Raw genomic sequence first — 66,068 nt, forward strand, 5'->3', positions numbered from 1 at the left:
CTCTTGTTTACCAGCATCAACCCAATGATCGGATCATTGATGCCTAGAATCTTCCCTGAAGTGTTGTATTTGACTGGATCTAGATTTTGAAATGGGTACCACATTTGCAGACGGAGAAATGTCAGCCAGTTGAGTGGAAGGCCATTGCGAGCTTAGCTAATTATGCAATGTGGTTTATGCCCCATTTAACAAGCTCATTAAACAATAGCTCCCAATTTTCATTCACATTGTTCTGTTTAGTGGTTTTCTCCAAAACACTTTCACTGATCATTTTGGTCAGCTGTGGAAAGTTAGCCCTTTCAGTGCACCAAGTATAAATATCGCTGGTTAGGACTGCCCTGTATTGGTCATAAGAATAGCCATACTGGCTCAGACCAAGGTCCAGCCAGCCCAGAATCCTATCCTCCCACAGTGGCCAATGCCAGGTGCCCCGGAGGGAATCGACAGAACAGGGAATCATCAAGTGATCCATCCCCTGTCGCCCATTCCCAGCTTCCTGCAAACAGAGGCTATGGACACTTCAAGAGGATGGTTTTGTATCCCTGCCCATCCTGGCTAATAGCCAATGATGGACCTGTCCTCCCTGAACTTATCTAGTTCTATGTTGGACCCTGTTACAGTCTTGGCCTTCACAAAGAGTTTCCCCAGGTTGACTGTGTGTTGTGTGAAGAAATACGTCCTTTTGTTTGTTTTCAAACTGCTGCCTATTCATTTCACTTGGTGACCCCTAGTTCTTGTGTTATGAGACAGTAAATAACACGCCCTTCTTTACTTTCTCCACACCCGTCATCATTTTATAGACCTCCATCCCAGCCCCCCTTAGTCGTCTCTTTTCCAAGCTGGAAACTCCCCTCAGTCTTATTAATTTCACCTCATAAGGAAGCTGTTCCATACCCCTAATCATTTTGGTTGCCCTTTTCTGTACCTTTTCCAATTCCAAAATATCTTTTTGAGGTAGGGGGACCAGCTCCAGTATTCAAGGTGTGGGCACACCATGGATTTATAGACAGGCAATATTACATTTCTTTCTTGCTATTGTGACAAAGTTCCTCCTCTACCTTGGTGGGTCCTGTGTTTATTGGCGGATTTGCTCGCCTCACAGATTCACCCCATGGGTCAGGAAACAGCCCAGAGACCTTCCCCTCTGGTAGAAGCCACAGTCCAGGTCAATTCCTCCTGTGTTTGATCAGGAGTTGGGAGGTTTGGGGGGAACTCAGGCCTGCCCTCTACTCCGGGTTCCAGCCCAGGGCCCTGTGGATTGCAGCTGTCTAGAGTGCCTCCTGGAACAGCTGTGCGACAGCTACACCTCCCTGGGCTACTTCCCCATGGCCTCCTCCCAACACCTTCTTTATCCTCACCACAGGACCTTCCTCCTGATGTCTGATAACGCTTGTACTCCTCAGTCCTCCAGCAGTGCCTACTCACTCTCAGCCTCTTGCACGCCGCTCGCTCGCTCGCTTGCGCACACTCTCCCCTGACTCCTCCTTGGCCTGACTGGAGTGAGCCCTTTTATAGCATCAGAGGGGCCTTAATTAGTCAGGTGCTTAACAGCCTCACCTGACTCTTAGCAGGTTAATTGGAGTCAGGTGTTCTCATTAGCCTGGAGCAGCCCCTGTTCTGCTCACTCAGGGAACTTCAGTGGCCTCTTCAGTGGCCAGTGTATCTCCCTTCTACTACTCTGCTGTTCCCAACTGGCCTGGGTCTAGCCCACTATCTATCCCAGGGGTAGGCAACCTATGGCACGGGTGCCGAAGGCAGCACACAAGCTGATTTTCAGTGGCACTCACACTGCCCAGGTCCTGGCCGTCGGTCCGGGGGGCTCTGCATTTTAATTTAATTTTAAATGAAGCTTCTTAAACATTTTAAAAACCTTATTTACTTTACATACAACAATAGTTTAGTTATATATTATAGACTTATAGAAAGAGGCCTTCTAAAAATGTTAAAATGTATTCCTGGCACGCAAAACCTTAAATCAGAGTGAATAACTGAAGACTTGGCAAAGCACTTCTGAAAGGTTGCCGACCCCTGGTCTATCCCTTTCCTAATGACTTCCCAACATTTTGTTCGCTTTTTTGACAGCCGCTGCACACTGAGTGGACATTTTCAGAGAAGTGTCCACAGTGACTCCAAGATCTCTTTCTTAAGTTGTAAGAGCTAATTTAGACTTTGGATGACAGAGATTGGTCCCAAGCTGGGAAAAAAATCCATCCTGTGTATTGAGAAGTGTGAGCTGCCTGTAACATCTATGAGACAGACAGGCTGCTTGTTTCAAATCGTGCTTAATCTGTAGAATTTAGACTGTGAATTTTTTTTCTACATAACCAGCTCTGATCTCTGTGCCTGCTACTTATAATCTCTTAACATCTGTCTCAGTTAATAAATCTGTCTTGGTTGAAGTGCTTGGGGCATCTCAGCTCAGTTTACAAAGGCTGGTGCATGTCCACTTTCCTTTGTTAAAGTGGCGAACTACTTAACAAGTTTGTGCTGTCCAAGAGAAGCTTGGGCCGTGTAAGATGGTATAGTGCAGGGGTGCAAGGCTGGGAGCTGGGGTGACTTTCTGGTGTCTCTCTCCGTAAGCTTCATGAGCGGCTCAGGGATCAGTCATGCTGATGGCTGAGTGATCACAGCATCTGGAGGGGTTTGCTGCCTCTCACTGGCATAGCAGTGTGAGAGACAACCCAGGCTGGAGAGTTAAGGGGGCACAGCGGTCTATCAGTTCCAGGTTGTACCCTAGGGATCATGGGGCTCTGGCTGTCCCCTTCATCCCCACCTCCGGGGTGTGCACGGCCCTTCTACACGAGCCCCAGCCACCCAGGGCTGACAGGCAGAGCTCTTAAAAAAAAAAAGCACCTAGCTCACACCTCCCTTGACACATTCCTGCACCTCTGTTGAGAGGCCTGCCCCACAGTTTGAGAACGCATGGAGTTGCCACTTGCAATGGTCCCTTCTGCCTTACACTCTATGAATTGCAGAGTGACACAATCTGATACTACTTTGCATACGGTGTGTAATATCCACATTATCCCCTGCAAGAACAGCAGGCGAAATCGTATAGTCCAGTGGTTTTCAAGTTTTTCATTGGCAGACCCCTAAAAATTTCAAATGGAGGAGGGGAGCCCTTTGGAAATCTTAGACATAGTCTGTGGCTCCCCAAGGGCCCACGGACCACAGGTTGAAAACCACTGGTGTAGGAATTGCTTGACCAATCTTTGGTTCGTTATTTCGTTGTGAAATATGCTCAAGAGACAAAATAACAAGTGTCACTCAGGTTTATTAACATGCTACAGAAGAGGGGATACCAGTCGCCGAAGAGCCATCCTGTGCAATCCCTTTACAGTCGCCACAGAGGTGGTGAGAAACCAGTCGGGATTTCGGCTGTTTTTTTCTGGGGGTTCCACTTCACTGGTTGTGTGTTGTGGGGGGTGGTTGTTTTTTCCTATATGGCCCATGAGATTGTATCGCACTGTCCATCCCACGAGGAGTGGGGAGAAGCAGGAGGAAGTTGGGGTGTCAGGGGCAGGAAGGGGATGGGGGCGAGTCCAGGGCAGAGGGGATGGGACAGGAAGGTGCTTCCCATTTGCTCACTCTGGTACCTAACGGCACCTCGGCCCGATCCTGGACACTACGGCAGGCGCTCCGCTCCTACTCTCTTCTGCGCCCCCAGCAGCTGGGGAGGGGGTTGTGGAGCTGAGCCCCCTCTGTAGCACGGGGAATTCTGGGGTATTTTCATTCCACCCCCAAACCCCTCCCTGCCACCCTGGATCAGACCCATGGGCTCAGCCGGCCCGGTATCCTGTCCCTTCCCTGCCACCCTAGATCAGACCCATGGGCTCAGCCAGCCCGGTATCCCGTCCCCTCCCTGCCACCCGAGATCAGACCATGGGCCCAGCTGGCCCGGTATCCCGTCCCCTCCCTGCCACCCTAGATCAGACCCATGGGCCCAGCCGGCCCGGTATCCTGTCCCCTCCCTGCCGCCCTGCATCAGACCCATGGGCCCAGCTGGCCCGGTATCCTGTCCCCTCCCTGCCACTCTAGATCAGACCCATGGGCCCAGCTAGCCCGGTATCCTGTCCCCTCCCTGCCACCCTGGATCAGACCCATGGGCTCAGCCGGCCCGGTATCCTGTCCCCTCCCTGCCACCCTAGATCAGACCATGGGCCCAGCTGGCCCGGTATCCCATCCCCTCCCTGCCACTCTAGATCAGACCCATGGGCCCAGCTAGCCCGGTATCCTGGCACAGCCCCTACCGTGCTCTAGGCCAGACCAGCATGTTTCCACTCTCAGAAATCTCCTTCCCAGGGCGATACTGATAGACCAGAATCAAGTCGCCTCTTCGCTGAGCTAAAAAGCGCAATCTCCTTAAGTCCCTGCGTGACACATGTTCATGGATTTCAAGGCCAAAGACAGGCAGATTTAACTACACAAATAATAAATAACAAACACGTACTTGGAACAGCAGCAGCTCTCATGGCGTATTACAAAGAATAGCAGTAGTGTTGTCCCCATTTTACAGATGGGAAACTGAGGCACTGGCAGGGATGACTTGCTTGAAGTCACCCAGGAGCAAGAAAGACCAATGAGCCCGATTCAGCCATGGAGACTCAAGCATCCAACAGATTCCAAAGCTGGCTACAGGCCAGCAGTGCCCAGGCTAGTGAGAGGGTCGTGAACCCCTGGTGCCGCTGCCGGCAGAAACAGCCATAGAGAGAAGGGACCGTCCCTTCCGCCCCCCCACACAGGAGAGCGCTGCAGAAACCCGCCCTGCAGCCGTCGGGTGTAGCCAACTGCTGCCAGTCTCAGCCCCCTCGCTCCTGAGCTTTGCTCCAAAGCCGCCCACAGGCTTGTCCGACTCCAGCCAACGCTCGGGACTCGGCCCAAGCGGGATTCAGGCTGAAATTGTTTTGTGGCAGTGATGGATGACCCCCTCCTGTGGAGGAAAGAGGGCAGATCTCCATCCCCATCCCCTGGCGCTCTCTGCAGCATTCAACCCTGTTGAGTGTGGGACGCGGCTGAGAGGTGCCGGGATTCCATAGTTGGATTCCTTCCTCAACGGCCGTGGTGCGAGTGGGGCGCTCCGGTCCGGTCCGCTGTTCCACTGAGATATTTATAGCCGGTTCAGCGTACCACAGAGACACAGGAGGAGCCTGTCCCCAGCCCTTCCACTCAGCTGCGTCTCCTGAGTCCTGCCTGGGGTCTGTACAGCAGCCCTGCCGGAGGACAGAGCTGGGGGCGGTACAGCCCGGCGGCCCCATGTTCTGCTCCTTTCGCCGCTGCGGCTCCCAGGAGAGCCCGGCAGTTCAAGGCTCCCCCGGGAACCACAGTGGCAAAAGGGCAGGGCAGCCCCACGCCAGAGCTTCTCCGGCACGGCTGTACCACCCCCAGCCCGTCCACACAGCTGTGTCTCCTGAGTCCTCCAGCCTGGGGTCAGTCCAGCAGAAACCTCTGGCGCAGCGGGAGGAGAAGAGAGTCCCCTCCCCCACATGTAACGTGGGATAGATGTGGATCGGGGGAAGGGACACAGAGAGCCAGGGCTGGGGGCTGGGGCAGGAAGGAGTCACAGGGGGGTGTCACAAGGAGGTCACATGCCACCCGCTTTGTGTCCCTCCCATGAGTGCAGCGTACCAGCAAGAAATTATCTCTACTTGCGCCATTGCTCAACGGACACGCCCAATGAGTAGCGACGGGGAACGGCTCCTCCGCCCCAGAGCCCTGGCTAGAGCGGCTCCGCCAGGATCAGTTCTCTCTCTGGTCCGTTTCGACACCATGCAGCTACCCGGGGAGCTGGTCAGACACCACAGACTCAAGCGCCAGCAACCAGCGGGTGACACCCAGCTCGACCCGTCCTTCACCGCCCCCCCCGATGGCCCCGTGCCGGGCGAGCTCAGCTCTGGGACGGGAGCAGCTGGCTGGCGCTGACCCCCGAGCAAGGCGGGCAGAGGAGAGCACTCAGGGACATTCGCAGCCCGCAGCAGCCGCCTTTGATGGAAGGTTCACGTCCCCCACCGGCGAGTCCAGCCCATAGTCCAGGAGCGCCCCGGGATTCCTCGCTGACGCTGGGCTCTCACATCCCCAGGGCCACGCGTGGCGCTTTCTGCCATCTCCGGCTGGCTAGGAGGCTCCGTCCGTGCTGGCAGGTGACGACCTGTGCTCCCCACCTTCGGCACCTCCCGGCTAGACGACAGCAGCACGATGGGCCCGGGCGGGAGGCCTCCAGCACACAGGGACTGCGACGAATACCAAACGCTGCAGCGCGTCTCCTCAGCCGCACAAGCTGCCACGAGCACATCCCACCTTTGCTCTGCTCCCTACGCTGGCTTCCCACAGAATAGTGACCGGTCGTTATCTTCACAGCACTTCCTGGCCTAGGCCCAGCCTATCCAACAGCCCATGTAAAGCTCGGGGGTGCAGCCTGTGGTCAACAGCTCTGCTGTTCTGGCTGGCGCGGTTCTCAGCCAGAGGAGTCAAGCTCATCTGTGCGGGAGCCAGAACCTTCTCCAGGCGCGGTCTGAGACTGCGGAACTGCCTGCCACTGTGACTAAGGCACATTAGAAACCTCACCACTGTCTGCTCCCAGGGCTCTTGGGCCTGCCTTCTCCAACGTAAACACAGAGCAACAGGTCTATTTCCAGTAACCAAAAAGGACACCCAACCAAAACAAGAGCCTCCAGTGCACTCACTTCTGGGGAGAGGCTGGGAGAACAAACAGCACCTGACAGATGCGTAACCGTGGTGTGTAGTGATCGACTTGGCAGACACTCAGCTACTGTAGTGATGAGGGCGTTACAGGAACCTGTACACGATGCAAGACGAGAGGACAGTGATCCCGTCCCAGGATGAGAATGCAGCACAGACTGGGACGGCTGATGAAGAAGGTGCTGTATGTGCGGGGGAGGGAGCCAAAGAGGGACAGCTAGAGAAGAGATTGCACCAGTGCCGGCTGCGGTTAGCCTGGAGAGTAACACCCGGTGTCAGGGGCGGGACATGGGCCATCTGACCTAGTGGTTAGAGCCAGGTCCAAGCCAACGCCATAGGCCAAAGCTGCAACTAGGAATCCACCAAGATTAAAAGCCGAAGCCAAGCCAATAACCGGAGCCAGGGGTCAGAAGCCGGGCACGAGAGCAGGGCGGGAGCCGGACCAAGGCAGGCAGAGGAGTGATCACAGCTGCGGCCACAAGCACTGGGCAGCAGGGACCTGCCGCTGGGCTGACACGCAGAACCCTGGCTCATCCGCCAACCCGCGAGCTGGCCAGTCCGGCAGCTCTGCCGCAGCCCAGCTGGGTTCATTCACTCATCTCATGCCTGGGGCTGCAGCTCTCTCTCCATTCCCAGGAGGGGTGTTGCCAGGGGCGGGGGGAGGGCGCGTCGCTTTGGGGGCCCTGGATGGAAAACAAAGGTCCTGGATGGAGCGTGATTCTTAGGGCAGAGGGTGAAGGCCAGAGACCCTGCGGTGATGCTGCTAGAGGATGATGTGGGTCCCCCAACTCTTGGCCAAGGTCAAGGGCACCAGGCGTAGCGGCACGGCCGGATGGTAGAGCTGGGACAGTGGGATTGTCCTGGCTCCCCTGGGGTTCAGTTGCCGGGAGATGATGGAGCCTGGGTGGTGCTAGATCTTGCTCATGGTGGCTCTAGCTCTGCCCCAGCCGAGCCCTGGCTGGCTGCTCGCGGCCGGTGGGGCTGGCTGGGATTGGGCAAGAGATCTCTTTCTGCTCCTCCTCCTCCTCCTCCGCCTTCCTCCAGGAGCGGGATCCAGCCGGGCCCTGGCGGAGACGGTAGAGAAACGCAGCAGCCAGCAGGACAATGAAGAGGCAGGCGGCACAGATGACAGCCAGGCGGACCCCAAGGCAGGAGGCCGGGGGACCCAGGAGTCCTACAACAGAGAGCGAGGATGGGGCTGTGATGCAGTGCAGGGGTCGCACCCTGACGCCAGCTGGGGCGAATGCTCAGAGAAAGGGGCGGGGGCCCAATCGCATCGGCAGGGCGGATTTACCATTGGGGGGCACAGACTGGGGGGGGGGGAATAGATGGGGATCCCCCATCCCCATTGGGATTCCTGCCCCCACCCCCATTGGCTTCCTGCCCCCACTCTTTTTCAGGGTTCCCAGGGCTGAACTGCCCCTGGAGGCTGAAATCCAGATCTCTCCTCCCTGACTCACCTGGGCTCAGCTGCAGGCTCAGGGGCCAGGTGATTGGTGCCCCCAGCACACGAGGGGTTAACATGAAGGTCAGCCTGGCGCTGTGGGTCGCAGGCGGCACCGTGACCCAGCTGGTGACGTGGTAGAGCCCCTGTTCATCCACCTGCTGGTCCGTGGCACCTTCTGCTGTGACGTCCCTGCCTGCCTCGTCCAGCCACTGCACCGTGGCCATGGGGTACCCGCCCCCCGTGTGGACGGTCAGCATGACCCCGGCGCTGGAGAGGCTGAAGGTCAGCTGGGGCTCGCTGAACGGGGCTGGAGGGAAGAAACGTGGGGGCGGATTTAGGGAGGAGGCTCAGAATTGGGCCTCACGGGCTGGGTCCTGCCCTGAGTTGTGAATCCGGATTGAGTCCGCTCTGGAGCAGGGCTCACACTGGGGTCACCAAAGGAGCCCTCAGCAATTCGCAGCTGGGACATGCAGGGCACCCTCAGCGCAGAGATTCCAGCCAGGCTCTGAGGGCTCCGGCTCCAGGATTCACCCTCCCAGCACGTGGGATTAACCCGACACCGCAGCGGTTCTCGACCCCAAAGTGGGTTGTGACCCTGTTTTAATGGGGTCGCCAGGGCTGGCTTAGACTTGCTGGGGCCAAAGCTGAAGCCCTGGGGGTGGGGATCAGGTTACAGGCCCCTTGCCTGGGGCTGAACCCTTGGGCTTCGGTTCTGGCACCCACACCGGGGGCAGTGGGGCTCGAGCGGGCTCAGGATTCGGTCCCCGCTCCGGGGGTCATGTGGCAACTTTTGTTGTTGGAAGGGGGTCGCGGTGCAATGAAGTTTGAGAACCCCTGCGACAGAGTCAGCTGCAGGAAATAACAGGTTAGCACCAAGCAGCAGGGAAGACAGCAGCCGACCTCAGCTGCAGGGACGACATTTTAAAGAGAACAACGTCAGGTTGTGTCTGGGGCTTGAACCAATGACCTAAGCAATGTCTAACCCCCTGAGCGGCAGCCGCCTGAGCTAAAGAACCAGCCGCAGTAACGCAACAGTGCGAGTGTAGCTGAGCCCTGACCCGACATGAGGCCTCCTCCTTTCGAAGACAGGATTAAGGGGCAAATGACTCATCAGGCTAGAAACACGACATTTGTGCTAAAGAAGATGAGTCAAGAGATCAGCAGGCTGAAAAGACAGAATGTCTGAGCCAGCTAAGAGAAGAGGGAGAACACCCCGGGACCTATTTACTGTGAACCAGCTGACAAGGGACAGGATATGTTAGGAATGGAGAGATGAGGGAAAGAGGAATTCGAAACGTGGACAGAGCGTGCGGCTCAGGGACTGGTTCCTGCTAAGTAACCAGCCAATCGTAAAGTCGGACGCAGTGTAGAGTAAATGGGATGCAATCGGTAAATGCCTATGTAAGCAGAGTCAGGATGAGCTCTACCCTGACATCTGGTGGTAAACTATGAGGAGTGGGCAAAGGAATTTCAAGAATGTGCATTGGAGTGGGGAAAGGAATTTCAGGAATGTGCATTTGCATTGGCAAACCCACTCCACTTAGCATATAGCACAGCAGCCTGGGATGGTTATTTTCACAGCTGTGGGATCCCCAATTTCTTTGTTATTGGGGCAGGAGGAATAAAATGTTGTCACCCTGATTAAGTAAATGAGGAACTACAAAACTGTCTTATGATAAAGGGTTTCATTATCAACTAAATAGTACTTGAGGGGTAGCCGTGTTAGTCTGGTTCTGTAAAAGCAGCAAAGAATCCTGTGGCACCTTATAGACTAACAGATGTTTTGCAGCATGAGCTTTCGTGGGTGAATACCCACTTCGTCGGATGCAAGTAGTGGAAATTTCCAGGGGCATGTATATATAAGCAAGCAAGAAGCAAGCTAGAGATAACGAGGTTAGATCAATCAGGGAGGATGAGGCCCTGTTCTAGCAGTTGAGGTGTGAAAACCAAGGGAGGAGAAACTGGTTCTGTAGTTGGCAAGCCATTCACAGTCTTTGTTTAATCCTGAGCTGATGGTGTCAAATTTGCAGATGAACTGAAGCTCAGCAGTTTCTCTTTGAAGTCTGGTCCTGAAGTTTTTTTGCTGCAGGATGGCCACCTTAAGATCTGCTATTGTGTGGCCAGGGAGGTTGAAGTGTTCTCCTACAGGTTTTTGTATATTGCCATTCCTAATATCTGATTTGTGTCCATTTATCCTTTTCCTTAGAGACTGTCCAGTTTGGCCGATGTACATAGCAGAGGGGCATTGCTGGCATATGATGGCATATATTACATTGGTGGACGTGCAGGTGAAAACTACTACTTGCATCCGACGAAGTGGGTATTCACCCACGAAAGCTCGTGCTGCAAAAGTCTGTTAGTCTATAAGGTGCCACAGGATTCTTTGCTGCTTTTACAGAACCAGACTAACACGGCTACCCCTCTGATACTTGACACCATGCAAGGCACTGCATTTAGCCGTATGGAGTGGAAATCCATCAACCTCATGAAGAAATTTGCACAAATACAGACGGATATCATCTTCCTTTCCAAATGCAAACGGATGGACATCATACCAAATGGACTAAAGATAAAAAATCCACTGCTATCTACATACTACACAGAACACAGTGAGAGATTATGCCATACTCTATCAAAGAAACTGAGGAACCACCTGATCAGCATCCTATACAGCAAACAGGAAAACATCAAAAAAGTGCTCTCCAACCTGGAGACTCTCATCAATAACCAAACTTCCATACAAACGGACTTCACTAAAATAAGACAGGAGATCTACATTACTCACTTCACCTCTCTACAAAGGAAAAAGGACTGTAAGCTGTCTAAACTCCTACCTGCCACATGGGGCCACAACCGAGGTACCCCTAACCCACCCAGCAATATCGTCAATCTATCCAACCACACACTCAGCCAGAAGAACAGTCTGTCCTATCTCGGGGACTCTCTTTCTGCCCTGCCACCCCCACCAACATGATACAGTTCTGCGGTGATCTGGAAGCCTACTTTCGCCGTCTCCGACTCAGAGAATACTTTCAGGACAACACTGAACAGCGCACTGATACACAGTTACCCTCCCACCAACAGCACAAGAAGAAGAACTCCACATGGACTCCTCCTGAGGGTCGAAATGACAGCCTGGACCTATACATTGAATGCTTCCGCCGACGTGCACAGGCAGAAATTGTGGAAAAACAACATCGCTTGCCTCACAACCTAAGTCATGCAGAACGCAATGCCATCCACAGCCTCAGAAACCATCCTGACATTATAATCAAAGAGGCTGATAAAGGAGGTGCTGTTGTCATCATGAACAGGTCTGACTACCAAAAGGAGGCCGCCAGACAACTCTCCAATACCAAATTTTACAGGCTACTTCCCTCAGATCCCACTGAGGAATACACTAAGAAACTGCACCATCTACTCAGGACACTCCCTACACTAACACCGGAACAAATCAACATACCCTTAGAGCCCCGACCAGGGTTATTCTATCTACTACCCAAGATCCACAAACCCAGAAATCCTGGACGCCCCATCATCTCGGGCATTGGAACTCTCACTGAAGGACTGTCTGGATATGTGGACTCTCTACTCAGACCCTATGCTACCAGCACTCCCAGCTATCTCCGTGACACTACTGATTTCCTGAGGAAACTACAATGCATTGGTGACCTTCCAGAAAACACCATCCTAGCCACCATGGATGTAGAGGCTCTCTACACAAACATCCCACACACTGATGGAATACAAGCTGTCAGGAACAGTATCCCTGATGATGCCACAGCACAACTTGTTGCTGAGCTCTGTGCCTTTATCCTCACACACAACTATTTCAAATTTGATGACAATATATATCTCCAGATCAGTGGCACCGCTATGGGCACCCGCATGGCCCCACAATATGCCAATATTATTATGGCCGACCTGGAACAACGCTTCCTCAGCTCCCGTCCACTCACGCCCCTTCTCTACCTACGCTACATTGATGACATCTTCATCATCTGGACCCATGGGAAGGAGACTCTGGAAAAATTCCACCACGATTTCAACAGCTTCCACCCCTCCATCAACTCAGCCTGGACCAATCTACACGGGAGGTCCACTTCCTAGACACCACGGTGCAAATAAGTGATGGTCACATTAACACCGGCCTATACCGAAAACCTACCGACCGCTATGCCTACCTTCATGCCTCCAGCTTCCATCCCGGACACACCACAAGATCCATTGTCTACAGCCAAGCACTGAGGTACAACCGTATCTGTTCTAACCCCACAGACAGAGACCAACACCTAGAAAATCTCCACCAAGCATTCTCAAAACTACAGTACCCGCACGAGGAAATAAGGAAACAGATCAACAGAGCCAGACGTGTACCCAGAAGCCTCCTACTGCAAGACAAACCCAAGAAAGAAACCAACAGGACTGCACTGGCCATCACATACAGTCCCCAGCTAAAACCCCTCCAACGCATCATCAGGGATCTACAACCCATCCTGGACAATGATCCCACACTTTCACAGGCCTTGGGTGGCAGGCCAGTCCTCGCCCACAGACAACCTGCCAACCTGAAGCATATTCTCACCAGTAACTGCACACCGCACCATAGTAACTCTAGCTCAGGAACCAATCCATGCAACAAACCTCAATGCCAACTCTGCCCACATATCTACACCAGCAACACCATCACAGGACCTAAGCAGATCAGCCACACCATCACCGGTTCATTCACCTGCACGTCCACCAATGTAATATATGCCATCATATGCCAGCAATGCACCTCTGCTATGTACATCGGCCAAACTGGACAGTCTCTAAGGAAAAGGATAAATGGACACAAATCAGATATTAGGAATGGCAATATACAAAAACCTGTAGGAGAACACTTCAACCTCCCTGGCCACACAATAGCAGATCTTAAGGTGGCCATCCTGCAGCAAAAAAACTTCAGGACCAGACTTCAAAGAGAAACTGCTGAGCTTCAGTTCATCTGCAAATTTGACACCATCAGCTCAGGATTAAACAAAGACTGTGAATGGCTTGCCAACTACAGAACCAGTTTCTCCTCCCTTGGTTTTCACACCTCAACTGCTAGAACAGGGCCTCATCCTCCCTGATTGAACTAACCTCGTTATCTCTAGCTTGCTTCTTGCTTGCTTATATATACCTGCCCCTGGAAAATTCCACTACTTGCATCCGACGAAGTAGGTATTCACCCACGAAAGCTCATGCTGCAAAACGTCTGTTAGTCTATAAGGTGCCACAGGATTCTTTGCTGCTTAAATAGTACTTGCTAGACAAGGGACATGGGTTCCAAAACCCAGTGAATTGAGAGAGGTGGGGGACAGGTATTTGTATCTGGTGGTGCAGGCTCCTTGTGTGAGCTGGAAGCACCAGCCCTACCTATGTCTCTCTCCATTGTGGAATATCAGAGTTGATTTTTGATTCTCTTAAAGAATCTAGGTACAGGTTACTGAGCTGAACTCACTTTGGGCTAAATGGTGCACTAGCACTGGGGCTCCCCTATTGTGAGCTGAAATCACTAAGAGCTAAAATCACTAAAGAGCTGGACTTGCTGAGCTGAGAGCACTGAGTACTCTGCTAACTAGTGGGGGAGCCTGAAGTTATACTGCAGAGCAGAGTGGAGCATTTCGTGGAGCCATGGAGCGGAGCAGTTTGTGAGGATGGCTGGAGGAACGGCACAGCTGGTGGAGTGGAGCCAGTCGTGGTGAAGGCTACAGCAGAACTCCACGAAGAGGCGGAGCAGTTGGCTCTGGCCCACGTAAAGTGCCCCTTAACACCCTGTGTGTGCCCCCCCCCATTTCCACCCAGGCTGTGGGGGGGGGGTGGTAAAACTCTGCAGATAAACTATTGAACTCTGGGGTGGCACTGACCAGAGACAGAGACTTTTGCGTTGTTGGACTTTGGGGTGATTGGACTTAAGACCCTAAGGGGGAAAGGACAGTGCCAAATGTACTTGGAGGTGGGTTTTTGTTGCTTATGGTTTGTGTTATAATCCTGTTTGTGGTGTCTCTCCAACGTGATGCCGCATTGTTTCCCTCCTTTATTAAAAGGATTTTGCTACACTCGGACTCTGTGCTTGCGAGAGGGGAAGTATTGCCGCCTAGAGGCGCCCGGGGGTGGTAGGTAATTGTCCCAGGTCACTGGGTGGGGGCTCGAGCCGGTTTTGCATTGTGTTATTGAAATGGAACCCCTGGATACTGAACCCGGCCCTTGTTGCTGCCAACTCAGAGGGGCAGAAGGGTTACACCTATAACAAGAACAAGTTTCTTAGGGACGTTGGAGCCGAGACAAATCCTGCATCACCCCCCTGCATTTGAAGCAGATCAGATCAGCATAGCGTTGCTGTGAGCCAGATAAAAACACCTGAGCAAGAAAGTGTAGGGTGGAACTGAGTTCTCGGGAAGCCGGGTGGAAAAAGGTCTCAGAGGGAATTCCGACATCAAGGAGGCTAATACAGTGCCATGTAGCCTGCAACCACTAAGGAGGGGGACAGAATCATGCAGCCTGCGGCCACTAGATGGGGACATGGTGCCACACAGGCTGTGGCCACTAGAGGGGGACATGGAGTGACACAGGCTGCAGTGACTGGGGAGGGGACACGGTGCCACACAGGCTGCGGCCACTAGAGGGGGACACGGAGCCACACGGGTGGCAGTGACTGGGGCAGGGACATGGTGCCACACAGGCTGCGGCCACTAGAGGGGGACACGGAGCCACACGGGTGGCAGTGACTGGGGAAGGGACACGGAGCCACCCAGGCTGCAGTCACTACCAGGTACATGGAGCCACTGTGCATTAGCCAGACCCATCCTGGGATGCAGCAGCCCCAGCACTCACCTCCCACTCTCAGCTCCCTGCGTTCAGACGTCTTGCCCAGCTCTGAGGTGATGTGGCAGAGGTAGACACCCTCGTCCTGGGTGCGGACACCCCTCAGCGTCAGGGACGCATCGCCCCTGGCCAGCCCCTCTGGATCCAGCCGGGTCCGGTTCCTATAAGCCTCGTCCTGTTTCTCCAGCTGCTCCCTCCCGTAATAATAACTATGAACCACCAGGGCCTCTGCCCCCGCCCGCTCCTTCTGCCAGGTGAGGGTCAGATGCTGGAGGTTCATCCCAGGCTGGGACGGGAAGAGGCAGCTCAGGGTGACGTCTCCCCCGAAACGAGCTACCACGTCTGGTGCTGACTGCACTGCAGGGAGGAAAAAACACAGGGGTTAGTGAGATTTAGGGTGTGAGAGCCTCGCCTCTCCCAGCAGGGGGCGCTGTGGGCAGCTGGGTGGGAGTGTCAGCCTCATGGGAGCTCCGGACTCCTCCAGCCCCAGCCTGGCCCTGCAGGGGGCACTGTGGGGAAGGGGGCGGGAATGCCGGCTTGGGGAGGAGCTCACTCCAGCTGTGATGCGCATGGATTTGCCATTATCCCAGTATGGTGCCATGAGTGACATTCCCAGTTACCTTTTCCTATGAACAGAATGGGAAAGTGCAGCCAGTGGATGAGGAAAGTCTTCGTGGCTGTCCCGGGTGGCAGGGAACGGTGTCTAGTGATTAATGGCCGGGACTCAGGAGTCCTGGGTTCGAATTCTTGTTCTTCCACATACCCTCTGTGCACCTCGGATGCAGCATGTCCACCTCTGTGCCTCAGTTTCCCCATCTGTAACACGGGAACACCAAGCCATCCTGCGTCTCAGTCACTGTCAGATTCCTACTGGCCCACCCAGTACATGAGATTTCAATGCATCCCCCACAGCGGGAACGTTCCCAGAGTCATTCCTGTCAGATTGTTTCATGCCAGGGGCAAAATTTCTTAAAGGGCCCCGTTTGTAAAGTTAGAAAATTGATTAGGGAATTTACAGGGGGTCGTGGAGTCAGGCCTGGGCCTTCAAACAGCCCCTTTAACCAGTATCCCCATTACTGTGCCAGCCCCAGAGATTCCCCCCTCTTGCGTCCCCCCAGCCCTGCTGACTCAGTGCCTCCAGGACTAGGTCTTCGGGCCCCAGACACGCCCCCTCCCCCCCATTTCCTGCCATGAGCTCCTCGAGCGAGACCCCTTAGACCGGATGCCTGGAGAGCCGGAAGGGAGCGATGTGAACGGGGAGGTTCTGCCAGGAATTGGGGCAGCTTCTTCAAACCTCTGCAGCACGGCCCGGGGAAGCCAACACTAAAGCCTGAGGCCAGAGCAGGGGACACGGTGGCCCCAGAAGGCCATGCTTGGCTGAGACCCACCTCGGCTCCCGGTTGCTCTGTGAGAGCCCCTCCATGGTCACAGCAGCCTCAGGCCAGCGGGGTCAGAGGGCAGCATGCCACCAAGACTGGCCTTTGGGCACAGTGCAAGTACAGTGGATTCACCGGGGAGAAGCTGATGGAAATTTCCCAGCTCTGGCTCTGCAGCCTTGGGGAGCTGTGCCCTGTGGAGAGGGGCCCGGGTGGCTGCTGACCTGCGCCGGAGACGAGCAAGCATAGGCCTAGCCTAGGTTCTGGTTCTGAGCCGGGAGCCACAGGGAAACCCTGGCTGTGGGGTTGGAAGGACCAGGGATTTCCCTAGACAACCCTCGAGGGGGAACTGTACACACATACACCCCCCCAGAATTTCCCCAACACCCCCCCACACCCCAGTTACATGCCGTGCTGTGAATTTAGTGATTGGTTGGAAATTTGAATTGAAAGTGAAACCTTAACACACACTTTAAAAGCATACACAGAATATGAGAAAATACTTGTTCCTGAGAAAGCAGAATGGGTTAGAAAAGTCTGACCCAAGACTGGCTTCCTCATGCAGCTGTTATGTATGGCAATGTCGGCATGTTCGTTTCGTATTGGCCTAGCAAATCATTGCAAATGATGGTTTGTAAGCAAGGTCCGACTGAGCTCTCCCCTGACAGCTAGTGCTGAGCCGGGGTGGGTGGAAAGGCTTCAGGACCAGACGGTGTTTACATGAACTCACCTGCTCTGCCCAGGTATCCAGCAGCCAGAGCCGTGCTGCCAGAGTGATCAGTTTTGGCTGGTGTTGGGTTACAAATCACTGAAGTATTAAATGTGGGGGCATGAAATGTTCTCTTCAGAACTGTGCTTAGCCTGACTGAATGAGGGGGTCTCCCTCAGGGCTTAGTTTGTGCCAGGGCTTGTCAGGGCTGAGCCCCGGCACCTCTAGGCTCGGCAGTTCGTAGCTCTGGGACCTCTGGGCTTGTCACATCAGTTATGAAAGTAACAAACTTGCTTGAGCCCCAGCACCTCTTTCATTACAAATTAAGCACCGGTCACCCGCAGCTGACCCGCACTCCCTACGCAGGAGGTTTGGATGCCAGATCCTGGTGCAGAGAGAGGGTGGGGCACAGGGGTTTTCCTTGGTGGTGAGGGCTCTGCCCAAGAGTCAGAGGCACTATTTGACCTGTCCTGAGGTGAAAATAAGCCAGTACAGGCCGGTACGGAGTGCTGTCAAGAGCCGGTGCGCCATACCGGACCGGCTTCCCCAGGCCGGCGATTTAAAGGGCCCAGAGCTCCCGGCAGTGGCTGGAACCCCGGGCCCTTTAAATTACCGCCAAAGCCCCACTGCTGAAGCCCCCAGGTAGCGGAGGTGGCCAGGAGCCCCAGATCTCAGGCGGTGATTTAAAGGGCCCGGGGCTTCGCTATGGTAGTGGCGGCCGGGAGCCCCAGGCCCTTTAAATCACCGCCAGAGCCCCACTGCCAGAGCCCCGAGGTAGTGGGAGCGGCTGGGGGCTCCGGTGGAGATTTTTCAGCAAGAGTCCAAAAGGACTGAACATCTTGGAAACAAATAGAAGATACACTGAGACTGAAGTTCAAATTAGTCCAACCTGGGAAAATCTGCCGGCTTTCTCATGAGCGATCCTTGGCTGTTGTCTTAAAATTACTGCAGCCGTTATTACTGGCTTTGGAAAGTGTCCACCAAGATAGGACAGGTCTAAGTAGTGAGGCTGGTGGATTACTTTTGTTACTGAGTTCAGAGAAGACTATTGCCATTCTCTCTCTTGTAAGTCTACTGTTGAAACCACTTGGATCGTTAAACAATGTCATCCAGGCATCTGCTACAACAGTGGTAGATCTTTGTCCAGCAACAGAAGCTACGTTTGGATCAATCAGAGCTATCCATTGAAAAAGTACTGGAAGAAGCAAAGACTTCATCCAGAAGTTGACTTGTGAAGGTACTTATATTGACTCCTTAAGTGAGGCGGACAAGCAGCGTTTGTTAAGCCAGCTGAAAAAGTACACAGACTCGATTCTTACAAATCTACAATCGCGATTTCTGGATTCTACTCAACCTCTATGTAGCTTTAACAGGTGCCAGTTTATAAAACACCGACAGTTGAGTGGAGTGAGGCATTGCCAGCAATGGGGCTGCCATGTGATCAGGACAGAACAGAACATTTTGAACACAGAGTGGAAGATCATATGACAAACAAATGAAGATTTAACTTCAACTTCTTCTTTATCATCACTAGGAGTTCGACCCGATCTTTGTGCTGTGGTTCCTGGGATGAAATAAGTAGGAATTAATCTCTTGCTGCTCCCAGTCACAGCCACAGTTGAATGTCTTTTTCCTCATTGAATAGAATTGTGTGTTCTGAAAGACGTCGCCTTCTGCCTGATCATGAGTATGTCACGAAGGACTGGAGGTAACGGACACACAAGAAGACACCAAGGAGTGCAAAATTACAACAAGAAACCAAGAAGGACGTAGATGTCATGCTTCATAGTAGGCCTGAGTAGCCACCTGTAATTTGTGTGATGATTTAAAAACATGAGTTCAATCTAATAAATTGGTCGGGAAACATTTTTCAGTTTTGTCTCACAGTCTCAACCCTTGTCGGCTCTCACTCCCCACCCTGGAATATTCAAACACCCTCCTAATTTCAATTCCCCCCGCCCCGCCCCCCCAATTTCAATTCCAGAGCCCCAGGCTGGAGTGGGGCTGAGCGCCAGGGAGCTTTTCCCAGGCATGTGGGTCCGTGGGGTATTTTATGGGTTGTCAGGTTACCTCCGCACGGGGCATTGGCACTGTGGCAATTCCTCCTGCGGCAGCCTCCGGAGAGGAAGCAGAGCCCGGGCGCTGGGCCGGGGAGGCCATCTGGGCTTAGCCCTGGTAGCCAGGGGACTGTGTAGCCGGGAGGGAGAGAGACACGTGGCCCATGGAGGGGGAAGGCAGGTGCAGTTACCTTGAACTGCAACGCTCCCTTCCCAGGGGCTGATTCTTCTCCCCTGGCAACGTCCCCTTGGTTACCAGCTCTCGGCTGCGCCTCGGTCCCCTCTCAGGCTCGATGATGTGGGAGCCACTAGAAAACAGCTATAGCAACCGTGTAAGCCTGACGTGGACTCTGCATAATCGTAACTATGGTTACCTGGGCACCAGCTGGCTTCTTCAGGCTGAGAGCTAACGCTATTGGCCCATCTGTCGCTGCTCTCAGAAATCCAGGCTCCCCTGTGCAGCGAGGCAGCTGTGCTGGGGAAACTGAGGCAGGAGCCCCCCTTAAAGACAAAGCGATACAGTGACTCAGGGACAGCTCCCTACATCCACTCCACAGAGCTCCGCTCTGCAACACATCCCCCGAAACCAGAGAGTCAACTGCACATTGAGGGCCAGATTCGGCAGCTGGAGACGCAAAGCAGCGATAAACCCAGCTGTATCCGGCCGGGGGGCTCTGGTGGCTTTCTGCTGTGCGGGGGCACCGGGGAACAGCCCTTTAAATGTTTCATTTTTAAAAACACCCTTTGAAGTTAATCCTGCCGATCTTCAGATCAGTCGACATGTCGCCCGGGAGCGGCCTCGTGCTTGGTGGGATTTTTTAATAATGAAAAGAAAAAAAACCTAGGAAATTCCCAGAGTAAGAACTACGTGAAGCTGGAGTGAAGGGTGGGAGCACGGCTCAGTGCCTGAAGGGTTAAAACACCCAACCCTTCACAGAGCAGGGCACAGAGGGGCTCACCTGGAGGAGGGGCCCCGCGGTGATGGGCCCCAGCTTGGGAGAGGATTATAATCCGAGGAAGGTGGGATGGCAAAGGGGCTCTGCGGTCGCTGGCCGGGATTAGAGCGCAGGGAGGGCGTTGGCTCTGGATTTGAGAGTTACCTGTTGGTGGAGATTTACTGGGGGATTCCCGGCCCTGAAAGAAGTGGGAGACTCGCGAGGTCGTGGGGAGAAGGGCTGAGGGCAGCTGGGTGGGAGGAAGTCCAGGGAGGTGGCAGCAAAAGGTCTGGTGGACTGAACTCTGGTGCCCAGTGCAGCCAGCGGGTTCCCCTGCCAGCCACGGGGGAGGTGGTGTGAAACCGGAGAAGGGCCAGGACCATGGGGCCTAGAGTCAGGGCTGAAGATCTTTTCCTTAGACCACGGGGGCTAAAGGGGGTGGGACAAAATCGTGACCTGCCAGGGGCTGGATCACAAAAAGAGGTGGGAACGGGCTGCTTTGCCACACCCAGAGGAAGGGGGAAAACCCTTCCCAGTCCTGGCCAATCTACCCCGGGAGTAATTCGTTCCAGACCCTGAATGCTACCAACACGGCTGGGCAAGCTGCTCACCTGCAGAAATACACCAGAGGTTTCCTACTGGGGCTGGTCTGGGAGCTGCCGATTCTCCGGCACCAGGGCCTGGGTGGGAAGCAGAGTTGATTGTGGTGCAGGGCTCGGCCAGACAGCTGACAACGGCAGGGGAGGGGTGCGGGTAGCATGGAAATTAGCTCTTTTTTCTGAGAACAGAAGGGAGATTGTGGCTGGTATTTTCCAGAAGCCGCAAGCGAGGGAGACAGAGAATGTCTGTTTCTAGCAGGAGGCAGCAATGAGAAATAATCCTGCCCTTTGTGTGTCTGTCCCAATCCATCTGCCCAGCCTTCCACCCGTGCTGCCCCCTGCTGGAGAGAATCACCCCACCTGTGTGCTGCCCCCTCCTGGATCCACTGCACCAGCCCTGCCCACGAGGGCCCCGTGCCCAAAGGGTTCATGCACGTTAGCGCTGGCCCGGCACTGACAAACCGCGATGGCCTCCCCGGCCTGCGGGCCCGGCTGTCCCCCGAGTTCCGGGGGCCACGCGGCCTTTACCCCGAGGTGCTCTTTGGATCCTGGGGGCCGGTTATTTCCAGCCCTTTTCCCAGGGGCTCTGAGAGGTGTTTTACTGCCCAGACCCAGAGGTGCTCACATGGAAGTTGTTCTCTCTTGCCACAGAGGGCAGGACGAGAGACAACAGGGTCAAACTACAGCACAGCAGACTTAGATTAATCCACAGGAAAAACTGCCTAACTGTGAGAGCAGTCGGGCAATGGACCAGACGCCCAGGGAGGTCGTGGAAGCTCCTTCACTGGAGGGTTTTGAGAGGAGGCTGGACAGCGTCTGTCTGGGTTGGATTAGTCACAACTAATCCTGCATCTTCACAGGGGATTAGACTAGATGACCTTTACGGTCCCTTCTAACCCTTTAATCCCACTCACACCCAGTGGCAGGGAGTCCCACAGGTTAGGGCCACTCACACCCAGTGGCAGGGAGTCCCATGGGTTTGTCCTTTGGTTCTAGGATTCTATTCCTGCTCTGTCATAGAGGGCCAGCCTGCAGAGATGCATGTCACGCCTATGCAAAGCGGGATGCAAATCCCTTCCCCCATCAGGGTCAGAGCTGCAAACCTGCCTGCGTTCTCTATCCCTCACTTTGCAAGGATGTAAATGGTGAGGGAAGGTGCCTGGCTCTGGGGGCTGAATCTGGCACTGTCCAGTGGCCCCTTTGCACCTGCATGTGGGGGGTGTCTACGCCAGGCTCAGGGCCGGCCCTGCCAGCTGTGCGCTGCCCCCAAGAATGCCCCAGTCCAGGGGTATCCCGGAGTTGGGCAGGCACAGAGAGCAGGGATGTGAGGGTCTAGGATTAGGTGACTCCCCACTGCTCTGAGCCCCACAGGAGCTGGGAGGGGCACAGTGAGGGAGAAAACACACCGCTGGCCCCCTGTCCCTGCCCCACCCGGGGGATGTGCCCCTCGCAGCCCTGAACGCTGGGAGCAGAGCTCCCCTTCCCAGGCAGTGACTCGAGCCTGGCTTGCCGGTATCCGGGCGGGGGGGGGGCGGTTGCCAGAGCAGATCAGAGCCCAGGGCCCATCTGGCCGGGGACCAGCCCTCTACCCCTCCCCATCCCCCCAGCTGCCCTGGATCAGACCCACCTGGGGCCCACCCAGCCTGGTACCCACCGCAATGGCACGCGGGCCGATTCACACCACCTGGGGGGCTGCCCGGCAGCGCGGAGTCACTCCGGGTGGGGCTGAGCAGCTGGCGATGACGTCAGTCTGGGGGCGGGGTTTTCTAATTAGCCGACAGCTGATGAACAGCAGAGGGTAGCTGGGAGGGGCGGGGGGCTACATTGTTACCCAGCCCTGGGCTGATTTGCCCCTGGACTTTTCCAGCTCCGGAGCCCCCCAGCCCTGGTATCCTCCCCCCCCCCTCCCCCGCCAGCTCCCGGGCTCCTTCCTTCTCTCCCCGCCGCAGGGCTGGGGAATAAACTTCCCACCCTCCAGGAGGGGCTGGGCTGGGCTGGGGGAGCGGAGGGGGAGCCCTAACCCAACGCCAAAGGGTTAATTCTCCTACCTGGCCCTGGGGCGATTCCCTGCGCCAGAGACTGTCCCCTGGACAGCGAGCCGGGGGTGAGGTTACAAAGGATGCGGAGCTGCTTTGTCCAAACAGATCTGCTAGGCTCCAGCTCCCCCACCCCACTGCATTTCACACCTGACCGGCTCTCTGCTCTGCTCTGCTCCGCTCCGGATGTTATGTAAATAGATTCCAAGGCCAGCAGGGACCATTGTGCTCATCCATTCTGACCTGCATCACACAGGCCAGAGACCAGCCCTGAACTATTTCCCAGAGCAATGGGTTAGAAAAGCACCAGGCAGTCTCATTGTTTACGGGTTCTATACAGGAAGGAAGGGCTCCACCTAAACCACAGGTGAAAAAGAGGAGTTTTAAGATGCGCAGTGTAGCCACAGCCTCAGAGCTGAGGAAGCCGACAGGTGCTGAGAACCACACGGTTTGGACAGCGACATCCCTTAAGGGAGGATCTATTCGTGGGGCTTCGCTATATCATCTTCCATCCTCTCCTCCTTACTAGGATAACATACAGGTAGGATCTGATGAGAAACAATCAAATGATAAAGAGTCCCATTCAATTACGTCACATAATGGCAGACAGCTAAAAAGAGACACATTTGATAAGTGCTTAAATACAAATGCTAGATGTCTAAATACTGAAATGGGTGAACCTGAGTGCCTGGTATTACAAGAGGATATTGATACAATAGGTATCACAGACACCTGGTGGAATGATGATAATCAAAATGGTAATACCAGGGTACAAGATATATAGGAATGACCAAGTAGGTTGTATGGGTGGGGGTGTGGCACTATATGTGAAAGAAAGCACAGAGACAAATATAGTAAAAATCTTAAATGAACCAAACTGTACCACAGAATCTCTATGGATAGTAATCCAATGCTTGAATAATAAGAATTATGGCTGTCAGTTAATTGCAGTTAACTCATGCAATTCACTAAAAAAAATAATATCGATTACAAAAATTAATCATGATTAATCGCACTTATAACAATCAAATACCAATGGAAATTTATTAAATATTTTGGGGTGTTTTTCTATATTTTCAATATTGATTTCAATTACAACACAGAATACAAAGTGCACAGTGCTCACTTTATATTATTATTTATTACAAATATATGCACTGTAAAAATGGTAAACAAAAGAAATAGTATTTTTCAATTCACCTCTTACAGGTACTGAAGTGCAATAGCTTATTGTGAAAGTGTAACGTACAAATACAGCTTTTTTTTTGGTTACATAACTGCACTCAAAAGCAAAACAGTGTAAAATTTTACAGCCTACAAGTCCACTCAGTCCTACTTCTTATTCTGCCAATCGCTAAGACAAACAAGTTTGTTTACATTGATGGGAGATACTGCTGACTGCTGCTTATTTAAAATGTCACCTGAAAGTGAGAACAGGTGTTTGCATGGCACTTTTGTAGCCAGTGTTGCAAGGTATTTACATGCCAGATATGCTAAACATTCGTATGCCCCTTCATGCTTCGGCCACCATTGGACAGTCAAGGTGCTAAAGGAGCACTCAGGAAAGACAAAGCCATTCACAAGCTCTGAAGTGCATGAGCATCTGAACGTACCGATGAATCTCACACCCATCATGTACTGTACACATTTAAAGCTGTTAGCAGATAATGGTTTAAAGATCTGACACACCAAAATGGGAAGAAAATGAAAATTTGTATCAGAATACAGTTCAGAACACAAAGAAATATTCAAAAGTTTAAAAAACAAACAGGACAAAAGGATAAAGTTAGGCGTATGCACTGCAAATGGTGGGGCCCAGTTATTAAATGTAAATATTTATAGGCTCATAGTTCTAAGTCTACAACAGTAAACTACTTATTCCAATGAAAAGTTTTATTTGGGGATTAGAGATGCATTGTTTTCTTAAACTCAGAGGAGGCCTTGTGTTTGGAGTTCTGTGCTAATTCTGCAGCGACCAGATGGTAAGGGGAAAATATCAGGACTGCCACGGCAGGGACTTTTTATTTTTTACACTCACCTGTCCAGGTCTTCGGCGGAGAGTCTTTCAGTCACTGACAGTCTTCGGCAGTATTTCAGCGGCGGGTAATAAACCTTGCCACCAAAGACAGAAGCACCTGCCGCCGAAATGCCACCAAAGACCGTCAGCGATTGAAGGACTCTCCGCCGAATTGCCACCGAAGACCAGGATGGGTGAGTGTGTGTTAAAAAAAAAAAAAAAAAAAGTCCCGAAATAAAATATCAGGACAAATGGCGTCCTGGCCGTACTTCGGTCGGGATGCAGGACAAACTCCTCAAAATTGGAACAGTCCCAATTTTATAGGGACGTCTGGTTACCCTAAATTCAAAGCATTAATTTACTGAATACTTTTTCCCCTTGTCTTTCCATCCACCAAAATAAACCCCAATATTTACCCCAAAAAATCATAGAATCATAGGACTGGAAGGAACCTCGAGAGGTCATCTAGTTGAGTCCCCTGCACTCATGGCAGGACTAAATATTATCTAGACCAGGGGTGGGCAAACTTTTTGGGCCGAGGGCCACATCTGGGTGGGGAAATTGTATGCAGGGCCGGGGTGGGGGTTGGGGTGCAGGAGGGAGTATGGGATGTGGGAGGGGGTGTGGTGTGCTGGAAGGGGCTCAGGGCAAGGGCAAGGGATTGGGGCACAGGAGGGGTGCAGGGCATATGAGGGAGCTCGGAAGGGGGTTGGCGTGCAGGAGGGGTGCCGAGTGCGAGAGGGGGCTCAGGGCAGAGGGTAGGGGTGCAGGAGGGGTGGGAGGTGCAGGCAGAGGGCGTAGGACAGGGAGTTGGGGGGCAGGGTGCAGGAGGGGTTCAGGCTCCGGCCCGTGCCACTTACCTAAAGCGGCTCTGGGGTGGCAGCGGTGCGCACTCCCTGCACGCCTGCCCTGGCCCCACGTTGCGCCGTTCCGGAAAGCGCTGTGGCCCCTGGGGGAAGGGGGGGTGGAGGGCTCCGCATGCGCTGCCCTTGCCGCGCCTCCAGGTATCTCCCCCAAAGCTCCCATTGGCCATGGTTCCCCGTTCCCAACCAATGGGAGCTGCGGGAGGCAGTGCCTGGCGGCAAGGGCAACACATGGAGCCCTCTGCCCCCCCGCCCCTGGGGGGCTGCAGAGAAGTGGTGCCGGCCGCTTCTGAGACCGGTGTGGGGCCTGCAGCACCACGGGGGACAATCCCACAGGCCGGATCCAAAGCCCTGAGGGGCCGGATCCCGCCCGTGGGCCGTGGTTTGCCCACCCCTGATCTAGACTGTCCCTGACAGATGTTTTCCTGCTCTTAAAAATCTCCAATGATGGAGATTCCACAACCTCCCTAGGCAATTTATTCCAGTGCTTAACTATTATTAATAGTTTTTGCACTGATTTTCACCTGCTTTTGTTGTTGTGGTAATAAACACTGATAAATTCCCAGGAAAAAATAAATAAAATAAAAACTGAAAACGAATGGCCCTAACTATAGCAAAGAACAGAATTATCAGACACATAAATGGACACGATTTGCTGGGGAAGAGTTAACATGCCTTTTATAAAGGGAAATCATGCCTCACCAATCTATTAGAATTCTTTGAGGGGGTCAACAAACATGTGGACAAGGGTGATCCTGTTGATAGAATGTATGTGGAGTTTCAGAAAGACTTTGACAAGGTCCCTCACTAAAGGCTCTTATGCAACGTAGCTGTGATGGGATAAGAGAGAAGGTCCTCTCAGAGATCAGTAACTGGTCAAAAGACAGGAGGCAAAGGGTAGGGATCAGTGCTATTCAACGTAGTCATAAATGATCTGGAAAAAGGGTGAGGTGGCAAAATTTGCAGATGATACAAAATTACTCAAGATAATTAAATTCAAACCAGACTGCAAAGAGCTACAAAGGGATCTCACATAACTGGGTGACTCGGCAACAAAGTGACAGATGAAATTCATTTGTTGATAAATACAGGGCCGGCTCCAGGCACCAGCAAAGGAAGCAGGTGCCTGGGGCAGCCAATAGAAAGGGGCGGCACTCCGTCCGTTATTTGGGCGGCACGTCCGGGTCTTCGGCGGCAATTTGGCCGTGGGTCCTTCACTCCCTCTCTTCCTCTTCGGCGGCACTTTGACAGCAGCTCAATTGGGTTTTTCTTTTTTTTTTTTCTTCGCCGATTGGGGCGGCAAAAAAGCTTGAACCGGCCCTGGATAAATGCGAAGTAATGCACACTGGAAACACAATCCCAACTATAGATACAGAGTGATCGGGTCTAAATTAGCTGTTGCCACTCAAGAAAGAGATCTTGGAATCGTGGATAGGTCTCTGAAAAACATCCAATCAATGTGCAGCAGCCGTCAAAAAAGCAAACAGCATGTTAGGAAGCATTGAGAAAAGGATAGAAAATAAGACAGAAAATACAGTAACTTCTTGCTTAACATTGTAGTTATGTTCCTGAAAAATGCTACTTTAAGAGAAACAATGTTAAGTGAATCCAATTTCCCCATAAGAATTAATTTTTATGGGGAAATTGGATTTCTTATACTTTGTGTGTGGGTATATGTGTATATATACCCACACACAGAGTATAAGTTTTAAACAAACAATTTAATACTGTACACAGCAATGATGGTCATGAAGCTTGGTTGAGGTGGTGGAGTCAGAGCGTGTTAAATGATGAACTAGCACTCGGCTGAGCCCTCAAGGGTTAACACGTTGTTAATGTAGCCTCACAGTCTACAAGGCAGCAGGAACGGAGGGAGGGGAGACAGCATGGCAGAGAGAGAGACAGAGACGCACACCATGTGTGTGTGAGAGAGACACGCATTGCCCCTTTAAGTACGCTGAGCCCTCTCTAAGTACACTGCTTTCCCTCAGGGATCCCAGCATAAAACTCCCTCCTGCTGTAGGCAAATACTTTAACCTGAGCTACACGGAAAAAATCATTACCAAGGAGCAGGTCGACTAGGAGGTGTTCCATTACCCCCACAGTTAAATCACTTTCCAAACCTTCCCACACCACATGGATCTTAGCTAGTGGTACAAGGAATCTGCTTTTGCCCACCCCCAGAATCTCTGCCATTTGGCCAGGCAACATACTGGCCTTTGGGACCACACTCGGCTTAACCAGAGAGATCTGGGCCCCTGTATCCCCCTGCCCCAAGCATTCCCTGCCATCAATTTGGACAGCCGTAACATGCTCCATATCAGGTTCTGCAGAGGACAGCCTCACAGAACCAATGTGATAGGTTTCAATTGCTTGGGGGTGGGGGGTTGTGTGTTGAGGACAGCAGAACTAACATGAGCAATTGGTTGCCTGCTTCCTCCTAGCACAGGGCATTTATGCCTCAGGCAGGGGTGAAAGGTAAATCCAGTGACTTACCGGTACGCTGGGGCCAGCTCTGGCCCCCAGAAGGGGCGGGGCCTAGGATGGAAGGGGCGTGGCTGAGGGAGTCAGAGCCAGCTCTAGCCCACCCGGTAAAGTAAGTGCCCCCCCCCCCCCTCACCAGGGCAGCAGCAGCAGCCCGGAGTCCGGGGGCTATTTAAAGGACCGGGACGGCAGAGGCAGCTGGAGCCCCGGGCCCTTTAAATAGTCCCTGGAGCCCACTGCTACCCCAGGATTCTGGGGGCTATTTAAAAGGCCCAGGGCTCCCCTGCTTCTACCGCCCCGGCTCTGTACATAGCTGCCGGAGCCCGGGAGGAGTGGTGGTGGGGCTCCGGCGGCTATTTAAAGGGCCGGGGCAGTAGAAGCAGCAGGAGCCCTGGACTTTTTAAATAGCCCCCAGAGCCCCGCAGCCCTACCCCAGGGCTCCAGTAGTGGGGCTCTGGTGGCAATTTAAAGGGCCTGGGGCTTTAAATTGCCCCCTGGGGAAGCCGGGCTACCCTGGTACAGCACACCGGCTCTTCCCGGTATGCTGAACCGGGGCGTACTGGCTCACTTTCACCTCTGGCCTCAGGTGATCAGTGGAATTACACTGGTAGCACCTTTTGGGCTCTTCTGCTTTTACAGGAGATTTGCGATGAGTTACCAGTAGAGGAATGTTTTTGGGTAAGAGACTGTTTAGGCTCCCAACCCCCTTCTCTCTTCCCAGGGGCAAAATGGGACCCTCCCTTTCCTTTAAACCCCTCTTTCTGTGGCCTGCCCTCAGTAGACGCCTGATTCTGTTCAAAGGCATCAGCTAAAAAAGCCACCTCCTCCACAGCCTTTACATCTTTGTCCCACAGACACTGCTTCACATCAGCCTTACACACGCTTAGGAAATGCTCTTGAGCAACAAGATCCAACATTCCCTCAAAACTTGCCACCTCTTTGCCCCTCACCCATTTCCCCAACAAATCTTTCATTTTGTTTGCATATTCCCCATTACTCCTCCCAATATCCCGCTTAAGAGTCCTAAATTTCACTCTGTATGTTTCAGGGGTAATCTGAAAACTTTGCAAAACAGTATCTTTAAATTTACAATAGTCTAATATGCATTCCACTGAATACATTTCGAGCTTTACCAGTTAATTTCACAATCAGGGTAGGAACTCCCTTAGGGATTTCATGCAGCCTTTCGAAGGTCGTCAGATATTCAGCAATATCATCAGCCTCACTGTATGCAGAACGTAAGTGTTCCCACTTGGGGAGTTTTGGAGTGATGGGAGTCATGTGGGGGGGCTTCTGGTTCTGCTTTTCTAGCAGGTCCAGTTGGTGTTTTCACTCTCTTTCTCTTTTTCTTCCATGGCCCTTCTGTGTGCAGCCTCCTCTCTGGCTGCCTCTTTCTCTTCTCTCTCTTTTCCCTTTATCTCCAGTTCTTTCAGTTGCAATGATCTCTGGTGCTCCCTCTCCTTTTCTGCAACCTGCAGCCTAAAAAGCTCCAACTTCGCAATCTCTTCCCTGCTTTCCCTCATTTTCCTGCTTTCCTGTTCTTACTTCCCTTTCCCGACATAAGCAAACAGAAAACAACAGAACTGTGACCCCCCCCCTCCTGACTGTTCTTAGCCGCTGCACTTAAGACTCACTTAAAATCCCAAATATCAGTGCTTAAAGCGTGAACTCCACTTGGAGTAACACAAGCTGCACATACACCCTGTGACGTTCCCCTGGTGTTAGCTGGACTGGTGATCTGCTAGGTCACTCCAATCCTTACCTCTGGGAGCCAGCCTTACCCTGCTCTGCTGTGAGACCCCCACTCCTGGGCTGTTCACACACAGCCTCTGCCATGTCAGCTGCTCCTTGGATTGTGCAACCGAATGACACTAGCCAACATCTCCGGTCCCAGACACAACCCTAGGAACCTCCATCTTGCAGTATCCAGTTATGCCCGCTGGACGCTGGAAGCTTATACGAGTTTGTCAATTTAACAAAGAAATTGATATGTCCCAGGTATGTTATCCCAAGGGGAGTCTCTGACATGCTTCAAACCAAACGCACTGCTTCAGGTAGAATAAACAAACACATTTATTAACTATAAAAGATTTTTTTTAAATGATTATAAGTCAAAGCATAACAAGCTGGATTTGGTCAAATGAAATAAAAGCAAAACGCACTCTAAGCTGATGTTAACACTTTCAGTGCCCTTACAAACTTAGATGCTTCTCCCCACAGGCTGGCTGGGTGCTCTGCAGCCAGGCTCTCCCCTTTGATCTGCGCTTCAGTCGCTTGGTGGTGCTGTCTGTCGATGTAGGTGGAAGAGAGAGGAAGAGCCTGGCAAACGTCTCCCCCTTTTATCATGTCCTTTCTCCCCTCTTGGCTTTGCCCCCCCCCCAAGTCAGGTGAGCATCACCTCATCGCCGGCCCAAACTGCCCCAAGGAAGGGGGGTGACTCACGCCAGAGTCCAACAGATTCTTTTGTTGCTGCCTAGGCCAGTGTCCTTTGTTCCTGTGAGGCTGGGCTGGGTTTGTCCCATCCATGCCCTGATGAGGTGTGAACTGCCCCTCTGCTCTTGGGGAGTTTTTGCCTGTGCTTGCTCTAAGCCATGAGGACACGTGGGGGGAGGGATAGCTCAGTGGTTTGAACATTGGCCTGTTAAACCCAGGCCTAGGAGTTCAACCCTTGAGGGGGCCATTTAGGGATCTGGGGCAAAAATCTGTGTGGGGATTGGTCCTGCTTTGAGCAGGGGGTTGGACTAGATACCTCCTGAGGTCCCTTCCATCTATGATTTTCAGCCTCATAACTATATACATGAAATTACAACCTGTAACATTACTATAACAATGCTCAGTGCATCATGAGCCTTCTGAAGATGCCCGACCTGATAAACTTTGCATTAGATACCACATAATCATATTACAATGATGAACACGGGGGTAGGGTGTTCCCACGAGGTTCAGAATGTCAGAATACTTAAACTCAAAGAAAAGGCACCAAAATACAAGTTCGCCCAGTACACCTTTTTCCCCCTAAGGCTGGCCCTGGCCATTCCAACCGTGGAGACAGGCAGACGCTGTCAGAGACAAGCAACCCCGAGTCACTGACATACTCACTGGAGCAGCCCAGCAGAACCTGGCAGACAGAGCCCATCGAGAGTCCCAGTCAGGAAATGGGGGACCGGCACAGGCAGTGTGGCCTCCTGAAGCCTGCTCTGAATATCAGTTGCTCCTTTTGACCCACACGCACAGGCAGCCTGTGAGGAAACTGCTGGCTTCTCCCTATGGAGCTGTCACACCATCAACGGTAAAGATGGTGGTTAAACGGCCTGACCACAGCATATCCTGTGTTAACTGAACCCTTCGTCCACATGGAGTCAGCAGCAACAAGGGCCGGGTTCCATATCCAGGGGTCCCTCTTAACAACACAGGGCAGAGCCGGCTCGAGCCCCCACGCTGGGGCAGGTTGTGCAGAAGGTGACGTTGGTCTCTCCATAGATAATACTAGTGGTTAGAGCTGGTGGGGCTGAAAGCCAGGACTCCTGGGTTCAATCCCCAGCTCTGGGATGGGAGTGGTGTCTAGTGGTTAGAGCTGGTGGGGCTGAAAGCCAGGACGCCTGGGTTCTCTTCCTGCCTTTTGCCACTGACTGTTGGGGTGACTTTGAGTCACTCAGTTCACAGCTTTTGTGCCTCCATTTTTCCATCTGTAAAATAAATTGTGATGCTTGTTTATAACCGCAGCTAGGATCTCTGGGGTCCCGGGGGTAGGGGGGCTGCAGCCAGGAGCAGAGCCTGGGGCTGCAGCTGGGATCTCTGGGGTCACTGGGTAGCCAGGGATGAGAGCCTGGGCAGCAGCCAGGATCTGTACCCCAACTCTGTTTTCCTTTCACGGCTCATCACAGCTGACTTGCCCGTCACCACTCGGTTTGGGGGGGGGGGCATCACCCTGAGCTGCCTCTTCCCATGATGTAATTTCTAAGTGTCTGTCTGGTATCTCAGCAGTGAATCTGGCATTAGAGAAGGCTCAGGAGAATGTTTCACTAGAGCAGATTAAAGCTGAGGGTCCGGTTAAAGCCGAGGAAGGAAAGGGTTCAGTCTTGGTAAGTGATGGACTGTTAGCAAGTGAAGTTTGGGAAAGTAAGGGGAAAATGATTGGTTTAAAGCAGCGCAGTGTAATGAGACTCTATCTGTGGAGAATAGCTGTTTATCTGTCGGGAGTGGCAACTTGCCTGTTAAAGAAGCTGTCTCACTTTGCAGGTATGTGTCTGAAATCGGCCATGGGTGTTGGGACAAAGGAAAGGATATGTCCCATCGTTTGTCTGTGTCACCCAGAGTTGATTCTGGATACAACTAAAGCCCAGGAAGGAAGTGGTCCTAAATTTGTGTCTGCTGGGAACAATGACATTGTAACTAGGTTGCATCCAGTTAATGTCATAAATAAATCCCAGGGACCGAGCGAGTCTGGTTCAATTTTTTCTGTTGCTAGTGTGTTGCTGGGTAAAGATATGACAACTATGTCTGGTCTTGCATCCGACGAAGTGGGTATTCACCCACGAAAGCTCATGCTGCAAAACATCTGTTAGTCTATAAGGTGCCACAGGATTCTTTGCTGCTATGTCTGGTCAGCGTAATATCATAGCCAGGACACAAGGAAAGCATAAAGGTAATTTGACTGTTACCCACTGACAGTGTGGAAACGTAACCAGGAAGAGAGCTTCTAATCATTTGACTATGAAGTCTAGCAGTTTACCTGAAAGGGGCTTGTGTAAAAATCCTCCTGACGGGCCAGAGGTAATTATGGATGTAAGTGAAACTCAGAAGGAGTTTGGTGATTTGTCCGTTGTGCCAAAGTCGGTTCTGGACATGAATAAAGCTCAGAAAGAATCGGTTGCAGTGCATGATGTTGCAGAAGGAAAGGGATATCTGCGTGAAGCCTTTGAAGTCTGTAAAAAGTCAATAGCTGTGCCGAGTAGGGGCAGAAGGGAGTTGTTTCCACTGGGCCACTGTTGATAGTAAACAGTCTCTCTTCTGAGGAAAGTATGTTGGTGCCTAATGGCCGAAGTCTTTCAGATGTGTATGGATCCACTGGCCTTGCTTCAGAAAGACCCAGTGTGGAGAGCTTTTGAGGAGATTTCAGATGGAATAAAAATTATTAGGGAGTTTAAACAGCCCTATAAACTTGACCAGCTTGTTGGGGAGACAGTGTTGTTGGAACACGAATGTCTCCATGCTGATTGAGTAAACAGTCTGTATCTCAGATTCAGAGGGACAACTGGACAGCTAAATCTGCAGAGCAGGAGGACACTTGTGCAGTTAATCTCTCCAATTAGGGCCCAGTATAGAGACAGCCAATCAGGGCCAGGCTCAGAGGTATATAAAGCCTGCCCAGAGCTGGAGCAGTCAGTCTGTCCCAGGCCTTTGACAGGGGAAGGTCAGTCTCCAAGGGAGGAGACTAGCACCATGGACAGCGCAGTGCTGGTCAGGCTCAGGGAGGCTAGGGAGCTTGAGCCCGTAGCCTGCCAGGCTGCAGGCCCTGAAGGGAAGGGCCTAGCGGGTGCAAGGGGCTGTAGGGGAAGCGGCCCAGGGAAACAGACAGTGGAAGGGGAGAGAAGGACAGCGAGGCTGATGCCAGAGGGTCCCTGGGCCGGGACCCAGAGTAGAGGGCGGGCCTGGGTCCCCCCCTTCACTCCTTGCAGTGCACCCAGCCATTGGCCGTAGGGAGCGGCCATATTGCTACGCCAGATCCCTGACAAGAGGGATTGGACTCAGAGTGTGGTTGGACATAGTGACTGGGGTGTGGGACTGCTGATCACCAACCCCCAGAAGGGGGCACAGATGGACTAAGGGGCACTGCTGGAGGGCAGTGGCTTTGAAGAGGACGCCACCGAGCACGCAGCAACGCGGGTCCAAAGACAATGACAGAGAACAGAATGATGGACGGGACACCACCAAGAGGGGGCGCTCCACTGGACAGAGCTAATTCCCAGAGTCACCAGCAGGAGGCGCCGCAGGGGTGAGTCCCGACCCATTTACAGGACAGTATCTCTTTAGTGACAGAGTCCAGCCTTGGAATTGGTAAAGGCTGAGGATCTGATGGGCTACTATCTGTGTTAATGCAAATTACCTGACTGACTGGGGGGAGAAAGACTTGCCTCTAGCTGTTTGCAAAAAGGACACACCCACCCAGCCAATGGATTCTGTTAAGCAAAAGAGCTCAGACTGTGACCCTCCGGAACAGGGAGAAAGGGGAAAACATTATTATGCTAATGGCCGCCACAGGTTAACCCTAAAATACCAAACCACCATGGAAGAGGTTAAACTAAAAACCTACGTTAAGGAAGACCCTGGGGTCAAGAAAAAGCTACAAAGGTTCAAAAGGGACATTGAACAAGCCGACCTACCAAAGGGTTTGTCTGAACAGAAGGCTTGGCAGGACACACAGACTGTAAATGTACACGTGATAGAACTGATGTTCATGTTATTGCTAAGAATTGTAACTAACTTGTTGCTGATACCAAAAACTGTTAACGTGTACAATGATTATAACGTGGGCCAAAGCATGCATCAGTAATTTGGTCTTGTAAAGAATTCAGTGTAAACACAGCTCATATCAATGTTGGAAGGTCCTTAAGGTGTTTCCAGGAGCTCTAATTTCGCCCTTCCACGCTAGCCTCACGTTGGGGGTGTGACGCATGGCTAGAAAGGGTTAAACATCCTGCAACATAAATGACTCAATTTTGACCCTTTAAGACATGTGGGGAGGGAATGGTTGTGGTTTTGGGTTTTGCATGTATATAGGTAATGGTCAACAATGTAATCAACAGTCCCTGTCTATTCTGATAATTCAGAGATGAAAAGAACATCCTAGCATTTAAATGAATTGTAAACACGGGATACCTCTGTATTCATCTCTCTTTGAAATGTATAGCAAATCATCTGTGAATGGTGGAGGAATAAGCCAATGGCCTTATGTTAATTTGTATAGCTAAATACAAGGACCTCCTTCAAAGTCATCCTAATTACCTTTTGTTCCCCGAGGAACTCCAACTAACGGGAAATTGTATAAAAGATCCTTGGGTCCTGATCCCGTTCATCTCAGATGTGCTTGAGGCTTCATACAGGGGAAGCTTAGGCCATAAGGACTGAAATCCCAGTCCTAAGCTGGAACACCCTGCAGTGACATTGGACTATAACCTATGAACTATTTCTGAAGGAACTCTTTGAAACTACAAAGCTCAGCATCTCTGCTATGAATCTGAACCTCAACGGATTCAACTCATGTCTGTAGGTATACTGATCTTTTAACTGTACTCTCTCGCTTTTGTTTTTTAATAAACTTTAGTTTAGTTAAGAAGAATTGGCTGTAGTGTGAATTTGGGTAAGATCTGGAATATTCAATAACCTGGGAGGTGATGTGTCCGATCCTTTGGGGTTGGTAGAACCTTTTCTTTTATATGATTGTCAAGGTTCCTCCCCCACTCTGAACTTTAGGGTACAGATGTGGGGACCTGCATGGACCCTTCTAAGCTTAATTCCTAGCTTAGATCTGGTAATGCTGCCACCAGCCAGAAATCAGTGTCTGGCACACTTTCTGTCCCCCCAAAACCTTCCCTGGGGAACACAGATCCAAACCCCTTGGCTCTTAAAACAAGGAGAAATTAACCATTCCCCCCTCCTTTCCCCCCCCAACTCCTGGTGAGTTCAGACCCAATTCCCTGGATCTTACAACAAAGAAAAATCAATCAGGTTCTTAAAAAGAAAACTTTTAATTAAAAAGAAAGAGAGGTAAAAATCATCTCTGTAAAATCAGGATGGAAAATGCTTACAGGGTACTTAGATTTATATAGCCCAGAGGAAACCCCTTCTAGCCTCAGGTTCAAAGTTACAGCAAACAGAGGTAAAAATCCTTCCAGCAAAAGAAACATTTACAGGTTGAGAAAACAAACATAAGACTAACACGCCTTGCCTGTGCTACTTACAAGTTTGAAACATAAGAATGATTCAGAAACATTTGGAGAGCCTGGATTGATGTCTGGTCCCTCTCAGTCCTGAGAACGAACAACCCCCAAAACAAAGAACACAAACAAAGAACTCCCTCCACCAAGATTTGAAAGTATCTTGTCCCCCTATTGGTCCTCTGGTCAGGTGTCAGCCAGGTTTACTGAGCTCCTTAACCCTTTACAGGTAAAAGAGACATTAACCCTTAACTATCTGTTTATGACAATGATGAAATAAGATTTTCAGAAATCACCATATTTGACTTAGGTACCTGGATGGAGGCCTGAGGTTGGGTCACTTCAAGGGAACTGTGTTTGGACTTTGGAATAACCAGTGAGGTAATAAAGAAGGTGTTTTATGCTGACCTGGTAAATCTAAGTATTGGAATATCCACCAGCTTTTGGGGGATTGTCTGCCTCATTATTTGCAGTTCACCCTAATTGAGTGACCACAGCTGGACCCCACTGGGACCCAGGTCACAGCATCCCTGACTCTGAGGGGCATCCACATGCAGGAGGAGGGTGTCTATCGCTGCCACGTCACCTCAGGGCTGGGCAGGACTTTGCAGAAGAGACAACTTAGAGTGAATCAAACCAGCCAGATCCAGGTCCAGGTGGCAGGGGATTCTGGGCATTAAGGTGTATCAGCAAGTTTGAGGGAAAGGGGAGCCCGCGGCTGGCATAACAGGAGCTATGAGTCAGAATGAGGGGCCTGGGCCGAGGCGGGGGTGTCTGAGGAGCACAGTGCTGGGTTAGTCAGAGATCTGCAGGTGGGAACTGACGGGCATTGGCAGAGCTTTTTGGGAATAACAGGGGTGGGAAATCCCTCTGGGCTATGTAACTATATATACTAATTTCATGCTGCTCAGCTCTGTGCTGTAACCCGCATCTGACCGTCAGCCATTCATCCCTGGTGGGCCGCAGCCTCTTACCCTGCAGTTCTGTGGACAGGTACCCCAGGGCGAGCGTGGGATGGGAAGATGGGACAGGGACAAGCATGACGGAGCTCAGCAATATGTCAGAGTCTGTGGACACTTGGGGCCTTTACACCCTGCACAGTGAGCTGGCACCAACCTCACCATGCTCCTGGTGACAGCGCCCGGGCGGGAGACCCCCCCGTGCAGCACATCAGTGGCAGCAGGGCCCGCTGAGTGGGGAAGGGGGACGGGAATTGTCCAGCCGGTGCAGGGCTCTGCCCCACAGCGGGATGTGGGGAGGGGATTAGTGGCTGAGCACAATTATTTAATTCACTGTTGCCCCCTAGTGGCAGAGTGGGGTATTGCTGTTCAGCAGCCCTGGGTTTGGGCTTTGCTGCATTGGCCCAGATGGGAGGGTGACACGCTGAGCCTGGGGAGCTCGCTCCGGCTCTCAGGCCCTGTTCACAGGAAGCTCTGGGCTCTCTCTTGCAGGGAAGAGACGCAGCCATGTCTGGCTGCTGGTGGCCTGTCTGGGTGCCGTGACCCTGTCTGTGATAGTGGCTGCGTGGATCCTTCGCCCTCCGAGCTGTGGGACTTCAAACGCTGCTCAGAGAGTCGCTTCTCCGGGATGAGGAGGATCCTTCACCTTAGGGCTTGGGGTGTTTTTTTGCACACAAAGAAATATAAGATTCTGTGTTAAATGAAAAATACATTTATTTAAAATAAATTTATTTTAAAACAATGGTATTTTTGATCCTCAGCACGGTGCTCCTGCTTCATGCACAGCTCAAGACGACCTGCAAATGAGTTGCTTTAATTATCTTTTTTTGCTTCCATCTGATGTGGAAAGGCCTGCAAATGGATCGCCCACCCCTCCCTGAGATGTTAGAACGGGTTTTGATGGAGTCCTGCCAGGGGCTCTCTGGGTCATGTATTGGCATCTAACACTTGACTTGAAGGCATTGGGATGTCAGCCCTTGACCGAAGTCTCCCCCTCTTCCCCCACCCCCGCCCAATCTGTTTGAATGACCCTGAGAGTGAGAGACAGAGATGGGGTCAGAGGCAGCTGCAAGGGATCCTGACCACTCAACGCCCCGTATCAGGACCCAAGCTACAGGGCGTGGGTTGAGGCCGGTGCCTGGGCTGGAGGGGGGTTGAGTTCAGTGCAGAAGGACAAGGCCAGGAGCAGCCGTCGGTGCCAGCGTCATGCCAGAGGGTGAGCACAGAGCTGACGCTGATGGGCCGGGTCAGAGCCAGGTGAGGCAGCCGAAGGGGACCCGTGGAGCAGGGGCAGGGCGAGGCCTCAGGAAATGTGCAGGGGACCAGGAGGAACCCGGAGAAAGGCTGGGTGAGAGTCTCAGGATAGGGCAACAGGGGCTGTTTGCAGCAGCAAGCCAGTGGATCACCTAGGCCCTAGGGGCACAGCCAGTCTCCAGCTTGGCCCAGTCTGCTATTTAAGGCTCATTGGGGATGGGAGTAGGCTCCACCAATCAGGACATGCAGTGGTGCTTGAAGAGACAGGGCTCCCAGGCTGCTGCTCCCTTCTTCACCAGCGGTAGGAGTGTGGATACAGTGGCAGCCCAGGAGCCAGCAGGCCTGGTTCCAGGTCATGGGTGGCATAGACACATGGGGTGGGGGGGCAAATGCAGGCCTCACCTGGCACATTCCAGTCTGGGAAGGGGGGTTTCCTGTCCTGCTGCAGTCAGTTTGAGTCAGCTTAAAGCAAGGTGGGGGGAGTTGTACCTCACTCCATTAGGGAGCAGCCTGCTTTGTCTCTCGCTGGGCTGGGTTCTTGTGTGTCAGGGTCCTGGAGTCTAAGCAATAAAGTCATGGGATGTGGCAGCCTCCCAGCAGGAGGATTTCCTGTTTTGATCTAACATCTCTGTGCACGCTCACTGGGAACGTAACGGCCCACAGAAGGAGCCAGATTCTCACGATGGAGGTGAGGGGAAGGTCGGAGACCCCTTGGTGACGCTGCTAAAGGATGAGGTGAGTCTTCCCAGCTTTTGGTCAACTATCTCAGAAGCAGGAAGCCTGTCAACCCATCAGTTGGGCACCAGACAATCGAGGTGCTAAAGGAGCACTCAAGAAAGACAAGGCCATTAAGGAGAAACTAAATGAATTCTTTGCATCAGTCTTCACTGCAGAGGATGTGAGGGAGATTCCTACACCTGAGCCATTCTGTTTAAGAGTCAAACCAAAGGAAATGTCCCAGATTGAGGTATCAGTAAAAGAGGTTCTGGAACAAACTGATAAATTAAACAGTAATAAGTTGCCAGGACCAGATGGGGAAGTATTCACCCAAGTTCTGAAGGAACTCAAATGTGAAATTGCAGAACTACAAAGTGTGGTTTGTAACCTATCATTTAAATCAACTTCTGTACCAGATGATTGGAGGAGCGCTAATAAGGCACCTATTTTTAAAAAAGAGTCCAAAGGGAATACTGGCAATTACAGGCCAGTAAGCCTAACTTCAGTATCAGGCAAATTAGTTAAATTAGTTAAAACTATAGTTAAGCCCCTTTGTATTCCGTTTAAACCAATTTTTACCAAAAAATTCCCAGGTTTTACAAAAAGCATTATTCATTTTTTTTCTGATTTTCACCCTACTTTTGTATTATTCAAATATATAAAAAAGTAACTTGTTTTATTAGGAAAATACAATTGCATGAGAGATGTATTACAATTATACATTAGTCTGTGCATATATGCAAAGACAGGGTAGGAATAAATGATCAGTTTTCAGAATGGAGAGAGGCAATTAGCAGAGTCGCCCTGGGATCTGTACTGGGACCAGTGCTGTTCAAGATATTCATGAATGATTTAGATAAAGGGGTAAACAGTGAGGTGGCAAAATTTGCAGATGATACAAAATTACTCAAGATAATTAAATCCAAAGCAGACTGCGAAGAGCTACAAAGGGATCTCACAAAACTGGGTGACTGGGCAACAAAGTGACAGATGAAATGCACATTGGAAAACATGATCCCAACTATATATACAAAATGATGGGGTCTAAATTAGCTGTTACCACTCAAGAAAGAGATCTTGGAATCATTGTGGATAGGTCTCTGAAAAACATCCTCTCAACTTGCAGCAGCAGTCAAAAAAGCCAACAGAATGTTAGGAACCATTTGGAGAGAGATAGACAATAAGACAGAAAATATCATAATACTACTATATAAATCCACACCTTGAATACTGTGTGCAGACCTGGTCGCCCCCATCTCAAAAAAGTGATATTAGAATTGGAAAAGGTATGGAGAAGGGCAACAAAAATGATTAGGGGAATGGAACAGCTTCTATATGAGGAGATTAAAAAGACTGGGACTTTTCAGCTTGGAAAAGACAACCAAGGAAGGATATGATAGAGGTCTATAAAATCTTGACTAGTGGAGAAAGTGAAAAAGGAAGTGTTATTTACTCCTTCACATAACACAATAACCAGGGGTTACCCAATGAAATGAACAGACAGCAAGTTTAAAACAAACTAAAGGAAATAACTTCTTCAAACAAGACATAGTCAACCTGTTTCAGAATGGTAGCCATGTTAGTCTGTATCAGCAAAAACAAGGAGGAATCCTTGTGGAACTGCGGAACCTGTGGAACTCCTTGCCAGGTGATGTTGTGACGGCCAAATGTATAACTGGGTTCAAAAAAGAACTAGAGAACTAGATCAGTTGCAGGAAGATAAGCTCATCAATGGCTATTAGCCAAGATGGGCAAGGATGCAACCCCATAATCTGAGTGTCCCTAGCCTCCCTTTGCCAGAAGCTGGGACTGGATGACAGGGATGGATCATTTGACGATTACCTGTTCTGTTCATTCCCTCTGGGACACCTGGCATTGGGCTGACCCAGAATGGCCATTCTTATGTTCTAAGGTTCTGCAGTCTAAGAAATCAAGCTATATAATGTTGCAACTTTCCAGCTGCATATTTAAAATTTGATCTAACTTCTCCATGTGTGTGTGTGCGTGCGAGTGCGTGCCTGGAGGAGAGCAGGCTCAGCTGGAGTTGGAACATAGGCAAACCCCGCCCTTCTCTCAGAGGGGAGTACACCCTCCTTGCAGACCGGATCGCCAGGTCACAGCACACCCCCATTCCCTACCATATTGACCTCCAGCAAGTCTAGCTGGATTCGGCGCCTGCTCCGGGGTCCTCTCCAGAAGCGGGGAGGGAGCTGGTGAAAGCAGCGAGAGACACAATGTGTTCTAGGCAAAGTGGGATTCGTTTAAGCAGGGGCTGCACTGCAAGCGGAGAGGGAGCGGATAAAGAGAACAAAACCAACTTATCCTTGGCCTCCTGGGCCAGTTTGAATTAGGGTTGCCAACCTGGTAATTCCTGACAACTGGACTCCCAAGGCCCTGCCCCTGCTCCAAATCTTCCCCCAAGGCACCGCCCCCACTTGCTCCTTTACCCCCAGCCACTGCCCCTCAGAGCGCCATGCTCCCTGGGGAGGGGGAAGGACGGGGTCCCATCAGGCTGGGGCTGGTTCTGAGCTGCCGCTGGGATGAACTCCAAAGCAGCCCCTGGGGGGAGGGGGTGATGTAGGGAGCTCGTTAGCTGGCGGGTGGGTTCTGTCACCGGGTTTCCTGTTCATTCTGGGAGGCTTTTAACTGAAGAATCCTGCAGGTGCCAGGGGGCTGCTGGCTCCTCACTGACCCTCGGGGCGGGGGGGTTGATCGGCCCTCTCCCAGCACCAAAAGAATGGGACCCTTTCTTTTGAGAAATGAGGACCCTGAGACTGACAGTCCCCGGGGCCAATGGGGAGAGGCCAATGCTCCAGGCCAGCCTGTGAGCCTGAGGTGCCTGACAAGAGGGGCAGAGCTAAGGAGAGCAGCAGCCAAGCCTGGTCTACACTACGCGTTTAAACCGTTTTTAGGAGCGTAAAACCGATTTAACGCCACAACCGTCCACACTAGGAGGCACCTTATATCGATTTTAATGGCTCTTTAAACCGGTTTCTGTACTCCTCCCTAACGAGAGGAGTAGCGCTAGTATCGGTATTACCATATCAGATTAGGATTAGTGTGGTCGCTGATTGACGGTATTGGCCTCCGGGCGGTATCCCACAGTGCACCACTGACCGCTTTGGACAGCAATCTGAACTCGGATTCAGTGGCCAGGTAGACAGGAAAAGCCCCGCGAACTTTTGAATATTTCCTGTTTGCCCAGCGTGGAGCGCCGATCACCACGGGTGGTGATGCAGTTAAAAATCAAAATAAAGAAAGAGCTCCAGCATGGACGATGCGGACGTGATCGCTGTAAGGGCAGGCAAAACTGTTCTATCAGCGCTCCGTTACAGAAGACGAAATTCAAAATCATTTTTTAAATATCTCCAGACAGACGCCATAGCAGGGACTCAGCGCACTGCTGCGTGGCAAGCGTAACGGAAAGCCAAAGAATCAAATGGACGCTCATGGACTGGAGGACTCAAGCTATCCCACAGTTCCTGCAGTCTCTGAAAAGCATTTGCATTCTTGGCTGAGCTCCAAATGCTTCTAGGGTCAAAAACAGTGTCCGCGGTGGGTCAGGGCATAGCTAGGCAATTTACGCACCCCCCCCCACCCACCCCCAGAAGTGAAAGGGAAAACAATCCTGTCTTGACTCTTTTACATGTCACCCTATCTTTACTGAATGCTGCAGATAGACGCGATGGTGCAGCACTCAACAACAACATCTTTCCTCCCACCCCGCCATGGGTGGCTGATGGTACAATAGGACTGCTACCCGTCCTCATCATCAGCCTATTGGCACATGGGGCAGTGCAAAAGGACTGGTAACCATACCAACTTGCTTGGGACAGGTCAATCAAGGTCGCCTGGTCCTAATTTTTCCTGGTAGATGGTGCAGTATGGCTGATATCCATCATCGTCATAGCAACAGGGGGCTGAGCTCCATCAGCCCCCACCCTTCATGTGTAAAGAAAAGATTAAAATGCCCCTGAACTAGCAGAGGGATGCACTCCTTACTGTCCTGTCTGGACTATCATAGCAGCTGGAGGCTGCCTTCACTAACAAGTCACTGTGTCTTATTCCTGCATTCTTTATTAGTTCATCACACAAGTGGGGGGACAATGCTATGGTAGCCCATGAAGGCTGGGGGAAGAATGAAATGAACAGGAGGGGTTGTTGCAGGAGCACCCCCTGTGAATAGCATACAGCTCATAATTTCTGCAGGATCTGACACAGAGCAGCTGTGCTCTCTGGTTCTCTGATACAGTGGTTCTCTAGTACACTTGCCCATATTCTTGTACACTTGCCTAGGCAGGACTGATTCTATTTTTAGATACCAAAAAGGAGGGATTGACTCAGGGAGTCATTCCCAATTTTGGCTTTTGCGCCCCTGGCTAAGAGCAGCCAGGGGCACTTATGACAGCAGTAAATGGAACAGTGCAAAAGGACTGGTAGCCATGATCATCTTATTACCAATTTATGGATTGGTAGATGGTGCAGTATGGCTGATAACCATCTCTGCTGTCATGCAAAAGCAAAAGCATGCTGCTGTGTAGCGCTGCTGAATCGCCTCTGTGAGCGGCATCTAGTACACATACGGTGACAGTCACAAAAGGCAAAACAGGCCTCATGATTGCCATGCTATGGCATCTGCCAGGGCAATCCAGGGAAAGAAGGCGCAAAATGCTTGTCTGCCGTTGCTTTCCCAGAGGAAGGAGTGACTGACGACATTTACCCAGAACCACCCGCGACAATGATTTTTGCCCCATCAGGCACTGGGATCTCAACCTGGAAATGCCAAGGGGCGGGGGAGGCTGCGGGAACTATGGGATAGCTACGGGATAGCTACCCACAGTGCAACGCTTCAGAAATCGACGCTAGCCTCGGACCATGGACGCACACCACCGATTTAATGTGTTTAGTGTGGCCGCGCGCACTCGATTTTATAAAATCTGTTTTACAAAACCGGTTTATGCAAATTTGGAATAGTCCCGTAGTGTAGACGTACCCCCAGAGGGGCAGAGGATCAGCCCAGCCAGCCAGGCTGGAGGCAGAGCAGCAGCACTGAGGCAGAGTGGGGCTGAGGCTGGAGCCGTCCAGAGCCGGCTGTGGTGAGCAGCTGGGGAGAGCGAATGGGACCCTGGGCAGGGGGCCCAGCACAGGGAGATGCCCCCAGCCAAGGGACCTTGCAGGACGGACATGGAGGGGGATTGTAACCCTGACGGAGAGGGCTGCGACTGGGCAGAAGAATCCAAGGACGTACACCCGGACAGAGGCGGGACAGAGACACAGAGAAGCAGCTCACGTTACGTGGGTCACAGTCCGCTTGCAGCCGAACACCACGAGAACCGACGCCTCAGAAAGCACAAGACGATTCCAAGAACACCCAGCAGCACCATCAGGGGCAGGGTGATAGGCAGGCACAGGTTGTTAGTACAGTTATCTGTAGAAAGAGAACATGGGGATGAGCTGGAAGATCTGTGGCTTGTGCTCCCTGCCACCTCTGCCTTGGGCCCACCCACTGCTCCCCACCTCTGCCTGCTGCCCTGGTTCAAACAGGAATTAATTCAGGGCAGTCCCATGGCCAGGGCCGGCACTTCCATTAGGTGACCCCAGGCGGTCGCCTAGGGCGCCAGGATTTGGGGAGTGGCATTTTGTGTGCTCCCCGCGGGGCGCACGGGACCTTCCGGTTCCGCTCCAGTCGCGCCGCCGAACAAGGACCTTCTGCCGACGTGCTGCGGAAAACAGCGGCAGGCAATTGAGCAGCTCAATGACTGCCGCTGTCGCCTGCAGCATTTTGGCGGAGGGTCCTTCTTCGGGGGCGCGATTGGAGCGGAACTGGAAGCTCCCGCGCGCCCCGTGGGGAGCGCACAAAATGCCCCCCCCCCGAATTCTGCCTAGGGGCGCCAGAAACCGTGGTGCCGCTCCCGCTGGGGGACTGCAGGGGTCGCACTAGGTGCTCACAGGATCCCTTCTGGCCTAAGACTATGTGGAGGGATCAGGCAGCTCCGATTGGCTGCCCTTCCCCCCCAAGAGGAGGGAGGAGTGAGGAAGGCGACCAATCAGATGGGGCTTTCGCCACTGTGGGGGAAAATTAAGCAGCTTTTCTGCTTGGCCTCGGCCCGCCCTGCGGCTAACAGGCCTGAACCAAGCTAAGTGTTATGCTCCCTGACAGTGGCGGCCACAGGTTGAGACACAGGGAAGGAAGGGAGGCTAAAGAGGAGGAGGGTGAAAAAGCCCCAGCAACAAGAATAATTTGCAATATGTGCCTACTGCTTGTGCAATATAGTAACGACTTGTGTAAAGCAATCATCTAAAATCCCCCTACCCCATTTGTGTAACCATGCCTCCCCCTACCCCATTTGTGTAACCATGCCTCCCCCTACCCCATTTGTATGACTACCCCCGTTGAGGAACTGTACCCTGTAAGGGGCAATTGTGTAACAAGCACCCCATAAAAGGCAAAATTGTAACACCGTTGGAAACCACCAAAAAGCCCTTAACTCAAATTGCACCCATCCGGGGCAAAGTTGCAAAAGAATAATGAAAAGTACCAAAAGACCCTGACTCCCTTTTTCCTAATGAGGTTACTGCTACTCAAGTGTGTGCAATTTAATTCCTAATATGGTCAGTCGTTACTTAACGATGTGTAATTTGTTTGCGGTTTTAAACTTTAAAAGCTTCTGGTATACTCTGCTTCAGGGGGGCAGTTCCTAATGGCTGCCAGCCCCAACGCGTTGGTGTGTGTTCAATAAACGAGCCTCAGGCTTGAGTCTCTGAACCCAAATTGATACGTGGGTGACTTTTTCCATGACACCATAGAGCACAGGGGAGAGAGGATCCCCTGGAGGAGGGGCCAAAAAGCCACACGCGACAAGCACAGGCCGGGCAGTCGGCAGGTCTGAGCGAGCCTCTAAGTCGGCTGCCGGTGCATGCACTGGTGCCCTCTCCAGCCCGGGTACCTGGGCTGCAGGAGACACTCAGGTGTCGGACGACGTGGGGCTGTCCGGGGCTCTCCAGGAGGCAGGTGTAGTTGCCACACCCTGTCCTGGGCAGGAGGATTCGGCTGCTCACATCACAGAGCCCGGTGGGGTCTCTCTGCAGGCTGGTGTCGCTCTCTGCCGTCACGTTGTTCCCGGCTCCGTCCAGCCACAGCACGCAGGCCTCGGGGTACCCACCCTCCGCACAGCAGGTCAGGGTCACCTGGCTGCTCACGCTAACCTCCAGTCGGACCTCCGAGTACGGGGCTGGAACACAAAGCAATGGAAGGTCTGCGGTGCTGGCTGCCAGGGCCCAGAGAAGTCACAGGCAGTTTGGCCACCAATTTCAATGGGGCCAGGCTGGCGCCTCACACTCTCCAGGAGGTGCCTGCTTACCCATCACTGCAACCTGCCTCCTCACTGAAATCTTGCCTTGCTCCGAGGTGATGTGGCAGAGATAGACGCCCTCGTCCTGGATGCGGATGCCCCTCAGTGTCAGGGACGCATTCCCCCGGGCCAACCCCTCTGGATCCAACTGGGTCCGGTTCCTATAAATCTGGTCTTGTCTCTCCAGCTGCTCCTTCCCGTAATAGTAACTATGAAGCACCAGGGCCTCTGCCCCTGCCCGCTCCTTCTGCCAGGTGAGGGTCAGACGCTGGAGGTTCATCCCGGGCTGGGACGGGAAGAGGCAGCTCAGAGTGACGTCCCCCTCAAACTGAGCTACAACGTCTGGTGCCGAGGTTGCTGTGCAGAGCAAAAAGCACAGGAGTCAGTGGGTTCCTTGTGTGTGTGTGTGTATAATGAATACAAGCTACTCCAATCCTAGCCTCTTCCAGCAGGGGGCGCTGCATGACGAGAAGGCTGGATTGGTGAAGCCCATGGGCCATATAGACTGGCATCCCATCCCCATGCTTCAGAGGAAGGCATAAGACCCTGCTGTGGCACCAGAGCAGCCATCTGCGTTCATGCTGCTGGCTGTTCTGGCACCACAGTGGCTTCTGGTGGGTGAAAGGTGGAACTGCAGCACTTCTCAAGCAGAATGTATTTTCTGGATGAAAAAAATATTCTGCGCCAGACATGAATTCTGCGTGTGCACAGCGGCGCAGAATTCCTCCAGGAGTATTTCATGCAGAGAGAGTTGCATGCAAAGGACGTTACTGCACAAGGCCCTTGGAGGCTCAGAGCGAAGTGGCGTGGGCTGAGACATTTCCCTAGGTGCAAACACAGGGGTGAGGAGATTGGGTGCATGGCCATGTGCATGGCAGGCAGGAAGCCAGGAATTGCCAGCAGGACCATGGGAGGAAGCAGAGAGACAGAGCTGTGTGAGCACAGGGCTCACTGGAGGGGCAGGTGTGGGGATTTCGGAGCCAGAGAACAGCCTCCTGCTGTTTGTTCCTTCTGTGCTCTGGGAAACAGGGGGGGGGGGGACACTACCTGGGAAGGAATGAGAGTCCACTGGAGCTTAGCGAGACACTCAGGCCAAAATGGCAATGTTAAGTACTCTGCAAACTCAGCTCCCAGGCGTCTCACATGAGAGCCCCCAAAGCGGTGCACCTTGATCTCCCAGGGCCTCAGCTGTATACTACGGATAACACCACCACCCCCGCACCTTGCTGGGGTGTTGAGAAAATGCAGTGAACGAAGGAATGAGATGCTACAGTGAGGAAATGCCACAGAAAAGCCCACAAGGAAGTAAACAATCCTGTCTCCAGAGCAGGGTTTGACTAGCCGGCAGTGGAACAGGCCTGGGGCCACACCTGGCCCAGGGAAGATTAAACCAAGTATTGAATAGCTGCCCATTAAGTGAGCATGTCACCGTGTGCATGGAATGAGGCAGGGGGCCAGTGGCAGTGCTTTCTCCTGCCATTAGAGGCTGTGTCATGATTCAGATGCACAAAGGGGCACAGATATGGCTGCACGGGGTGACCTTAACGCTGGCATTTCATACCTCTTGAGTGCGACTTTGCAAAGTTAACAATGTAGCATTATGGATGTAATTTATTATTTATGTCACAGGAGCAACTTGAGTCCCATCTTACCAGGGACTGCACAGACACAGTGAGCGAGAGTCCCTGCCCCAGCTGAGATCAGGGCCCCGTCGCGCCAGGTGCTGCATAGACACACAGCAAGAGACAGTCCCTGCCCCTAGAGCATCCCATTCCCCAAGCTCTGCGATCTCTCTCTGTATAAACACTCCACTCTTCCCCCCATTACTGGGGCCCCGACATCACTCACCCGCCACGGCAAAGTGGAGAATCAAGAAGGGAAGCAGCATGGACTGGGAAGAGGAGCGAACCGACATTCATCTGCAAGACAGACATCAGACTCGTGGGCGAGACCCGGGCATGAATGAAACCAGCCAGTGCACCGACACCAGCTGGCCTAACCATTCCGAGGACTCCCAACATCTGCGGGTGGAAGATAGGCTCCCGCATCTCCCCCCGATTTCCCTGGTGGGTGGGGTGCTCTGCTGTGCCTGGGGTGAGCCCTGCAGTAGGATTCATGCCCCTTGGGGGTCTCCTTGTTGTCTGGCCAGATTAAAAGCTTAAGTGTCTGTGGGGCCTGGAGACACATTTGTAAGCGGCTAGTGGGACGGCTAGTGGAGAGGTAAAGCTAGCAGGACGGCTGGTGGTGAAGACTGTTTCCTGACTTTCAGATTGGAAGCTCCTCATTGACCCCAATGGAGCTATGGCCCATTGACCCCAGCTAGGATCTGGCCCCATTGACCCCAATGGAGCTACGGCCCATTGACCCCAGCTGAGATCTGACCAGAGTACTGAAGCTTTGTTAACAAAACTGCATGTGCAGAGATATGATTCAGGCTGCTGGGGCTCATTAAATGAGGTGGAGCAGCAGCAATGTGTCCATGACAGCAGGGTGTATATTATTGTAACCCTTCTGCCCGACAGAGTTGGCAGCAACAAGGGCCGGGTGCAGTATCCAGGGGTTCCGTTTCAATAACACAATGCAAAACCGGCTCGAGCCCCCACCCAGTGACCTGGGACAATTACATACCACCCCCCGGGCACCTCTGGAGGCAATACTTCCCCTCTCGCAAGCACGGAGTCTGAGTGTAGCAAAATCCTTTTAATAAAGGAGGGAAACAATGCAGCATTATGTTAGGGAAACACCACAAACAGAATTATAACACAAACCATGAGCGAAAGACCCACCCCCAAGTAAGTTTGGCAGTGTCCTTTTCCCTTCAGGGTCTCAAGTCCAGCAACCCAACAGTCATCCCCACCCACAGTTTGTCCTTGGTCAATGCAGCTCTAGAGTTAGAAGTTCATCTGCAGAGTTTACCTCCCAGCCTGGGTGGAAGTGGGGGGAGGTCTGGGGGCAGTTTACCTGCTCCGGTCAACAGCCAATTGCCACACCTCTCAACGGGGTTCTGCTGCAGTCTTCACCACCAGCCGTCCTGCTAGCTTTACCTCTCCACTAGCCGTCCCACTAGCCGCTTACAAATGTGTCTCCAGGCCCCCCACCACTTAACACAGCTCTCAGTGATTTCAGCTCTTAGTAAGGTCAGCTCTTTAGTGATTTCAGCTGTTAGCAGGGGGCCCTAATGTTGGTGCACTCAGAACCACTCACCCAAAGTAAGTCTAATGCTTACACCTCATAATCAGTGATTTGAGCTCTGCAAGATGTAATAACAGCAAAGAATCCTGTGGCACCTTATAGACTAACAGACATTTTTAAGCATGAGCTTTCATGGGTGAATACCCACTTCATCAGATGCCACAGGATTCTTTATTGCTTTTACAGATCCAGACTAACACAACTACCCCTCTGATAAGATGTAATAAGACTCCTAGTAGAGCATCAAAATTAGCTCCACTATGCACAGTTGAGGGACTCAAAGTAATATTTAAAGCCCAGCCAGCCAGCCAGTCCCAGTACAGATCCCAGGGTGACTCTGCTAATTGCCTCTCTCCATTCTGAAAACTGATCATTTATTCCTACCCTGTCTTTGCATATACGCACAGACTAATGTATAACTGTAATACATCTCATAGACTCATAGACTTTAAGGTCAGAAGGGACCATTATGATCATCTAGTCTGATCTCCTGCACAATGCAGGCCACAGAATCTCACCCACCCACTCCTGGAACAAACCCCTAGCCTATGTCTGAGTTGCTGAAGTCCCCAAATTGTGGTTTGAAGACCTCAAGCTGCAGAGAATCCTCCAGCAAGTGACCCATGCCCCACGCTGCAGAGGAAGGCGAAAAACCTCCAGGGCCTCTGCCAATCTGCCCTGGAGGAAAATTCCTTCCCAACCCCAAATATGGCGATCAGTTAAACCCTGAGCATGTGGGCAAGACTCACCAGCCAGCACCCAGGAAAGAATTCTCTGTAGTAACTCAGATCCCATCCCATCTAACATCCCATCACAGACCACTGGGCATACTTACCTGCTGATAATCAAAGATCAATTGCCAAATTAATTGCCAAAATTAGGCTATCCCATCATACCATCCCCTCCATAAACTTATCAAGCTTAGTCTTCAAGCCAGATATGTCTTTTGCCCCCACTACTCCCCTTGGAAGGCTGTAGGGAAATGCACACCGGTGTGGATGTAGCATTACACGCGCGCGCACACACACACACGCTTGCTTGTGTTTTACTTTTCACTAGGCTTGGCAGGATTCCGTTTTTATAATTTTGACGAGTAATAATGGTGTATTTTTAAGCAGCTTTTTAAGATTTGTATCCACGGAGATGCTCAGAGCTGTGTAAAATTGAGGGGAGAGGGCCCGACAAGGATCATGTCATGACAGCAGACGCTGAGGCCTTCGCTACACTTGAGAGTTACAGCGCTGTAACTCACTCCCCGTTCACACTGGCAAGGCACATACAGCGCTGTATCTCCCTGGCTACAGCGCTGCTCGTACTCCACCTCCCCGAGAGGAATAAAGAGAATCGCGCTGCTGCTGCAGCGCTGGAGCACCAGTGTAAACAGGGAATAATCTTAGTACGCTGTAACTGACCTCTGGAAACTTCCCATAATCCTTTTAAGTGAAGGTTCTGCTCTTTGTTTTGTTATGAACTCCGGGCTCCGGAGCTGCTTATCCAAAAACCAAACACAGCCCCTGGTTGCTGTGAATGAGCAGAGGAGGGGGGCTCCCTTTGGAACGCCCACAGCTAGCGTTTGCTTGAAGAGAGGGGGAGGGAGGGGGCTTGAGGAGAGAAGCAGTGCGGTGGGCGGGAGGGCAGGGTCCATTTCGGCTTATCTGGTCTGTGAGGAAAAAAAAGCTGCTGTTGGCTTTCAGTGAGTGAGAGAGGGGTGGGGGAGGAGGTCAGAACTTGCAAGACAGCTGCTGACAGAGTGTCGGCTCCAAAAATCCACTCTCTCCCCCGCTCCCTGTCACACGCCACCCACCCCCCTTTTGAAAAGCACGTTGCAGCCACTTGAACGCTGGGATAGCTGCCCATAATGCACTGCTCCCAATGCCGCTGCAGATGCTGCAAATGTGGCCATGACAGTGCGCTGGTAGCTGTCAGTGTGGCCAGACTGCATCGCTTTCCCTACTCAGCTGTATGAAGACAGCTTTAACTCCCAGCGCTGCACAGCTGCAAGTGTAGCCATACGATTCAGAGTTAAAGCGATCGGAACAAACGCCCCTTTGCTCTAGCTCCACTAACACCCGCGATGTGTTCTATACACCGGACAGGGGGACCCCAGCAGCAAGTTCTCAAGCAGCATTTTCCTTACTTGGTCCCTCTGTAAAGGTTGATTGTAATCACTGGAATCAGAAATATTTTGTCCTCAGTTCACACACGGGGATGGTGAAATCGGACATTCACTGATGAAAATCCAAACCTCCCCCGCCCGCTTCTCAGAGGGGCTTGAACTCCCCCCCTCAAACCCACTGACCCCTGCTTAGAGCCACAGCTCAGCCCCTAGTGCCCAGCACTGGGCCCCTCTCCAACCTGGGCGCTGTGAGCCCGGCCCTGGGAGCCCGGGAAAGCCCCGGCTCTGGACTTCACCCCAGGGTAGGAAGCAGGGGAGCGGTTACAGCCTGGGGCAGTCGGGGCAGAGCAGAAGCGGAAGGAAGGAAGGAAGGAATCTGACTGTACCTCCTTAGCTGGGCTGCGATCACACGTGTCCCCAGCATGGAGCCACTTACAGAAAGGAAACAGAAAGTGGGTGAAGTCTATTTATACCCCATCCCCCACCCCAGCCTGAAGGCAGCTGCAATCATGCCTCTCTCCCAATCGGAGCGAGGTGACTCCAGTCCTGCGGGTGCCCTGCCGGCTGCCAGGGGGCGCTCGGGGTCCAGCTTTTCTCCCAGCTCCCCCAATTTTAGTGAATTCTGCACCCCCAGCCCCACGTCTGCCCTTCCCCAGCCCCACAATTGCCCAGCCAGGGGCGGGTTGCAAGATCTGTACTGTATTAATAGCCCAAAGTCACTTCAAAACTAGCCCCAAAGTAGTCACACCAATTTATTGAAGCGAAGTATTGATAGTAACACATTGGTCTATACATCACGTAACCAATGAAAGCTTCCCTTAGATAACTAGTACAGAACTGATAGTTTTAAAAGCAGTAATAAAAACACTAAACAATCCCATTGGTATCTATGTATTTCTAGCTGCATTCAGCGATGGGAGTCAATGTCCATAGTTTGTGTTGAATTAGTCCATAGGAAGACGAATGCTCCTGTGGCTGGTCAGACATCTCAGCAGTGACCTGTGCAAGCAATTCTTTGTACAAACTTTTCACAACACATTTTGTGTCATTACAGATACGCCCTGGCCCTGATTTCTAACCGTTCCTCTTGCATCTTGTTTCACAGTTTGGTTTTTATCGTTATCTGAGAAAACAATCTTTCAACTGCAGCATTGCTAAAAGGCAGCGATAGAAATGAAAGAGCAAACGCATCAAGTTCACTAAAGTCTTTGTCCCCAGCGGCAGCCGTGTGTTCAAGAAATTCAGCCCCAAACTACTCTACTTGGTTGTCCTGAGTATGATGCTCCAACTGTCTGAGGTGTCCACTCATTTTTGCCAGTCTAGGTGTGCAGGGCTGTAGAAGGACTTAGTGCTGCCAGTGACTCACTCACCTGGACAGTTGGGGGAAATCTCTGTCCCATCTGTTTCACAGACTCCTAACATGAAATCTCAGCACCTACTTCTGATGTCTTGGACAACGAGAACTGCTAGTGCGGGTTTTGAAAGTTCCAGCTGCAAAGTGACTGCACAAAGCGGTAAGTAATTTGACTCCCAGGTGATGTCGTAGTTTATCAAAGCAGTCCCGTTCCCCAAAACACCCAGTTACGGTTCCACAGCTCTCACCAGCAAGCTGTGGGAGAACGTCATCAATTCCTGCAGCAGCTTTCCTGTATTAGCACTTTCCAGCTGAAACATTTGGTTTATCCTCCCGGCTTCCTGAAGGGATGGACGTAGGAAAATCAGGTAATGTTGTTCACTAGATCATTGTACATAGGATAAGGAAGTTCAACATGGCATTTCTTTCTTTATCTTTGGCTACCTGAAACTGATCAAGAACCCTGTTCACACAGGGACTAATGGAAAGCCACCTTCTGTCAGAAAGCTGCTGTATCTTCAGTGGCGCTTTGCTGACATTAATAGCAGGGTAGAGTTCATCGTACCATGTCTGACACTGAGCGCTGCGAGAAAACCAATTGTATGCTTGTGAAATCCTAAAATCAGTATTTTGAGGAAGTCACATAATTGATTTTGATAAACAAAGCTGCAAAGAACGACACACACGCTTGAGAAACACAATGTTTGGATGAAGGTCGCGCAGCTGTCATCTGTTACAATATGCACCATAACTTCAGTGTAGGGCAAAGCATGCCACACGAACCCCAGCTTTTCACTGCCTCCGCAACACTAACAACTGAAAAGCAGGTGTATAGAACCTGCCTTTCAGTGTGCTACGGTGCATGCAAAATATGCTGCAAGTGCTGTTAATTTATTTTAGCACCTCCAAGTACATTTGGCACTGTCCTTAGGGTCTTAAGTCCAATCACCCCAAAGTCCAACAACCCAAAAGTCTCAGTCTCTGGTCAGTGCCACCCCAGAGTTCAAAAGTTTATCTGCAGAGTTTTACCCCCCCCCCCAGCCTGGGTGGAAATGGGGGGGGTCACACACACAGGGTGCTAGGGACACCTTACGTGGGCCAGGGCCGACTGCCCTGCTTCTCCGTGGAGTTCTGCTGCAGCCTTCCCCACGACTGGATCCACTCCACCAGCTGTGCCGCTCCTCCAGCAGACCCGTGAACCATGTCAGCCGTCCCCCACAAACCGCTCCACACTGCTCACTGTTCCATGGGCTGCTCCAACATGCTGCAGACTGCTCCGCTCTGCCAGCTGCTTGGTGATAGGTCTTCAGGCTCTCCCACTACTTAACACAGCACTCAGTAATCTCAGCTTAGTAAGCTTAGCTCTTTTCATGATTTCAGCTCTTAGTGATTTCAAGTTGTAGCAGGAGAGCCCCACTGCCACATGGCCCAACGTGAATTCAGGTCAGCAACCTCTAGATGGACTCCTAAAGGATTCAAAATTAGCTCTGCTCTTTAACAGTGGAGAGAGGAGGAAGTGCAATTGGTGTTCCAGGCCCTCAAAAGGGGCCCATACCATCAGGTACACACACCAGTCCCCAGCCTCTCTCTCTTCACTGGGTTTTGGAACCCCTGTCCCTTGTCTAGCAAGTACTATTTAATGTAGGTTGAGTCATTTCTCTCATAAAGCAGTCTCATAGTTCCTCATTCACATAATTAAGGTAGCAGCCCCTTTTTTTTCCTTCCTGCCCCAATAACAAAGAAATTGGGGATTCCACAGTGTGAAAATAACCATCCCAGGCTGCTGTGTGTTATGCTAAGTGGAGTGGGTTTACCAATGCAAATGCACATTCCTAAAATTCCTTTGCCCACTCCTCATAATGTACCACCAGATGTCAGGGTAGATCTCATCCTGACTCTGCTTACAACTAATAAGTAAAAAGTGATTTTATTAAATACAGAAAATAGGATTTAAGTGGTTCCAAGTAGTAACAGACAGAACAAAGTAAGTCACCGAGCAAAATAAAATAAAATACGCAAATCTATGTCTAATCAAACTGAATACAGATAATCTCACCCTCAGAGATGCTTCAGTAAGTTTTTTCCTCAGATTGGACACCTTCCAGGCCAGGGCACAATTCATTACCCTGGTACGGCTCTTGTTCTAGCTCAGGTGGTAGCTAGGGGATTCTTCATGATGACTCCTCCTGCTTTGTTTTGTTCCACCCCTTTATATATCTTTTGCATAAGGCGGGAATCCTTTGTCCCTCTCTGGGTTCCCACCCCCTCCTTCTCAATGGAAAGACACCAGGTTAAAGATGGATTCCAGTTCAGGTGACATGATCACATGTCACTGTAAGATTTCATTAGCCACTTGCCAGCACACACCCATACAGGAAGACTTACAGGTAAAACACACCCATCTTAGGGTGACCAGATGAGAGGAAGAAAATATCAGGACACCATTAATGGCCCAAACTTTGCATAATGACAATCGGCCCTCAGAGTTATATTTCATATTTCTAGTTTCAGATACAAGAGTGGTACATGTATACAAATAGGATGATCACACTCAGTAGATTATAAGCTTTGTAATGATACCTTACAAGAGACCTTTTGCATGAAGCATATTCCAGTTACGTTATATTCACTCATTATCAAATTTTTATAAAATCATATAGACTGCAACATCATACCCAGTACTGGTTTGTTGTGGGGACCAGCGAGCAGGGCCTGAGGGGTGACTGTAGGGAGAGGTGTGAGGAGGCGGTGGTGGGGGGGTGAGTTGAAGCAGGGCTGGGAAGATCCATGAGGGGGTAGGCTGGTGAGGGGAGAGTGGAGACCAAGGTAAAAGGTGGGAGGCCTGTGGGTGCAGAGAGGTGGAAGGGGAGACTTGGGGGTGGACTGTGGGGAGCTGGACTGGGGCAAAAGGCCGGGAGACCCTATGAATGGGGTTTGCAATCCCAGCGAGGGAGCTGGGTGGGGGAGAGGAAGAAGAGGATGGGGAGAAGCTGGTGGGGATCCAGAGAGGATGGCGGGGGCAGAGTGTGGGAGCAGGGATTTCCCTACACCTCTCTATGCCCCCCTGAATTTCCCCAACACCCCTCCCCCAGTTTTGTGTATTAGTTACATGCAGTGTTGCCAATGTAGTGATTGATTGGAAATTTGAATTGAAATTGAAACGTTAATACACACTTTAAAAGCATATCAAGTGTATGATAAAATACGTGTATCTGAAAAAGTATAATAGATTTGAAAAGTATGAACATAGACTAGCTTCCTTATAAAGCTTTTGTTTTTATGACGATGTCAGTGCATTCATTTCGGTGATGTTGGCCAAATGATGATTTGTAAGCAAAGTCTAAATGAGCTCTCCCTGACATCTAGTGATGAGCTGGGGGGAAAGGCTTCAGGACCAGATTGTATTTACATTCATACTGTGACGAAGTTCCTCCTCTGCTTTGGTGGGTCCTGCGCTTATTGGCAGATTTTGCTCACCTCAGTGATCTTCCCCTCTGGTGGAACCCACAGTCTGGGTCAACTCCTCCTGTGTCTGATCAGGAGTTGGGAGGTTTGGGGGGAACCCGGGCCCACCCTCTACTCCAGGTTCCAGCCCAGGGCCCTGTGGATTGCAGCTGTCTATAGTGCCTCCTGGTACAGCTGCATGACAACTACAACTCCCTGGGCTACTTCCCCATGGCCTCCTCCAAACACCTTTGTCCTCACCACAGGACCTTCCTCCTGGTGTCTGATAATGCTTGTATTCCTCAATCCTCCAGCAGCACATCCTCGCACTCTCAGCTCCATGCGCCTCTTGCTCCCAGCTCCTCACACCCGAATCTCACTAACTGGGAGGCTTTTAATTTGTTCCAGCCAGCCCTTGATTGCCTTCAGGTGGCCCAATCAATGTAGCTATCTCCACTGCCTTCTAGAAAGATCTTAATTGGCCCCAGGTGTCTTGATTAACCTGGAGCAACTGCCATTTGGTTATCATGGTCCCAGGGATTTGGTTAGCCTGGGGCTAACATACCTGTTCCTTACTACTTTACTGTAGCCATCTGGCCTTGCCCCATCACAATACCTAATCTACCTAGGTATCCAGCAAACACAGCTGTGTTGCCCAAGTGATAGATTTTGGCTGGGGTAAGGTTACAAATCACTTGAATGCGCGGGCGGGGGGATTAAATGTTGTTATTCTTATTGTATGAGTAAAGGGCAGTAGAACTGTACTTAGCCTGTGCTGATTGAGGGCATCAAGAGAGAGGGTGGGGACAGGTGTTTTGCTTGATGGTCTGCCTGAGTCACAAGTACTAGTATGTCTACACTACGGGATTACTTCAAATTTACAGAATTTGATTTTTGGCAACCGATTGTATAAAGCTGAGTGCATGCAGCCACACTAAGTACATTCATTCGGCAGTGTGTGTCCATGTACCGAGGCTAGCGTCGACTTCCAGAGCATTGCACTGTGGGTAGCTATCCCATAGCTATCCCATAGTTCCCGCAGTCTCCCTCACCCATTGGAATTCTGGGTTGAGATCCCAATGCCTGATGGGGCAAAAAACATTGTCACTGGTGGTTCTGGGTACAGCGAGATAAAGAACAGATGTTGCTTGAATGCCAGCAAACACCGGGACCATACACTGCCAGGCTTTGTCACGCAATGATACCAGATTACTTGCTACTAGCATGGCGTGGTCAAGTGTCTACTATGGAGGACAGAATAAGGCTGCACTGCCCAGAAACCTTCTGCAAAGGCTTTTGAAGTACCTCCAGGAAAGCTTCATGGAGATGTCCCTGGAGCATTTCTGCTCCATCCCCAGACACGTTAACAGACTTTTCCAGTAACTGTACTGGCCGCGAATGCATCTCAAGTCCTCAGGGAAAATTAATCATTAAAAAACACTTGCTTTTAAACCATGTTTTATATTTACAAAGGTAAACTCACCAGAGGTCCCTTCCATGGCATCATGGTCTGGGATGGAGGGTAGGGAGGGTACTTCAGTCAGGCTGAGAAAAAGCTCCTGGCTGTTGGGGAGAATGGAGTGCTGTGTGCTCTCCGCAAGCTCGTCCTCCTCCTCCTCCTCATCATCTTCCCCATCCGCAGAATCCTCAGGCATGGCTGAGAGTACCCCTCTTCGGAATCCATGGTCAGAGGTGGTGTAGTGGTGGTGGCCCCCGCTTGAATTGCTTGCAGCTCAGCGTAGAAGCGGCATGTCTGCGGCTCTGCCCCGGACCTTCTGTTTGCTTCTTTGGTTTTCTGGTAGGCTTGTCTGAGCTCCTTAACTTTCATGCAGAACTGTAGTGAGTCCCTATTGTGGCCTCTCTCCATCGTGCCCTTGGAGATTTTTTCAAATGTTTTGGCATTTCGTCTTTTGGAACATAGTTCTGCTAGCATGGAATCCTCTCCCCATATAGTGATCAGATCCAGTACCTCCTGTACGGTCCATGCTGGTGCTCTTTTTCGATTCTTGGACTGCATGGTTACCTGTGCTGATGAGCTCTGCGTGGTCACCTGTGCTCTCTATGCTGGGCAAACAGGAAATGAAAATCAAAAGTTCGTGGGGCTTTTCCTGTCTACCTGGCCAGTGCATCCAAGTTCAGATTGCTGTCCAGAGCGGTCACAATGGTGCATTGTGGGATAGCTCCCAAAGGCCAATACTGTTGAACTGCAGCCACACTAACACTAATTCAAAATGGCAATGTTGATTTTGGCGCTACTCCCCTACTAGTTGGGGAGGAGTACAGATATCGATTTTAAGAGCCCTTTATGTTGAAGGAAATGGCTTTGTTGTGTGGACAGGTGCAGGGTTAATTAGATTTAACGCTGCTAAATTTGACCTAAACTCATAGTGTAGACCAGGCCTTTGACTGCCCCTCTCCACTGTTTAAAGACAGAGCTGATTAAGCTCCACAGATAGTCTTTTGTTTTGTTAAGTGACCACTACAGCTGAAATCACTGATAATCAAGTCTAAGTGGATGAGAAAGCCCAGTCTGCACTAGCAGCAAGGTTCCTCACTGAGAGCTCAGCTGAAATCACTGTTAGCTGGGTGGGACCTCAAGACACATGTGAACAAACATGGCTGTGGCATCACACTTTCTATTTAAGCAAGAGATACCACACACTACAAACTGGAGGCCAATGTTAAGTGCATTGTCACTTGTTCATCCTGAAGTTGAACACTGGTTCTGAACAAGACCAGCAAATGCTCACTAGCTTTCTGCAAGAAACTCAACTGACTGGCTAGAAGCATGCAGTGCAATAGTGAAAGACTCAATAGTTGAAAAAGTGAAGAACTCTCTCACCACATTCAAAAAAATTTGCATACATGGCTGATGAATGCACCGATGCAAATTGGCATCAAGTATTAAGTCATTGTGTATGTTATCTTGATGTCAGTGGTAGGCCAGTAGATGCATTTCTAGATGTTCGAGTTATAGAAAACACATCAGCTGCATCTGTGACAACCCACATCTTAGAAGAGTTAAATGCTTGTCAAGTGGACCCCAAATAGAGGTCTGCTTGTGCATTTGATGGAGCTGCAAACTTCTCTGGAAGTCATGGTGGAGCACAAGCTTTTCTCAGAGAAAAGTGTAACCCTAATCTCTCCTATACACACTGCAGAGGCCATCTACTCCAGTTAGAATTAGTACGAGCTGCAGACTCTTCAAAAGACATTTAAAAAGCTATAAATTTAATGTCTTCATTATATTCTTTTTTCAGCAATAGTCCAAAAAGATTGAATATCTTGGAAAATATAGAAGATACACTGGGACTGAAGTTCAAATTAGTCCAGCCTTGGAAAACCCTCTGGTTTTCTCATGAGCTGGCTGTTGTCTTAAAATTACTCCAGCCATTATTACTGACTTTGGAAAGTATCTACCAAGATGAGATGGATCTAAGTAGTGAGGCTGGTGGATTACTTTTGCTCCTATGTTAAGAGAAGACTATTGCCATTCTCTTTCTCATAAGTCTACTGTTGAAATCACTTGGGTCATTAAACAATGCCATCCAGGCATCTGCTACAACAGTAGTAGATCTTTGTCCAGCAATAGAAGCTACTTTTGGATCATTCAGAGAGCTATTCATTGAAAAAGTACTGGAAGAAGCAAAGACTTCAGTCCAAAAGATGACTAATGAAGGCATTTTTATTGAATCCTTATGTGAAGAGGACAAGAAGTGTTTAAGACAACTGAAAAAGTACACAGACTTGATTCTTAAAAATCTACAACAGCGACTTCTAGATTTTACTTAACCTCTATGTAGCTTTTACAGATCCCTGTCCTATAAAACACTGATAGCTGAGTGGAGTGAAGCACTGCCAGCAATGGGGCTGCCATGTGATCAGGACAGAATAGAGAATTTGAACACAGAGTGGAATATCATACGACAAATGAAGATTTGACTTCAACTTCTTTTTTATCATCACTAGTGGCTCGACCCGATCTTTGTGCTATGTTTCTTGGGATGAAAGAAGTAGGAATTTATCTCTTGCTACTCCCAGTCACAACAGCTACAGTTGAGTGTTCTTTTTTGTCATTGAATAGAATTTTGTGTTCTGAAAGAGTCGCCTTCTGCCTGATCATGTGAATGAACTAATGAGCATATCAGCTGAAGGAATGGAAGTACCGGACACAAGAGACGCCACCAAAGATGAACGCACTGCATTCAAGAAGTTCATTAACAGAGTTGTGCAAAATTATAACAAGAAACCAAGAAGGATGTAGATGTCGTGCTTCATAGACTGCTTGAGTAGCCAACTTTAACTTGTGTGATGATTTCAAAACATGAGTTAAAGCTAATAAAATGGTCATGAAACAGTTTTCAGTTTTTACTATGGTGCCATACCGCCCCCCTTCACTCTCACCGTCTCACCCCTCATCGGCCCTGCCCCCCCCGCCCCGTAAATTTGAACATCCCCCCTAATTTAAATTCCTGGGGAAAACACTGAGCGGGAGGATTCAGCTGAGGAATTAAGGCTGGCCCAGACCTGGGATGGGCAGAGCCTAGGACAGAGAGATGGAAGATCTTGGGGTGGGGGGAGGAGAAAGGGGCTGTAGGTCAGTAGAGACTTTTGGGGGGTGGGGTTCTGAAGGGAGATGGAAGGGCAAAGGGATGGGAACCCTTTAGGGAGAGCAACTGGAGTCCTTGCGGTGTCTGGTGAAGGCGACAGGGAGCCTTTGGGGGAGGGAATGGGGAGCTGGTGGGAGGAGGGATGGGGATGGGCGGAGACCAGGGTAAAGCAGTGAAAGATTCTGCATCGAAGAGGGGTTGGGCCTTGTGGCGGGAGAGGGACCTGAGGAACCAGGACCTGGGGGGCTCAGGCAAAGGCCTTGAAAACCCTGGATGGTGGTGGGGAGGCTTCAACACACTTCTGTTTATCAACCCCCACCCTCGGATTTGAGCAGGAAGTGCTGGGGGCCTATGGTGCGGCATCTGTCCCACATAGAGCCCTAAGGAGGCTGCGCAGGAGGCAGCCAATTAGAGAAGGGCTGAAAGGAGCAGCCAGGCAGGGCCCGACAGGCCCATATAAGAAGGGCTGCAGAGCAGAGCAGATTCAGTAGCTGCCTGGATCTTGAGGAGGGAAGACAGGCTCCTAGCAGGATCTTGGGTAGTAGATATAATATAATAATTGGAGATATACCAATCTCCTCGAACTGGAAGGGACCTTGAAAGGTCATTGAGTCCAGCCCCTGCCTTCACTAGCAGGACCAAGTACTGATTTTTGCCCCAGATCCCTAAGTTGTAGGAATATTAAAGAAGGTTTATATTAGACATGGTTTATATATATATGAAAAATGATTTATTGTTAGAAATGATTTATTGTTAATTGAGACTTTACAATTAAAGGTTTACATTAGAAATAAACGTGATTCCCAAGATTTAGCCTCTAACCTGCAAGCCACCAGCTGTGTCTGTGTGAAGCCTGCTCAAAGAGATACTTTGTATAAAACTTGTTAAACGTCAATTGACTCTAAGTGCCTGTTCTCTAAGTGAAACTTTGTAGTCGCTACTTTACTTTGTAACGGCGGCTGTAAGCTGTTAATTGGTTAATTGACTCGGCGTGGGAGCCGCCAATTGACTCTGTAATCACTACTTTGTAAGCCCAAAACAGTAGCTGTTATAGTGCATAGATAGAAGCCCCTATCTTCTGTAAGTTTTTATCTCACTTTATTTTTGAATAATAAAAGACAGGGAGTCTCACATAAATTGGTAACACCCCAAAAGGTAAAAAGACAGTAAAATAGATGGGATTAAGATAGAAAATGTATGTGAATGAGTGTCTAGTTTAAATGATGAATGAATGGTTAGGGAGTTGCCAGCCTAAAGAATTCAGTGTTGGCCAAAGAAGGTGTCAAGTGGAATCAACCAGATGACGCCCGGAGGGCGAACTGGAATCCACCCCAGCACCTCAAAGGAAGGAAAAACAAATATCTGACAGCATGGAGCCAGCCACCTGCTGATTGATTTAACAACAGCAGAATGAAGCAACTCTCATGAACTAACATAGGGAAAAATCCCTATAAAACTGGACTCTGAAGAATAAGGACTTTGAGTCTATGGTTCTGCTACCACCCTACAGGAGCATCAGGTGCGCACCTGACCTGGACTCGGCTCCACTCTTGTGTACAGGATACCTGGCCAGTATTCTGTCACAAGCAACTTTTAGGCCGGTAACTATAACATCTATACAAAACTTGTATGAATGATTGTGTGAATGGAGATAATTGTATATATATATATATAAGTGTATAAGAAATAAGTAAGTAGTCATAGGAATAAGTAGCCAAACAACATTGTTTACTGCTATCCTTTGATTTATTATGGTATTAGATACCTAGTACAGAATCCCCCCAAAATCTGGTCTTTTGTGTGCTTTTACCCTATACTATACAGATTTCAGGGAGGAGACCAGCCTTTCTCAAACTGGATGTCCTGACCCAAAAGAGAGTTGCTGAGGGGTCATGGTATTGTCATCCTTACTGTTCTATGCTACCTTCAGAGCTGGGCAGCTGGAGAGCGACAGCTGTTGGCAGGGCGCCCAGCTATGACGGCAGCACCCCGCCAGCAGCAGCACAGAAGTAAGGGTGGCAATACCAGACCATATCATCCTTACTTCTGTGGTGCTGCTGGCAGCAACTCTGCTTTTCAGAGTTGTGCTCCTGGCCAGCAGCCACCGCTCTCCAGTTGCCCAGTCCTGAAAGCAGCACCGCCGCCAGCAGCTGCGCAGAAGTAAGGGTGGCTGTACTGCAAACCCCTTCCCACACAATAACCGTCCGACCCCCCCCCCACTCTTTTTTGGGTCAGGATCCTACAATTACAACACCGTGATATTTCAGATTTAAATAGTTGCAATCATGAACTTGACGATTTTAAAAATCCCGTTACTGTGACATTGACCAAAATGGACTGTGAATTTGGCAGGGCCCTAATTATATTAATACCCAAACCAAAGAGCTGGAGCCAGCTGTGCAGGGCGGGTGGAAACAGCTGCTGGCCCCCGAGGGCTGGAGGCAGGAGTGCACCGTGCACTGGGGTCAGGGGGCAGCTGTGAGCCGGGCAGGGGCGCGAGCCCAGCGGCCCTGCAGCATGTGGCGGGAGCTCTGCGCCCCGCCGCCACGCGCCCTCCTAGGGGACACAGAGCCGCCCGGGGGGGGCAAGAGGGGCAATTTGCCCCAGGCCCCGAGCCCCATGGGGGCCCCCACCAGAGTTTTTCGGGGCCCCTGGAGCGGGGTCCCTCACTCGCTCCGGGGTGCCCGGCAAACTCTTGTGCGGCCGGGCGCAGGAGCTTCTGCCGCTCCAGGTCTTCGCCGGCGGGGGGCCCTTCCGCTCCGGGACCCACCGCCGAAGTGCCCCGAAGACCCGCGGCAGGGCCCCCCTCCACCGAATTACCGCCGAAGACTGGGCTGAGCTTCGGCGGTAATTCGGCGGCGGGGGGCCCTTCCGTTCCGGGACCCACCGCCGAAGTGCCCCGAAGACCCGCGGCGGAAGCCCCCTCCACCGAATTACCGCCGAAGACTGGGCTGAGCTTCGGCGGTAATTCGGCGGAGGGGGGCCCCGCCGCGGGCCTTCGGGGCACTTTGGCGGCGGGTCCCGGAACGGAAGGGCCCCCCGCCGGCAAAGACCCCGGGCCCCCGGAATCCTCTGGGCGGCCCTGAGGGGACGCCCCGCGGGGCTCGCCCAGCCCGGGACCCTGGGAGCGCAGAAGTTGGCTCCGCCCAGCGCCCGGCCCCTGGGGAGGAGTCAGGGCGAGCCCCGCCCACCCGCGGATCACGCTCCAGCCTGGAGGAGACGCTACTTGGCGTCCTGCAAACTAACCAGCCGAGGGGCGGGGCACGTTGCGTGGGCGGGGCCAGGAAGGGGCGGGGCACAGCTTGGAACAGTCGGGTCTGGGCCCTGCCTGAGCTCCGAGAAAATCTCCGCCCCACTCCTGCGTAGGCGACTGAAAAGGAACAGGAATCACGTGCTCCGCGCAAAGGCCAATGGGAGCTCCGTCCTCCTGGTCCCGCCCCATGGGGGGACCTTCAAGCCACGCCCCCTTCCTGCCTAGACAGCTCCGGCCTCCCCACTGTTCCCGCGCGCCCTTCCGTTACGTCATAAAATCGCGCTGGAAGCGGCGCGCGACTAATCCCTCGGCGGCCCGCGCCGGAAGGTGCCTTTCGTCATTGGCGTCCCGCCGGAAGCGGGTGTGTCGGGCCGTAGCGCGCTGCGGCGGAGGCTGAGCCCGGACCCCGCCATGGCGGCTCCGCCCGCCCCGCCCCCCGCCGGGGGGGCCCCAGCCCCGGGACCCGGACCCGGTCCCGCGGGGGGCGCCGCGGCTGCGGGGGGGCCGAAGAGCGGGGAGGAGCGACTGAAAGAGATGGAGGCGGAGATGGCGCTGTGAGCGCGGGGGAGGGGCCCGGGCTCGTGGGGGAGATCGGGGCCCTGGGGTGACCGTGGGGCGGAGGTTTGGGGGGTGCGCTCGAGTGGGGAGAGGCGGATTTGTGGGGAGACCAGGGTACAAGGTGGCGAGGCCGGTGGGAGGGGAGAGGTGGGAGGGGAGACTTGGGGGATGGGTCGCGGGGAGCTGGGCTGGGACAAAAGCCCGGGAGACCCCGGGCAGGGGGTTCGGAATCCGGCGGGAGGCGGTGGGTAACCGGGAGTGGGTGGGAGGAGGATGGATAAAGGAGTCGGCAGGAAGCGGATGGGGTATCTGGGAGGGTGACGGGGGAGGGAGCAGGAGGGCTCAGCTGAGGAATTAGTGCTGGCCGCGGCGGGCCTGTGATGAGCAGAGCCCAGGACAGAGGGATGGGAGATCTGGAGCAGAAAGGGGCTGTACGTGGGGAAGGGGTGTGTCCTGGAGGGAGATTGAAGGGCAAAGGGATGTGAACCCTTTAGAGGGAGCGGGGAGCAACTGGAATCCTTGGGGGTGTCTGAAGGTGATGGGAATGGGGCGCTGGGTGGAAGAGAGCCAGGGCTCGGCAGATACCAGGGCAAAGCAGTGTATCAAAGAAGGGGTGGGCCTTGTGGCAGGAGGGGGACCTGAAGAACTGGGACAGGATGGGGAGGCCCTCAGGGCAAGAGCATGGAAAACTCTGGATGGTAGCGGGGAGACCTCATTGTGGTTCCATTTGTCATCCCTCAACCTGGATAGGTTTGAGCAGGAGGTGCTGGGGGCCCCTGTCTCCCTGTCCTCTGGGGCCCCGGTGGTGGAGACCGTCCCAGTAGCTCTGGCAGTGCCGGCTGTGCCCACGGTGCCCCCAGTCCCAGTGATCCGGCCCATCATTGCCACCAACACCTACCAGCAGGTGAGGCACCGGCTTATCCCTCACCATGGGGCATGAGCAATGTGGGGGTGATGCTGGGTGCCGCTGCAGTTCGTTGTCCCGGAAACGCGATGCAGGAATGTAGGTTGCTGGCAGCTTGGAGGTTAAAACCAGAGATGTCCTGGGCACGTGCTGGCCACAGCCCTGACTTGGGTTCCTGTGACAGTGCTCCTCCGTGCCCCCCCCCCCCCCACACACACACCCTGCCATCTTTGCTGTGTGTCCATCTGCCTGTGTCATTAGGGGACAGTGTTGGCACCCATCACTAGGGAGTGAGTTGTCCATCCCTCCCGGTTACTGCCACTGCCCTACCTTATTCTAGGCTTGTC

General features: G+C 51.8%; 3 protein-coding genes across 5 annotated transcripts in view; 1 reads left to right on the forward strand and 2 right to left on the reverse strand.

Moving 5' to 3' along the window:
• Nucleotides 1–5,101: 5,101 nt before the first annotated feature.
• Nucleotides 5,102–21,661, reverse strand: LOC123351347 (CD276 antigen-like). The gene is made up of 7 exons (XM_044990629.1): nt 21,625–21,661; nt 20,684–20,752; nt 19,512–19,638; nt 15,616–15,811; nt 15,005–15,352; nt 8,157–8,450; nt 5,102–7,870 (listed from the first exon to the last, which is right to left on the reverse strand). Exons 4-7 carry the CDS (start codon nt 15,809–15,811, stop codon nt 7,629–7,631), a joined length of 1,080 nt encoding a protein of 359 aa, XP_044846564.1. The 5' UTR covers nt 19,512–19,638; nt 20,684–20,752; nt 21,625–21,661; the 3' UTR covers nt 5,102–7,628.
• A 9,977-nt stretch (nt 21,662–31,638) lies between these two features.
• On the reverse strand, nt 31,639–52,028 carry LOC123351787 (CD276 antigen-like). 3 transcript variants are annotated; one of them, XM_044991421.1, is made up of 6 exons: nt 51,985–52,028; nt 48,139–48,209; nt 46,300–46,647; nt 45,886–46,170; nt 44,229–44,366; nt 31,639–31,757 (listed from the first exon to the last, which is right to left on the reverse strand). In XM_044991421.1, exons 2-5 carry the CDS (start codon nt 48,203–48,205, stop codon nt 44,239–44,241), a joined length of 828 nt encoding a protein of 275 aa, XP_044847356.1. In that variant the 5' UTR covers nt 48,206–48,209; nt 51,985–52,028; the 3' UTR covers nt 31,639–31,757; nt 44,229–44,238. The 3 variants fall into 3 exon arrangements, with proteins under 3 accessions (XP_044847356.1, XP_044847355.1, XP_044847354.1); XM_044991420.1 differs by lacking the exon at nt 31,639–31,757 and adding an exon at nt 37,670–37,764; XM_044991419.1 differs by lacking the exon at nt 31,639–31,757 and having other exon boundaries at nt 43,990–44,366.
• A 12,551-nt stretch (nt 52,029–64,579) lies between these two features.
• Nucleotides 64,580–66,068, forward strand: part of RBM42 (RNA binding motif protein 42) — a 9,859-nt gene continuing 8,370 nt past the window's right edge. The window contains 2 exon segments of the mRNA XM_044991263.1: nt 64,580–64,813; nt 65,568–65,721. Of these exon segments, the coding sequence (XP_044847198.1) occupies nt 64,671–64,813; nt 65,568–65,721 (297 nt within the window). The 5' untranslated portion in view covers nt 64,580–64,670.

The sequence above is a fragment of the Mauremys mutica genome, chromosome 17, assembly GCF_020497125.1.
Source record: "Mauremys mutica isolate MM-2020 ecotype Southern chromosome 17, ASM2049712v1, whole genome shotgun sequence".
NCBI classification, from domain to species: domain Eukaryota; kingdom Metazoa; phylum Chordata; order Testudines; family Geoemydidae; genus Mauremys; species Mauremys mutica.

Coding starts and splice junctions, on each gene's coding strand:
- LOC123351347 (XM_044990629.1), bottom strand. CDS start 15,811: ATGGGGAAACTGAGGCACAGAGGTGGACATGCTGCATCCGAGGTGCAC. Junction 15,353..15,615: donor CATTCTGTTCATAGGAAAAG/GTAACTGGGAAT, acceptor TCCTCCCTGCAG/TGCAGTCAGCACCAGACGTG. Junction 7,871..8,156: donor GAGCCTGCAGCTGAGCCCAG/GTGAGTCAGGGA, acceptor TCTCTGTTGTAG/GACTCCTGGGTCCCCCGGCC.
- LOC123351787 (XM_044991421.1), bottom strand. CDS start 48,205: ATGTCGGTTCGCTCCTCTTCCCAGTCCATGCTGCTTCCCTTCTTGATT. Junction 46,171..46,299: donor GAGGCAGGTTGCAGTGATGG/GTAAGCAGGCAC, acceptor TTTGTGTTCCAG/CCCCGTACTCGGAGGTCCGA. Junction 44,367..45,885: donor GAGTGTCTCCTGCAGCCCAG/GTACCCGGGCTG, acceptor CTCTTTCTACAG/ATAACTGTACTAACAACCTG.